This window comes from Bubalus kerabau, chromosome 18 (assembly GCF_029407905.1).
Source record: "Bubalus kerabau isolate K-KA32 ecotype Philippines breed swamp buffalo chromosome 18, PCC_UOA_SB_1v2, whole genome shotgun sequence".
NCBI lineage: Eukaryota > Metazoa > Chordata > Mammalia > Artiodactyla > Bovidae > Bubalus > Bubalus kerabau.
This window is the reverse complement of record NC_073641.1, coordinates 26,023,936-26,084,883: the sequence shown is the minus strand read 5'-3', so window position 1 is coordinate 26,084,883 and position 60,948 is coordinate 26,023,936. Positions and strand designations below refer to the sequence as shown.

Below are 60,948 nucleotides of genomic sequence, written 5' to 3'. Positions count from 1 at the left end.
ATTTATAATTTTGGATAAGTGGTAGAGTGCGTATTTGATGACTGACGGAGAAAATAAAATCTCAGAAAGCCATAATCTTTTCAAAGGATGACCCTAGTAATTTGAAAAGAGCGAACCCTTGAAGTCTTAACTTGGAAAGATACAGTGTGTGAGAGAAAGAGAGAGAGAGAGAGAGAGAGAGTTGAGCAGAATGAGAATGCAACAGAAAGAGAATGAGAATGAGTTCATGTGTGCTAATTCAGAAAGGAGACTTAGCTCAGGGAAATGAGAAACATTTAAGTGCCCGGACAAAAAAAAAAGACTCATCATAGGATCCCTAGAAGCAGATTCCAAGGGACTGTGCTGAATTAAAACATCAAGTGACCTGAGGAGCAGATTAACAATATTTTGATAGTTTCAGATACACAGCAGAGTGGCTCAGCCATACATATACATGTACCCATTCTCTCTGAAACTCCCCTCTCATCCAGGCTGCCACATAACATTGAGCAGAATTCCCCATGCTATACAGTAGGTCCTTGTTGGTTATCTGTTTTAAATATAGCAGTGTATACATGTCAATCCCAAACTCCCAAACTATCCCCTCCCCACATCCTTGCCCCCTGGTAATTATAAGTTTGTTCTCAAAGTCTGTGAGTCTGTTACTGTTTTGTAAATAAATTCATCTGTATCATTTCTTTTTAGAGTCCGTATATAATGGATGTCATATGGTATTTCTCTTTCTCTGTCTGACTTACTTCACTCAGTATGACAGTCTCCAAATCTTGAGATACTCATTACCATGGTGAATAAGACTCAGCCCTGTCCTGTAAGAGCATCAGGAGGATGCTTGATAGAAACAACTTAATGTGATAAATCTGTAGTAGACATCTGGGTAAAATGCTTGAGAAACCAAGAGGCAAATGAGATTAATGAGAGCCTCTCAGAGATGTTGCCACCAATAAGCCCTTTCATGGATCTTTGAAGGAAATCTCTGGACAAGAAAGCCCTGGGTAAGCTCCTCAACATCTCACCACCCCATACTGAACAGCAAAAGGCTTAGATTCAACAACACTGGAGCTTAGTTCGGATAATACTCCTTGGATGCATCATTAATATCCAAGTGTTTCCTGAGGATAAATACAGGTAAGAATCAATACTCACTGACTCCTGAGCTTCCCTGAAAGCCAAACTCCTCTGGGATTGTTTCCTTTTCTTTTCTTCCTCTTCTGATTCACATTTCCAAAATGGACCAGGGTTATTTTTTTTTTTTTTCTTATTACCTGTGACTCAGCGTTGATTCATTTCTTCACTATTTTGTATAATTTCCGTTGTTATTCTCTTTAGCTGAATCTTATCGACTTCCTATAATTTTTTGAAGCTTAGATTTCCCTTCCCAGGTCACTTATTCAATTGCTTTAGAAATATGGGATCGAGTTTGAATACTGCCGTATAAAATGAAACTTCAGATCTATGAATGTGTGACTCACTCTGGTTGACAAATTAGTTGGTACCCAGGCCCCATCCCCTCGCCTCCTGCTTTCCTTCATGCTCCTACAGCTAAACAGGCACCATTAATGTTTTGTGGGGGGTTGGCATAACTAATTATTACACTGGGAGATTTTTTAAAATGAAAGAAGGCACTAAAATCATCAATAAGCATTAACTGAGCTACAACATGTATGAATTGGGACCATCCTGGACAAATCAAACTGTAGCATCATCCAATTTGTTACATCTTTGTAGGCATTCCTTGGGCTGGCCGTCATCTTAGCCAGTCAGATGACTCCAGGGCAGTAGAGAAAATATTTTTCCTTTTCTACACAGTTAGGGCTTTCCAAGCAAAGGAAACTAAAATTTGGGTTAAAAAGCGAACTTTGGAAGCTAAAGAGTGTTAGACTGAAAACTGTTAGCTCCCATTTCTAGGGTAACTAAATTTGTCTCTCCAGGAGGCTTGCAGTCCAGGGTAGGGACTCTCCCCTTTACTTCCTGAGACAATTGGTTTCCATTCAAAGGATTGTACATAACAAGAGAGTCAAGGCTTTTCTCCCTCTCTCAGAAGCAGCATTTCGATTAATTGCTTTTTTCCTGTGTATAAGTCAGACTTTCTTGTTTCTCTGTATGTCTCATACATTTGGTTGAAACCTGGACATTTCCAATAATATAATGTGGCAACTCTGGAAATCAGATCCCCACTCCCCTCCACCAGGGTTTGTTGTTGCTGCTTGTTGAAGTTGTTCGTCTTGTGACTTTTCTGAACTAAGTCTATAAAATATGTATTCTTTGTCAAGGATTACCACTGAGGTCTCTGCTGCTGCTGCTGCTAAGTCACTTCAATCGTGTCTGACTGAGGTCTCTACTCAGCTTTATAATCAACTAATGACTGAATGGAGAATTTCTCAAATTCCTAAATGAATCTCCAATCTTTGCCGAGGGCTTCTGTGTGCAGGTTGAAGTTTGTCTTCCACATTCAACCAGGCAGCGTATGACTCTGCCTTAGCCTTTACTCCTTACTTATACAGAGCCTCAAGGTCAACCAAAGGTGAGGGCACAGGATCTTCTAGCATCATTCATAAGTGTGTACATGGCCCCACATATGCACATGGTTGTCTAGATTTTTCAGGATGTGTTAGAGCTTTTCAAAGCACCTATGGATAATTCATTCTTCAATGAAGAAAGCAAATAGGAATTATGTTCAGATAATTCATTTAAACTTGTGTTTAATCTCTTGTTTGTCTTGTTATCCATCACCTGAGGCACCTGTGAAGTACCTGTATTTGTTTTCAACAAATGACCCAGAGAAAGGGTTTTAGCCTTGGGTGCTGCTGCTGCTGCTGCTAAGTCGCTTCAGTCGTGTCTGACTCTGTGCGACCCCAAAGATGGCAGCCCACCAGGCTCCCCCGTTCCTGGGATTCTCCAGGCAAGAACACTGGAGTGGGTTGCCATTTCCTTCTCCAATGCATGAAAGTGAAAAGTGAAAGGGAAGTCGCTCAGTCGTGTCCGACTCTTAGCAACCCCATGGACTGCAGCCTACTAGACTCCTCCGTCCATGGGATTTTCCAGGCAAGAGTACTGGAGTGGGGTGCCATTGCCTTCTCCGAGCCTTGGGTGAGCTCAATTCAAATAAAAGTCTTCTGATTAGGGTCTTCCAGGGAACCATAAAGCAAAGCAAGTCATAACAGTTCTTTGGGAATGAGGTTTTGAAAAAGCTCAAGCTCCTTTCTGCTGTCTCTAGTACCAGGCATGCAGACTGTGATTTTTCAAAGCTACCACCGAACTAGGGAGCATGGGCTGAAAATAGGGCACATTAAATGCCACAAACACCACTTTTCTTACCGAGATTCAGTCATTTTTATCTACTAATGATCCACAGGTTTCTGTAAGCTTTCAGTTAATTTCTAGATTTCTGAGAAAGTTGATTTTACCCCAATCAAATTCCAGCAAGTTATTTTATAGATATCAACAAGCTGATTCTAAGTTTAGATAAAGAGGCAAAAGACTCAGAATAGCCAACATGTTACTAAATGAGAACAAAATTGCAGGAGAGAGGCTACCTAATTATAAGACTTCCTATCAAGTTACTATCAAGACAGTGCTGTATTGGCAAAATAACAGACAAACAGATCAATGGGATGAAGTAGAGAATCCAGAAATAGACCTATCAACTGACATAAACATAGTCAATTGACCTTTGACAAAGGAGCAATGGCAATACAGTGGACCAAAGACAGTCTCTTCAGTAAATGGTGCCAGAACAACTGGACATCCACAAACAGAAAAGATGGATCTAGACCCAGACTTTACATCCTTTACAAAATTAACTCAAAATGGGTCATAGAACTAAATGTAAAAGATGAACTATAAAACTCCTAGAAATAATGTAGAAGAAAACTTAAATGACTTTGGGTATACTGATGCTTTTTAGATACAATGCAAAAGACACAGTCCATGAAAGAAATAACTGACAAGCTGGACATTGTTAAAATTTAACTGCTTTCTGAAAGATACCATCAAAAGAATTAGACACAAGACACGAACTGGGAGAAAATATTTGCAAAAGACATCTGATAAAGAACTATTATCCAAAATAAACAAAAAACTAAAAACTCAATGATAAGAAAACAAATAATCTGATTTAAAAATGGGTCAATAGTAGCCTTACAATTTTGTTTATAGTGATCTTAATACTAAAAATATTTTTTATTGAAAGGAGAAATATGTCAATAAGAATGATTGTCATACTATTAGAAAAACAGCAAAAGACATGTGAAAGTGAAAGTCTTAGTCCCTCTGTTGTGTCTGACTCTTTGCAAGCCCATGGACTCTAGCCTGCCAGGCTCCTCTGTCCGTGGGATTCTCCCATGCACGAATACTGGAGTAGGTTGCCATTCCCTTCTCCACAGGATCTTCCTGACCCAGGGATCGAACCCAGTTCTCCTGCTTCTTCTGCATTGCAGGCAGATTCTTTACCATCGGAGCCACGAGGGAAGCTTTAATAAAAGAGAAAATAGAAATAGCTAGTAATAACACTGAAATTTTCTCCCTTATAATTAAAATAGATTTTAAATGACTGGTTAAAAGAATATAATTTTATTAGAAAAATTGAAACATGTAATAGTACAAGGAGAAATTGACGATCACCTGAAGATAACCATCATTAATGTAGTGGGGATCATTCTTGAATTTAACTCATTATGCATATACACCTATACAATGAGTATAGGTGAATTTAAATGAGTACTCTATGTACTTTTAAATAAAATATAGGGACACCTTAAAAAAGTGGGACAAAAATCTTGATACCTAACCAAAGAAAATGTCCACACGGCAAATAAGTGTATGTAAAGATACTCCACATCCTGTGTCATGGGGTAATGCAAAGTGAAACAGTGAGATACCACTATATACTATTAGGCTTCCCTGGTGGCTCAGTTGGTAAAGAATCTACCTACTATGCCAGACACCTGGGTTTGATCCCTGGGTCAGGAATATTCCCTGGCGAAGAGAATGGTTACCCACTCCAGTATTCTCGCCTGGAGAATTTAATGGACAGAGAAGCCTGGCAGGCTACATACAGTCCATGGGGTCCAAAAGAGTCAGACACGATGAACACATACATTCATTAGACTGATCATATCCAGAACACTGACAATACCCAATGCTGGTGAGAAGGTAGAGCAGCACGAGGTAGAGCAATATTAATATGCTGCTGCTGCTGCTGCTGCTAAGTCGCTTCAGTCGTGTCCGACTCTGTGTGACCCCATAGACGGCAGCCCACCAAGCTCCCCCATCCCTGGGATTCTCCAGGCAAGAATACTGGAGTGGGTTGCCATTTCCTTCTCCAGTGCATTAAAGTGGCAAGTGAAAATGAAAGTGAAGTCGCTCAGTCATGTCCGACTCTTTGTGACCCCATAGACAGCAGCCCACCAGGCTCCCCCGTCCCTGGGATTCTCCAGGCAAAAACACTGGAGTGGGTTGCCATTTCCTTCTCCAATGCATGAAAGTGAAAAGTGAAAGTGAAGTCGCTCAGTCATATCCAACTCTTTGTGACCCCATGGACTGCAGCCTACCAGGCTCCTCCACCCATGGGATTTTCCAGGCAAGAGTACTGGAGTGGGTTGCCATTGCCTTCTCTGATATTAATATGAGCAACTCTCAATATTAATACATTGCTGGTGGGAATGGAAAAACATGCAGCCGCTTTGAAAGACTCAGTAGTTTTGTCTTTAGAGGTTTCTCACAAAACTAAACTACCGTAGTCCTCCCTATCTGGGGTTTCTCTTTCTGTTGTTTCAGTTACACATGTTCAACCATGGTCTGAAAATATTACATGGAAAGTTCCAGAAATAAACAATTCCTAATATTTAAAATTTGAGGTCATTTTGAGTAGTGTGATTAAAGCTCGGTCCCACCCAGAACATGAATCATCCCTTTGTCCAGCATATTCTCTGAGCATATCCTGTACATTAGTCATTTAGTAGCCTTTTCAGCTGGGGCTTTCCTGGTGTCTCAGGGGTAAAGAATCTGCCTGCCAATGGAGGAGATGTGGGTTTGACCCTTTGGTCAGGAAGATCACCTGGAGAAGAAAATTGCAACCAACTCTTGCCTGAGAAATTCCATAGACAGAGAAGTCTGGCGGGCTATAGTCCATAGAGTCAAAAAAAAGTTGGACACAAATGAGTAACTAAACAAAAATAAGTCTTCTCAATTATCTCAGCTGCTCTATCACTGTGATTGTATTATTTTACTTAATTATGGCCCCAAAGAACAGGGATAGTGATGCTGGCAATTTGAATAATATGCTCAAGAGATGCCATAAAGTGCTTCCTTTTAAGTGAAAATGTAAAGTGATTTTTTTTTTAAGTGAAAAGGTGTAAACGCTCAGCTTAAGAAAAGAGAAAATATTATGCACTGAGGTTGCTAAGATCTATGGTAAAAGTGAATCTTCCATCAGTGAAGCTGTGAAGGAAAAAGAAATTCATGCTAGGGTTGCTGTTGAACCTCAAACTACAAGTTATGGCTGCAGTGCTTGATAAGTGCTTAGTTAGGATGGAAAAGGCATTAAGTTTTAAGATATTTTGAGAGAAAGAAAGAGAGATACATTCACAAAACTTTTATTATAGTATATTGTTATAATTGTCCTAGCTTATTATTAGTTGTCATTAATCTCTTACTGTGCCTAATTTATAAATTAAACTTTATCTTTAGGTATGCATGTGTAGGAAAAACAGTATTCACAGGGTTCTGTATTATCCAAGGTTTCAGGCATACACTGGGGATCTGGGAACACCTCCCCCACAGATAAGACTACTGAATTCTTACAATACTATCCAGCAAGCAAATTCCCTGGTATTTAACCAAAGGAACTGGAAATTATGCCTGCAGAAAAACCTGTGCACGGATGCTTATAGCAACTTCATTCGTAATTGCAGAAACTTGGAAGCAATCATGATGTCCTTCAATAGGTGAATGGATAAATAAACTGTGTTATACCCAGACAAGAAAATACTATTCAGCATTAAAATGAAATGAGTTATCAGGCCATGAATAGACTTGAAGAAACTGTAAATGCATTATTACAAAGTGAAGGAAGCCAATCTGAAAAGGTTACCTGCTATATAATTCCAACTATATAACATTCTGGAAAAGACAAATTTGTGAAGACAATTTAAAAGTGAACAACAAATTAATAATTCAAGAAAAGTAGTATGCTAACTGAACAAAGTCTACAGATTAGGAATGAACAGCCGAGAGGTGGGTTATAATCTCTAGTGTTATGTGACAGTGGGACGTAGTGGGAAACATTTACATAAGCTTGGATTAGAGCCTTATTACAGAAAAAAAAATGTTGATTTCTAGGCTTGGAAATGTGTGCTTAAATTGATGTACACTGGAAAACCACTGAATATTTCTGAGCAGAAAAGTGGAGTGATATGAATTCTGCTTGTTGTTTGTTGTTCAGTCACTCAGTCAGTCATGACTGACTCTTTGTGACCCCATGGACTGTAACCCACCAGGCTCCTCTGTCCACAGGATTCTCCAGGCAAGAATACTGGAGTGGGTTGCCATTTCCTTCTCCAAAGAGTTCTGCTAGAAAAAGACTAATCTAGAGACAGAGTAGAGAATATGTAGGGAAAGTTTCAGGGAAGGAGAGTGGAGGGCAAGTAAACCACTTATAAGTCTACAGCTGAATTTCAGGTAGGAAATCTTGTGCAGGATTTGGGTAGAAGTTTCAAACAGACATTCAATAGCAAGTTAGCACAAGGCACAAGAACATGCAGATGCATCAGTACAAATAAAACACTACACTCCTTTTGGGGAAAAACCTACATAAGATCTAAGTCACCCTGAAAGTTTACGCACTAAATGACAAAAACAAGTTGGATGTGAATTGTTAACAAGTTTTGGAGCTGTGCCCCCTGCCCAGCCATGGTGCGGAAAGGCAGGTTTCACACAATTGACCCTGTCCCCACACAAGTGTACCAAAGAGCCCATGGAAAAGAGCACTAAGGAACCAAGCAAGCTAATGATGAAGCATGATCCCTCTAAGTGAGAAATCAGTAGTGGTGGAGCTGGGAGAGAGAGTTCATAAAACTCTTACCTTCTGCATAACCCTATTCTCTTGTTATGTTGACAAAGTTCAGAAGTACCCAAAGAGTCAAGGCAGGTTCCAGTCAACTGTGAAGCATGATCTTTAGTTCCTTCTCCCAGGATTCTCAGACCCAGAGCTCCCCACACTGAAACGCACCTCGATTTTCTGTCTTCAAGGAATTATCATCTCAATGCTTTTTCACTTTGCTCTTCTTCATCCTATCCTCTCTCTCCCAAACAACTCACTTGATCTCTGCTCTGTCCTTTCATACTTTGATTCTAGATCACAGGATAAACTAACCAATGCAGACACTGGTGATGCCCAGGGTCTTGCATCTGCACGTGCAGTGGGTGTCCCATCCATCGTGCCCACTTCAGGGACTCCCTCCCTGCTATTCTCTGCCTGGGACCTTGTCCTGTGTTTGCTCAGCCTTTGTGCTTGGTGTCCTGGGTTATCCAGAGATTAAACACCCCCAGGGGCAACCCTCACAGCCAAAGGATGGATGTCAGAGGAAGTCCTTGGTTTTCACTTAATCCTGATGTGCATTTCTCACAGTTCCTTAGACAATCTTCAGCTAGAAGGAGGCCAGGTTACCAGCAGCACTAATTCTCTAACATGATTTTCATTGACTTTTCCCCCTTCACTGTCTGACTTGCTCCTCTATCTCCTTCTACCTTCCTGTAATCACACCCCAAATAAACTGCCTTCATCAGAGTCCTTTTCTAAGGCTCTGCCTTGGGGGGAAACCTAAAAGAGAAATTACAAACTCTGTCAACAGGTCATTGTGATTTTAGGCTGCACTCTTTAGATTACGCTTGAGTGCTTACAGATGCCTTCTCTGGAGAAACAAAAGAATAATCTCTTAATTTTATAAAGGAGTGACAGTTGAGTTGGTGATTTGGGACACAATTATAAGCATAAAGGAGACACTTTGAAGTATATGGCACCTATAAATACCCCCAAACACAACACATAAACCCATACTTACTTATGAGGTTTCGCCCCATATGAAGATGAGAATTTCCATACTTAGATCCACAACTACAATGAAACAAATTGAGGTTCCATGCATAAACAAGCTGTATTGTTCATTAAAGATATAAATTACCTTTTTCCATGGGGATTAATTTGAACTACAAATGACGAATGTGGTAAAGGCTGAGGAAAGTCAAAATTGGCACTACTAAATACAACCATTGATTGATGACCTCCTATGCACCAGAATGGTAAAGCAGCATTCAAAATATGCTTACAATCCCTATAATTTAACTTAAATGGAAAAACTTTTAAATGCCCTAACCATCTTACAATTTTCATGACATCAATGTAAAGAACTCTTGAATTTAATAAAGAAATAAATTGCATTTACATTTAAAATATATTATACCCAATGCAGGGAGAAAGAGACACTAATGGTCAGAGTGTTAGCAAATGTGTCATTTCCCTTTGTGTAAATTTATATTCCTACATTTTACATCAGTTTTCAATCCTTTAGAATACTGTGTTATATTTATACACTGAACAGCTGGCATATAAAAAAACACAATGCCAGGCCCACAGAGATGAGTTGGATATAGTTCTGACCTTCCATGACACTATGGTCTAATAGGAAATTGAGCTAGTACAAAGGATTAGATTTTCAATCAAACTTATAAGAATGAGAGATCTTACCCAATATCAAGCTTTATTAATAATTCAAGAATACAACTTTCAGGAAGCAGAGACTAAATAGAGAGAGGTCTGGGCTCTCAAGATATGTGCTTTCAGGCCCAACACCAATAAATCTACTAAGCGAGAGCTGTGGGTTGCCTTACGTAGCAGGGAGCATGGGATTATGATATATCTTCAATGTATACCCAAGAAAATTGTATAGCTGATAAGACATTTTCCAGGGAATCATGCTTCATAAACCTATAGATCCCAGATATGTTTCCGTAGGCAAACCAAAGACATTCTTCTAAGTGAAATCTATAGGAAAAGACTCTCCTTCTAGGAAATACCACTAGTCTATTTCCCAAAGATCTGGTTACTTTGCTGACAAGGAGATTCAACCAGGTCACCTGCCTTCCTTCCTTCCCTTGGGAGCGTCTGCCAGTAACAGGGAGAGAAAATGCATCACAGGCCAGCTGCTTCAATTCCTTCCTCCCCAGGGAGAGAGAATATATGCCCAAATGATGACAAGACCCAGTAGAAATCTGTAACTGTTGTAAGGGATCAGGCAGAGGTTGATAGAGAATTCAGAGGATAGTAGAGCGCTGAAGACTCTACAGTCCTTGAGAGCTCAGCATGCACATTTTACAGCATCTGAAATCATGCCTGCTACTTATGAGATTCATATCCAGGGAGCCACAGAGACCAGTTGGGTCCAATATTGGAGGATCTGAAACAACTAAATGGAGATATGAAAGTCCAAAATATTCAAGGGCAGGAGACTGGGGTTAGTAGTTAAGGGGTTGAAAGCTATGGTTTGAAAGGCATGTGCTGTTAGAGTGTGAAGTTCCTTAGGTAACAACTTTAAGAGGGTTGTTCCTCCTCTCCATCTCCCCTTCTTGCTCGCTCTCTTACTCTCTCCCTCTCCACACTTTCTTCTCCCCTCCTGCTATTCTCCTTCTCCCTCTTTAATTCAGTATAAGTAGGGATTGTCGTTGTTTAGCCGCTAAGTCATGTTGGGCTCTTTTGTGACCCCGTAGACGATAGCCTGCCAGGCTCTTCTGTCCATGGGATTCTCAAGGCAAGAATACTGAAGTGAGTTACTATTTCCTTCTCCAGGAGATCTTCCGGACCCAGAGATCGAACCCACGTCACCTGAGTTGGCAGCTGAATTCTTTACCACTGAGCCACCAGGGAAGCCCAAGAGGTAGGGGTAGGCATAAATAAATATACTTTATACTATATTATAAAAATATTTCTATAATATGGATTCCCTGGTGATTCCCTGAGATTCCCTGGCAGCTCAGATGGTAAAGAATCTGCCCAGCATGCGGGAAACCTGGATTCAATCCCTGGGTCAGGAAGATCCCCTAGAGAAAGAAATGGCAACCCACTCCCAGGAAATAGCAACCCACTCCACTGTTCTTGCCTGGAGAATCTCATGGACAGAGGAGCCTTGTGGGCTACATTTCATGGGGTTTCAAAGAGTCAGGCACAACTGAGCGACTAACACACACACTTATAAATATTTAAATCTACTTCTTATAATATAAACTCTATATACGTACAGATGTGTGTTTCTATGTAACAATTAATATTGATTTTAGCAAATACTTATTGAATATCCCCTATGTGGTGTCAGGCACTATTCTCAGTTCTTGTGATATATCCATGCACAAAATAAACAAAAGCCCTTCCATTTTGGAGCTTACATTCTATCAGGAGGATATAGATAGCAACCAATAAACATAAGTAGCCTATATTGCTTGCTAGGATTCCCTTGGGCTTCCCTTGTGGCTCAGCTGGTAAAGAACCCACCTGCAGTGCGGGAGACCTGGGTTCGATCCCTGGATTGGGAAGATCCCCTGGAGAAGGAAAAGGCTACCCACTCCAGTATTCTGGCCTGGAGAATTCCATTGACTATATAGTCCATGGAGTCAAAAAAGTCAGACAAGACTGAGCAACTTTCACTTTCATTGTTTGTTAGAAAGTCATAAGAACTAAGGAAAAAGGAATAGGACTGCTGAGAGGGAACAGGCTGAAATTTTAAGTAGAGAATTCATCCTATTAGAGGAATAATGGGGTGAAGGCAAGGGGCAGATGATAGAACCTTATAGACCATGTTGAAAGCCTTGGCTTTTCTTCAGTGAAAAAAGGAGAGTCTTTAGAAGGTTTTGAGCAGGGTAATTCTGTCATCTGATCTATGTCTGCCATGTTGAGAAGACTGTGGGGGCTCAGGAGAAGCAAGGATACCAGTTAAAAGACTATTACAACAAGCCAGACAGGAGATGAGGGTGGTGGGAGCAATGGGGGTGATAAGAAGTGATCAGATACAAATATATTTCAAAGATGCAGCCAACAAACCAGCTTCCCAACTTCCTTGGGAATTGCATTTCCAGACAAAGACAGGGACTCCGGGAACCTTTCTCTGAGCAGAAAGGATGCCTGAGACTGTACTCCTGTCAATGCTGCCTGGGAGGAGGTGAATATTTTCTCCTATCCCTGCATCTGGCCACAGAGAAGAGATTGAACATGTGGTGCATGGATTTGCAGGAGGTCCAAACTGGAGAAAACTTGGGGCATGATGTTGAGTATTTCACAAGCCTCCCACGTTGACAGGAGGAAACTGGGTTCCAAAGGAACAGTGGCTTGGTCCAGGATCACTCAAGCGCCACGCCCGACTGTCTCCTCCAATTTTCTGAGAACCTGGCCTTTGGATCACACAAGCTTAGACCCAACATCTGGTTTCATCATTTTCAAGTTGTGTTTCCATGGGTTAATTTCCTCAAACCTCTCTAGACTTCAGCTTTAGCATCTGTAAAACCTAAAATGTATCAGCGTAAAATTGATCATGATGACAGTCTTTTTCCGAGGTTGTTGAGATGATTACATGTGATCATCATTATGTGAAATAGCCTAGTGCCTAGTAGACAGGGAGGGGGAGCTGTTACTATTAAAATGAGTGGCTGAGCCCGGATTCGAGCACAGTTGGCACCAATGAGACTTTCTACATGATAGTCACTAGAAGCAGAGCCAGCAGGGATTTACAAGCAGTAATTGCCTCTTTCTTTCAAGAACTACGCAGGCCCAGTGGGGAGAGGGGTCTTTTCTGTGCATCACTCCCTGATCCTGAGACATCATCCCTGCTGTACACTGTATGTCACTCCACACCTCATCACAAGTGCCAGAAATCTTGTTGGAAGGAGCTGTGGCTGGGGGAGTCATCCTTGGCTGCATCTGAATAGAAGCTGAGACACAGAGGAGGCTTTGCTTCCTAGGCATCCACTATCCACTCCCAGAGGATGAACCTTGTTCTGATGGAGAAAAAAATCAAATGCATCATCAAAGACCAAAGAGGTCAGATTGTGCTTTTTCCTGCCCTGGCAACAGTGAAAGGACTCTTTCGTATTTATTGATCCAAAGAATGTTTCCTGAGTGCAAACAGCAAGAGAACATACAAAGGAGGTAGTCCTTTAACAATGGGGTTCTAATCCTTAGATGAACAGCAGAATCATCTGGCAGCTTTGTATAAAAATTCCAGCATACTGCCTCCACTTTAGACTTCTTAAATCTAAATCACTGGAGATGAAGCCCTGGCCTTAGTATTTTTCACATGGTCCAAATGATTCTACTGTACAGCCTAGTAGTCTGTATTAGAGAAATAATTTTATAGACCTAATGCTGCCATTGAATGTAAAAGCACCTTAAGGATCTATGTTAGTTTCTTATTGCTGCTATAACAAATGATTATAATGATTTTTTCTCAAAAAAAACAGAAATGTATTATCTTACAGTTCTGGATGTCAGAGAGCTAAAATGGGCCTTACTGAACCAAAGTCAAGGTGCTAGCAGAGTTGCATTCCTTCTGTAGGTTCTGAGGGAGCAGTTTGTCTTTCATCTTTTCCAGCATCTAGAAACTCCTTGAGTTCCATGGCTTATGGTTCCTTCCTCCATCTTCAAAGCCAGCAGTGCATAGGGTCTTAGAATCTCTTTTTCTCTCTGCTTGCATTATCACATTTACTTCTCTGATGCTAATAAGGACCCTTATCATTACATTGAACCCATCTGTATAATCTAGAATAATCTCTCCATCTCAAGATCTTTAATCAATTTAATCTCATCTGCAAAATCTATCTTGTCATATAAGGTGATGATCCAAGGATTAAGAGATGAACATCTTTGGGAGTTCATTATTCTACCTGCCACAGAATCTTTTAAAAATGGAGAAATGGTAGCAGGGAGGTAACCTCAAAGGGAGGTTACCTTTGACTGCACAGCTGGGTAAATTTTTAAATCTGCTTAGACTCTGAGAATAAGTAGTTTTTACCTAGCTACCAATTTACCTAGCAATCAAAAGTAATGAGACTTCCAGAATTACCCTATTACCCAGAAAAAAAGCAGAGAGATTTCAGGTGAGAATTTTGTGCTGACTCTCACTACTGCTCACTCTTTCAATTCTTGCCTCCCACCAAACTCCCCAGTGAAACTTTAGAATTCTCTGCAGGCTATTAGACAAAATCCTTAATGATTTTTATGAAGTAGATTTCTACCTAATAGATTCTGAAAAAATCTTTCAGAAGTAGATTCTGGAAAAAAAAATAGAAAATTATGATTCCCTCATTTTTATCAAGAAAAACATCCTTTAAGACTTCCCCGGTAGTCCAGTGGTTAAGAATCCACCTGCCAATGCAGGGGACATGGGTTCAAAGCCTGGCCCAGAAAGATTCTACATGCCATGGAGCAGCTAGGCCCATGCACCACCACAGCTACTGAGCCTGCACTCTAGAGCAGCAGCTACTGAAGCCTGCATGCCCTAGAGCCTGTCCTCCACAACAAGAGAAACCACCACAATGAAAAGCCTGTGTTCGACAGCAAAGAGAAGGCCCTGCTTGCTGAAACTGGGGAAAGCCCACATGCAGCAATGAAGACCTAGAGCTACCAAAAATAAATAAATATTTTAAAAATAAATAAAATAAAAAGAGACAAATAATAAAAAGAGAGGAAAGGCCCTAAACACGGGAGCACAGTTGAGCACTTGAAGCCCGGCCATCCATTTCTTTTCTTAGCCGCAACATGCGTGCACCATGCATGTATATTTTCAAGTTGACACTACTCTCCAATTGGAAATCCTTTTAAAGAAGAAAGGAGACTGTTATTTCCTCTCTCATTATGGGAATAAAACCTTGCAAACAGGTGTCATGAGGCAGAAACCTTTTCAGAAAATTCTCGAAGATGAGCGTCCCATTTTCTCTGCCATTTCTAAACAGCCAGGGGTTGAGGGATTCTCTTCCCCTTAAGGTCCCACCTTGTACTGTTTGCAATTCCAAAGGGGATTTTGGTGTTGACCAAAAAGATCATTTGGGTTTTTCCTTAATATCGTACAGAAAAATTCTAACAAACTTTTTGGCCAACCCAATATTTTAATAGATTACAGATTGTTTTCAGTAGCTGACCTAGACACAGCATCATCACTTCCTGATTATATTGATATGTTTCTATTATTTGCTTATTTGTGTCTCCAGAGACAATTCTTTTTTGTCTTATTGTAAACAGCATAGCAAGGACTCTGTATTAAATCATAATTATTTACCCATGCAGTTCATGCACCTTTGTCCCTGGGGAATCTGGTGACGTGAATTTACAGGAACGTCAGGGTATTTCTCACCAACAGTTTCCTGTTATTGGTATGCTTTTGTTTAGTTGTGATCTTTTTTTTTTTTTTTTTTCTTTTCACTCCTTCGGTTTCTCAAGGGAAAAATAAACAGGCACGTGACAATTATCACAGTCGTGGGATATCATCTGGGGACCTCACGTATGTGTTTTCATCAGGGACTGGGCACTCTGGCAAGGCCAAACACTGTGGGATTGTCTAGACAGACAATGAGTTATCATTCATTTGTTCTCTTGGTTTTCCCACATGCTTCAGATAGCTATCTTAGTGAATGTGTATTGCATTATGTAGAACTTCCCAGTCTAGAAAGAGCCTGTACAAAAATAGAAAACATTATAAGAGATTTATCAATGAGAAATAATCGATTTTCTGAGTTCTGAAATATAGGAATCCAGTCTGATATTTTCATCTGCCAAATAACAATGTAATTAGTCTCATCAATAGAGATGAGAACTCTCATGAGTTGAAGCATCCATGCCAATTAAAGCAGAAAACTGTATTATCTAGTTACTGATTGAGACTACAAAACTTGGAAAGCTTCGACATGTACCCAAGTTTTTCATTCTTCTTACTACTTTAGTACACATTTATCATGATTTTTAATGTCCATTTGAAATTGAAAAACAAGAATTCTTATCCTTGAAAACATTCAGGAAAACAGAGCTGGTTTTATAAATCCTCTTCTCTACACCTATATGCTTACAAAACACAAACTGAGAATAGACATGAGCAAGTGACTTTCTGGAGTTTTCTGTTCAATACAGTGTCTGTGAGCCACATGCCACTACTTAAATTTAAATTAATGAAAACTAAATAGCAGTAAAATTTCAGTTTCTTTGTCATTCTAGTCACATATCAGTCACTCAATAGGCATATGTAGCTAGAGGATACTGTATGAACAACCCGGACTATTGAACATTTCTATCAGCAAACAAAGTTCTATTGGACAGTTATGATCTAAGATGGGATTCAACTTGCATCAAAATCCAATAAATAGAAAATTAATACCTTTCGAGGTGAACAGTTACTAGTGGAAATTGCAGCTAAACTTTCCTTAGGTTTGAAAATGCTGCACTTTTTTATTTCCTCCAGTGAAAGGAACCCTCTTAAACCTAACATCTTTATATTTCTCTGCCCCCTTAGTTTTTGTTCGTTTTCAGAAACAAGTTAATAAAGTATATAGATCTGGTAAAGCTGAAAATGAATCAGGAGATATAACAAAGGACTGTGAAGCATCATCTTATCCAGGGGCAGCAGTGTTTACTGGCCCAGCTGATAATTTGCCTGATGCTTGTTCATTTTGCTTTCCTTCACTCCTTTAAAGCCACACTCAAGTGCAGATTTAGGTAGACATCAAAGCACGTAAATATAGAAGTCAATTGTTTGGAAATTCCTTTTATGATCTGTTTGCTCTTAGCATCAAGCCCCTTTTATCTGTAGTCTCTCAAATTTTATTACCCATCTCCCCACTTTAGAATTACCTCTTAAATATGCTAAAGAGATGAACTGGGACAGAGTCTCCAGCTCAGATTTTGAGTCCTGTATCTGCCACTTATCTGGAGCTTTCTGACCTTGAGCAAGTTACTTTTTCCTGAGTGATGAACTTCTCACTCCTACGGAATGAGGGATGCCACTAAGCATATCTGCTCCCCAAGGTTGCTGTGAAGGCCCCACAGGCTGTTAGCTGTGATGTCACCGCATAAGAGGTAGAGTCGGTGCCTGTGATCACTGGTTATCTTACATTATTGGCCCCATGGGAGGCTTTGAAGGTCACAGCACCTGGGAGTCATGTGGAAGGACAAACCAAATCATTGATTCTTTTAGGGCTTTTAGAGTTCCAAGAAAACCAGCCTTGCTGGTTTGTCACCTCCGGGGATCCTTCGTCAGCATTTTCCATCTTGCTTTAGAGATGAGGAAGTCAATGTTCAACACTAAAATGCTTGTCCAGTTCCCCATAAGTCTTGGCCGGTCAGTGCCATTGGACATTGAACACTGAATTTCCTTATCAGAAATTTCTTATGTTGAATTTATATCATCTAATTAAGTCATCTAATCTGGGTACTGTTTCCAAAACTCTTTCCCATAAGTAATATAAATGCAAGCATAACAGAATAAAAGAACAGAGGGAAACCATCTACCCAAATAAAGTATTTAGAATATAAAGAGCTGATTCTATTTTTCTACTTAAGCTTCACTGGAAGATTCTTTTCCAAGCAAAGAAAAACTTTGCTTTTGTTCTACCCCCTTTGTCCTGGTCATCTCAGATTTGATTCTAGGGAGAAGGATTTCCTTGTTGATGAAAGAATGATTGATTTTGAAGTTCATGAAATGGAACTCCTGCCAGGACTCTACCAGCCAAGGCAGTTCATGCCACAAACCGCTGAGCAGGCTGCCAGTAAGCCCTGCTGTCCACCCCACTGTTTGGGGATTCACTTGGTCAGGGTGGTGTGAAAGCCCTGAAACCATCATAGTGCCAAGTTCCCTGTGGACACTTGAATAGGGCAGTGCCCTGCAGTTTCAACAGTTTCTCTTTTGCAGTGTAAAACTGATCATTTGGAGGCAATTAACCTTGCTAGTCCTCATTTTTTTCATCTGAAAATTTCATGCCTTACCTGGGATACTGTGAAGACTACGCACAACATCCTATTTCGCATGTCAGCACAGTGCTGGCAGAAATGCAACAAATGTGAGTGGATCTTATCCTCCCTTTTGTATTTGCATCAGTTCAATTTAACCAGTATTTATTCAATGTCCCAAGACCCAGCTAGCATTGGGAGGGATGCAATGATAAACAAAATGGTCTTCACTCTTGAGTGGTATACACTCTAGGAGGCCTGATGAAACAAGCACATGAATAACTGTAACACAAGGGAAAATATGATACCTGCATAACAAGGTAACAATCACACTTCTAAAGAAGCACAGAGGAAGGAGAAAGTGATTCATGCTGGGGAGATCTCTTAAGATTTCATGGAGGAGATGGCATGGGCTCTATCTTTTAAAAAAAATCATAAGAGATCCACTGGGTAGATGAGGAAGAAGGGCATTCTAAGTGAAAAAATTGGAAAGAGCAAAGCATGGAAGGCGAAAGTGAAAGGTTTTAGGAAAGAATGGTTGGCCCAGGGAGTATGAAAAGGGCTGTACGTGAGGGGAACTGTGAGGGGTCAAGCTCAACGAGAAGGCAAGGTTGTATGGCCTTGAATGCCATGCAAAGAGTTTAGATCTTGTGACCAGGGCCAGGGTGTCTGCCCTTTTCCTGTCATGGCACACATAGAAAATAACCATGTTTGTACAGCACACTGGAGTGAGTGATTGAGACAACCTTTGGCTAGAGGCCACAGCCTGGAGCTCCCCAAAGGCCAAGAGGATCACTATCTCAGCAAACCTATAATTGACTTGTAGCACAGCTGGATCCCATGGCACATGGATGGGAAGTGGGGTAGGAGATCTCGGCTCTAATCGATGGGAACTAGGGAGGTTTTCTGAACAGGGGGAGTTACAGTACCAGAACTTACCATTAAATTGTCAACTTTCCAAGCCATAGGTACATATGTCATGGCTGAAGTCCAGAAATGGTGAACGTCTGCAGAGAAGAAGAAACCATTCTACACTGGATTTCTGTTTAACTTTCTATTTGCAAAGCTCATTGTTCAAATAAAGATACCTGACCCAATGGATGTCTTAATATTTGAATTGCCATTCACATCCAACTTCTTATTGGGAAATGCAAGGTTTATGAAATTAAAACATGTTCATGCTTGAATGGCTTAAATCAACACATTGGCCTTCCAAAATAGGAAGGTTACAGCAATAAACTTGGTAAGTGTTTTTCCTAACTGCAAATCTTTGCTTAAATTTTGTTCTTTGGCTGCAAGATATATTCTCAATTTTTCTGACATTTTTCCTTAGAGAAACTTTAAATATGTACACAAAACTATAAAGGAAATTATAAAGGAAAAAAACTTTGCAAGTAGCCTGAAAGGATTATCCAAGTTTTGCTTTTTTAATTGTTAAATGTTAAGTAACTCTTGTGTCTGGCTAGGTTATTGGAAAGTTCTCCAGAATTCCTATGAATATTCAGTCATTTTATTTTTCCTTTATGTCATGCTCCACTTGTATCTTACAGGAAAACCTGACGTACATAAATCTAATGAATCAAAGATGGAAAAGAAAGTTGAAACCCCAAATTAAAGCAGGAGCAGTCATATTTTATTTTGTCTATATGCTATCTTTAATGACGGAGAAGGCGATGGCACCTCACTCCAGTACTCTTGCCTGGAAAATCCCATGGACGGAGGAGCCTGGTAGGCTGCAGTCCATGGGGTCACGAAGAGTCGGACATGACTGAGCCACTTCACCTTCACTTTTCACTTTCATGCATTGGAGAAGGAAATGGCAACTCACTTCAGTGTTCTTGCCTGGAGAATCCCAGGGACGGGGGAGCCTGGTGGGCTGCCGTCTATGGGGTTGCACAGAGTCGGACACGACTGAAGTGACTTAGCTTATCTTTAATGAAGATGATGAAAACTAAATTAAAATGTATTAGTGCTGAAAGATAAATAACACATATGACAATCTCTTTTCTCTTGTTCTCTCTCAAGCTCTCACTTTCATTTTGGTGGAAGGAAGTTAAATTCCTACTTAAATGATGCTATCTTTAATTGTTTTATCTCAGATCTCAAAGATAATTTTAAGTGGGTTTGAATTGCTAGACAGAGTTAATATGAGTTGCCAGACTATAAACAAATATACTAATACACACAAACATACAAAGACATAAACATGCATGTTTTGTGTATGTACGTGTATGTATATATGCTGCTGCTGCTGCTGCTGCTAAGTCACTTCAGTCGTGTCCGACTCTGTGCGACCCCTAGACTGCAGCCCACCAGGCTTCCCCATCCCTGGGATTCTCCAGGCAAGAATACTGGAGTGGCTTGCCATTTCCTTCTCCAATGCATGAAGGTAAAAAGTGAAAGTGAAGTCGCTCAGTCATGTCCGACTCTTAGCGACCCCATGGACTACAGCCTACCAGGCTCCTCCATCCATGGATTTCCAGGCAAGAGTACTGGAGTGGGGTGCCATTTCCTTCTCCGACGTATATATGCTGCTGCTGCTGCTAAATCACTTCAGTCGTCTCCGACTCTGTGCAACCCCATAGACGGCATCCCACCAAGCTCCCCTGTCCCTGGGATTCTCCAGGCAAGAACACTAGAGTGGGTTGCCATTTCCTTCTCCAGTGCATGAAAGTGAAAAGTGAAAGTGAAGTCGCTCAGTCATGTCCGACTCTTAGCGACCCCAGGGACTGCAGCCTACCAGGCTCCTCCCTCCATGGGATTTGCCAGGCAAGAGTACTGGAGTAGGTTGCCATTGCCTTCTCCAGTATGTATATATAAATGTGTATAATTGTTCTGTGCTGGAGGCAGCCCCCACTGGCCCAATGAGACCTGAGAATGTGTATGTCCTCCCCAACCCCTAGTCCTGTGACATCAAATTGGTACCATGAGATAGACCATGGTGGAATATTTATATCATGGAAATCAGAAAACACTATAAAATGAGACTCCCCCCCCCCCCAGAAAGCCTGTTATTAAACATTTGTCAGCATACCTTGAGTGTATATGTATACACGTGTGTTTATGCACAAAAATTTGCATCTGTGTATATACATACATGAAGACATATAAGATTAAGTAGCATAAGAAGAGATGAGAGGATATAAGAGAAGAGACTTCACTATCAGGAAAACAAGAGAGCACTAACAAGGAGGTGGCAAAGCACAGTGTGTATCCAGGATCACAGAATCTTATGTTTTGGTCAGAGTGAAAAATGTGTGAGGAAGAAAAAAGTGGGAGGTCAGGCTGGAAAGGTTTCTTGGAGACTGGATATAAAAGGCACAAAAAACTGACATACTAGACGTGAAAATTCCCAGCATGTCTTAAGAATGTTACTTGTGTAAGTAATCAGAAAGACAGATTGAAAGGAGCGGACATCAGAGAACTAGATGTTTGAATTAATGATTTTGAAGGTACTTATGAGTGATTAGATCTGAGGTGGTGGGGCTTCCTTGATGGCTCAGCAGAGAAAAGAAACCACCTGCAATCAGGAGACACAGGAGATGCAGGTTCTATCCCTGGGTTGGGAAGGTGGATAAAGAGAAGGGGAGAAGGCATTGTAGATGAGGGGAGGGCAGAACTGAGAGGCTCTGGTGTTGGAAAGCTCGTCCTCATGGCTAGAAAGTGCCCCAGGATGACAATCTAAAGGAAGCCTATGAGCCAAAAGCCCAAGTCATGAAATGGTGTCATAGTTGAACAGCATAATCTTTAAAGGTACAGGGGTTTTGCCTCATATTCACAAGCAGAAGAGAAGTACTCCAGGGCATCAGGTTGACAAGAGTAGAAGGTGACTATAACCTCTAAATTTCCCAGCCTATATAATTCTAAAGATATCCTCAAGATGCCGTTGATTTTGCAGGTGGTTAATGTTTATGTGGTCTTCTCTACCTTTTAGGATACTGATTCTCCAACTACTTGTATTAACCCAGCCAGAAAATGAGCTCCTTCTCTGAGTTCCACCGCATAAAACTTTACTCTCCCTAGGGATTTGAGAGCATGATAGACTTTCCTAAAGATTTGGGGCCTGTTTGGAAGCGAGGGAGAACACACAAATAAGCAGCACAAACAATTGCAAATTAAATCATAAGCGTCACTGTCCTTGAAATGTCCCCAGGCCAACCCAGCTGTGAGTTGGAGCTTCATGCCACTTCCCCTTACCTGGCCTCAGCCTCTCTCCATCTCATTGGTTCCTCTCTCTCTTCTCTTCTCTCATCTCTCAAACCCTATCCAGTCTAAAAAATATATTATTTTAATTGCTTAGATCAAGTTGCTAACATCTCCATTTTCCAAATGGAAGATAGAAAAGTTTCACTGGCAGTTGAATAAGTAGCCCAGTATCACTGAGCTGAAATCAGATGACCCTCTCTCTCCTCACCTAGAGACATAAGAAAATTCCTTTACTTCATGCAGAGGAATTGTTCTCTCTTCCCTAAACCTATCAGCCCTTCCAGGTTATAGGGATTCCACATATTTTTGCAGGTTGATTCTTCCCCAAGGGAAATCCTGGTGTCAGATGTTAAAATACAATAGTAATCCTTTATTCCATGTCATCACTCCTATTTATAACACTATCTCTTACCATTCTTTCATCCTAATCAGGCTAGTAGGCGGCAGTCCTGAAGTGCAGGTAATCAGTGTGCTCTGGCCACATCAAGAACTAGAGAAAAAAGCCAGATTGTACTAAAAAGGTCACAAAGCCTTTACGTAACTATCAGTTACACAATCTTTTAGGAAAAGAGACTCCATATGGCCATTTTCTGTCCAAGTCACTATAATTTTTACCACCGCCACTGAGTGAAGCCAAGCTATTATAATTGCCATCACTTATCCGGCCAAAGGCCAGCGTTTGAGCCAAATGAAAGGCAAGCTTGTATGAGCTGGACAGGAGGAAGCCAGCTGATGATGTACATGAACTCTGCATGAATGCCTGTTGGTGCAGTATCTCAATCAAATCCTTTCTTCAGGCAATCAAGCCTAGAATCACTCATGAGAAAGTGAATGCTCTCAAATGCGTGTGTATATGCTCAATCATGTCCGACTCTGCAACCCCATGGACTGTAGCCCACCAGGGCCCTCTATCCGTGGGATTATCCCAGCAAGAATATTGGAGCAGGTGGCCATTTCCTCCCCAAGAGGATTTTCCCGACCCAGAGATGGAACCCGTGCCTCCTGCAGCTCCTGCATTGGCAGGCAGATTCTTTAGCTGCACCATCTGGGACGCTCTGAAATGGCTTTCATGTAATTTTGGCAGTTTCTATCACCATTTTCACCGATTGCCTTTCTTTCTTGCCCCCAACTTGAATCCTCCATCCTCCTCCTAAGTTGTTTCTTCTGTTTACTTATAGGGTGTAAGTAAACTTACACCCTGTAAATTTAATTTAGAGCCTAAATTACTGTAGGCTCTTATTATTTAAATAGAAGGCAACAAGGTCTAGGCATCTAAGTTAGGTGGATAATCCAGTGATCAAATCTGTCAAAGTGGTCCTCCAGTTTAACTCAGTTGCCTTGTATCTGCTGCCTAGACTGTTTGAAGATGGCTTCTCTGAAAATTCAAAATTAAGATTTGTATCCAACACCCCACACACAGTCTCTGATCCTCCTCACCCCACCCCCCTTTATTTCAGCAACTGAAGAGGCTGCCAGTCCCACTGGAACTCTGAAAAGTTTCTTGAGGTATAATTTTCAGTGCTTCCCCTAAGACCCATACCAAGTACCTCTTACTTCATGGCCTGAGGCTTCTCTATCACAGCAAAGCTGGACGTGGACAGGAGCAAACACAACCTAGAAATGTAGGAGAGGTTACCCCCAGGGATTTCCTGTAACTGATGGAGAATGGAAGCTAATGGATAAGTGCTTCTGACAATTGTGTTGTCTTATAAGAATACTGTTCTGAGATATATTTAGTAAGATTTCTAACAAGGCTGTGACAGAGGACCAATTGCCCCAAACTGGACAACTTGAAAGTGAAAGTGTTAGTCGCTCAGTTGTGTCTGACTCTTTGCGACCCTATGGACTGTAGCCCACAAGGCTCCTCTGTCCATGGGATTCTCCAGACAAGAATACTGGAGTGGGTTGTCATTCCATTCTCCAGGAATTTTCCTGACCCAGGGATCAAACCCAGATCTCCTGCAATGCAGGCAGATTCTTTACCACAAAGCCATGGACAGAGGACCAATCACCCCAAACCGGACAACTTAACCCTTCTAATAATGCTTTTTCCTGCTTCCTGTTTTCTTCTCTACACCTCTCTCTTACTCTCTGAGAATACTTAAAAATATCTACATGTAAGACTCTACTTCAGGCTCCCCTTTGGGGGAAGCGCATCAGTTGTAAGGCAAAACACTGCACCTCATAACTGTTTTTAAGATAAGAATTTTGTCTTCCCTAATATTATGCTTTCACATGTACAGCGTTCTCAGTGAATGGATGTGTGGTGGTACGGGTCCTCAGATCCAGCAGGACCGCTGCTGCCAACTTAGCCCTCAAAGTCTGAGTTACTAGGAAATAGCCCATTAAGAGCTGAGTAATCAGACAATATGAATGAATTGCATCTTCATTACTGCATGAGATGACATATGGTAAGGTATAGTATGGTACGTACAGTTTTTAGTGAATTGAAGAACATTATTTTATTCTTAAAACTATCATTTGTGATATGAAGGGAAGGGATTACAGAAAGACTTTAATTTTCACATTAAAGTTTTGAAATAATCCAAAATGTGTATGAATTACAGTATTACTTTCCATATTTGCCCAAGATATCTTTTTTCCACTCCTTTATTTTCAATCTTTTTATATTACTTTATTTTAGAGTATGACTTTTGAAAGCAGATAGATTTTGAGTTTTTTTGATCTAATCTAATAACTTCTATATTTTTAATGGAGGGGGAGGAATCCACTTACATTTATTAAACTTACTGGTATATTTGAATTTATTTATTCTATTACCTTTAACATTTTTTTCTAGTCATAAATTCATCCAAAAGGCAGAGATAATTCTTTAAAAGGATGGTAAAGTTTCCTTCAGTCATTCTCTTTTTTTCCTCATTAAGTTTCAAAGTTATTGGCCGCATTTTTACTTTTTGTGGTTATTAGGTACGTATATTTTTAAAACTAATTAAATATTTCTTCCTGAAGTTATTCTATCCTCATTCTGAACAAATGAAACACTTGAACATACCTGAGTTACTTTTTCAACATTATTTTGTATTATAATATTGTTGGGGCTTCCTTGGTAGCTCAGTCGGTAGAGAATCTGCGTGCAGGAGACCTGGGTTCGACCCCTGGGTCTGGAAGATCTCCTGGAAAAGGAAACGGGCATCCATTCCAGGATTCTTGCCCAGAGAATTCTATGGGCAGAGGAGCCTGGTGGATTACAGTCCAAGGGTGTCACAAAGAGTCAGACACAACTGAGCTACAAAACCACCACCACCATAATATTGTCAAAATTTTGTTTTACCCATTTTAAACACACGTACACAGACACACATACTCACACATACATGTCATTTTTATGTCAATTTTTACTAAAATTTACCAATGTAAAAAGTTGATTTCTGTGTTTACAGATGTATCTTTAATTCCATGCATTTTATTTGAGTTTGCTCTTCCTTTTGTTGAAGTAAATACAATAACAGTTTTTTCACTATAGATGGTAAATTTCTTTAGTTTTGTATGTCAGAAACTACCATTATTTCATCCTTAGTCTTGAATAAGAGTTTTGGATATAAAAGCTGATTATTTGGATATAAAAATTTTGATAATCATTTTTCCTAGAATATTGATGGTTGGTTTTGTTCCAAGTTCTGGTTGTATCTATCACTGCCAATAAGAAATCTGCCATCAGACTAGTAGCTATTCTTGAGAATAATCTGTCTTTTCATTTTGAAAACTTAATTTTTTTTCTCTTTATTTCTAATGTTCTGCAGTTTCACTGTAATATATCTCAATGTAGGTTTATTAGTTTCATTTTCACCTTTTGCAGTACATTTTCAATATGAGAACTCATGTTCTTTTTCAGTTTGTCTTTTAACTCTTTATTTACGACTTTTGTACAATTCTTGATTTCTTCTTCTAGAATGCTAATAAAGGAGAGGCTCAGAGTCTCCAATATGGGCACTTCACTGTTCATTAAGGTTTTTATTTGTCTCCATGTTTCATTGACTGAATTTCTCAGGGTTGTGCTGTGCTTAGTCGCTCAGTCATGTCCAGCTCTTTGTAACCCTATGGACTGTAGCAAACCAGGCTCCTCTGTCCATGGGGATTCTCCAGGCAAGAATACTAGAATGGGTTGCCATGCCTTCCTCCAGGGAATCTTCCCAACCCAGGGATCAAAGCCAGGTCTCCCACATAGCAGGCAGATTCTTTACCAATTGAGCCAGCAGGGAAGTCCAAGAATACTAGAATGGGTAGCCTATCTCTTCTCCAGGTGATCTTCCCTAGCTGGGACTTGAACCAGGGTATCCTGCATTGCAGGCCGATTCTTTACCAGCTGAGCTACCAGAGAAGCCCGAATTTCTCAGTACCACCTACTAATTCATAATTTTATCTCTGTATCCAGTACAAAGTTTACTTCATTTACCAAATATTTTATTTAATAATTATATTTTATATTTCCAAGATTTCTACCTGGTTTTTTAAATCATCTATTCTTAACATATTTCTTTCTGTTCTATTTGCATGTATGTATGTATTTCTGTGTATAATTTAAAATATCTATTGAGGTCCTCAGATTTGATAAAATTAACTTCATTTTCAGAAAATTCACATTCCAATGATTGATTTTATTACATGTTTTTCTTAGCATGTATTTTGGAATTCTGGTGTGCAGGCATAATTCTGAGTGGAAAGTTTTAAGAATCTGTTTGTGGGATTTTTCTCTCTCTCTTCCTTCTCCATGCTCCCTTCCCTATTTAGTGGTTTCATAGCTGACTCCCTCAGGTGCCACTGGCCTTGCACTGAACCTCGCCAGGCACAGAGCTTGCACAAGGATGGTTTTGGAAAGAACTGCAGATCCATCTACCCACCCAAAGGGCATCTTGGTTCATAGGACTACATCAGCAGGATTTCCTTTGTTCAGAAATTTCCCTAAACCACAGCTTCTGGCAGAGGTCTCAACCTCCTTTCATAGCTGCAAAACCTCACCCTCTCTTTTCATTTCAGGGGAGTCTGAATCCTGTCCCCTGTCTTTTAAAATACTTTTTTGTTCCCATTATCCTTGTCAAACCTAAACCTTCAGTTCCAACTCAAAGCTCAGAAAGCTCATAGCTTTAGCTCTGCTCACCACATTCAAATGTCTTCCATTTCATGAGAATTGTTCATGAGGGTTATTTATCTTGTTTTCTAATCTGGCTATGTCTTTTTTATTTTCTCAATATATGTGTTTGGCATAGAAGGGATTACTCAAGCATGAACTTCTTGAGCCATTTTGACAGAAGTTTTGTATTTACTTTTATATGCAAAAATAAAAAATACACTTACTTTTGTTTTAAAGTAATGTAATCCTCTAAGACCTTACCTCTATTTAAAAAACATAATATGGGAGCTCATTTTAAATTGTGAAAAATAGCTATAATTTTAATGTGTTTTTATTCTGTTAAACTGTTTATTATCTCTGGAGTCATTTTTAAGATGTTGGTGGCAATGTGGTTTTACAGTAATTTTGGTTCTTGACTATTAAGTTATAAGTATATTCCATTTTCAAAAAAAACAAACATCCAACATAGGATAAAAAACCATCCTGGCGATATATTCTGTATGGACTAAATACTAGACTGAACATAGTAAGTGTAAAGTTAATGACTAGTTTGGAGAGCCACAAAAATATATGCCAAGATTCTCCATTTAAACTGTAGGATAGAATATTTGAAATATGCCTATCTATAGATCTTTGGCCCAAACTTTTTAAAATGCAATTTCTTTGGCAAATACTCCATTTGAAAAATAAAAAACACTCAAAATATAAAAGTCTTCATCTTTATTTGATCCCAAACATATATAAAATGTTTATGTTTTTTCCACTTTGCTAACTCTCATTTTTGTGCAAAGTGCTAAAACAAACAAGCAAACAAATTCTTAATCTAACAGCAGAATTTGGAGCCAATGACACCTGTTCCCTTTTTCATGGAAAATGTTATTTCTCTCCTGAATTATTGCTTTCTTTACTATGGCTGATTACACACTCTCCATCTCCCTATTCTGGAATCTTGCTAAAGAAGACTCTGTATTGTTTTGCTCAGATACAATAAAATTTAACACAGGCTGCAGGGTAGTAACTGGAATATCAGTAACAGGCAAATCTGTGGTCATGAAGCACCCCCAAGCCACACATCCTTGGCACTCCAAATGTCAGGTCACCTCACCCTGACACAGCTTCTGGTTGGGTGTGTTTCTCAGTGGGTCTGCTAGTCAAGGCCACATTTCTACAGAGATTATGAACAAATAGTGTGGAAAGGTTCACCTGCAGACTCCTGCCTTCCCAGTAGAGGGGTCACTACTGGCAACCATAAATTTCTACAGAAAGAAGGTGTCTGCCATAAACTGTTGTATGATTTTACAGACACTGTTTAACTCCTCCCCGCAAAGTCTGGGACATCTCTGCCCCTGCCCATCTCACAGCCTTGTGTAAGAATCCAAATGCTGTTATATTTAGAAGAGCTTTGAGGACTGAAAGTTCTCTATACATGTAAGGGTACTATTTGTGTTTATCCAGATCTGGATATGAGGTCATCCCATCCCATAATAAACAGCCTGACAGCTCAAACTTCCTGCCGCTGGTACATCATCATCCTCATTGTTTCATTACTGGGCTATAGCTAACTTGAAAAAGCTAACAAACAGTTCTTCACCTTCATTTTGTGTCCATTATGCTGATATACAACTGAGTTCATCATTATACAATTGTGCACAAAATTTTGGACAGTTTATAACTGATGGCTACAGGAGAAAAATCGCCTCCTGTATATCGCACTGAAGAGTTTGCACAATCTGCCTTGAGCCTGCCTCTACAGTTTCACTTTTTTTTTCTAAAACTTCGTCTTAAATTCCTCCATCCCCTAGATGTATTAGCTATTAGACCTACTTAATATACCCAGACGTGCCATGATCTCACAAATCTCCATGCTTTTGTATACACTGTCCCCTAAGTCTCAAACTTCTTTGACCTACATAGTTCCTCATCCAACTGCTACATGTCTCAATTTTCCTTCTGTGAGATGCTTCTTTGAGTCCATTGTAGACTGGACACACTTCACTTCAGGGTTTATCCCACTATATTATCCTCTATGTGTAATAGTCTGTCCCCTCTCTCTGTAGATCCAGGATCTGATTCATGAAGGGCAACTAGTAAACTTATTGAATGACTAAATCAGCTGAATTCCTTCATTCAAAACTACTGCTCTTATTGTTCTTATTGCTCATCTAGTATGTGTGAAATGTTGGACCACATATAACAAGGATTCAAAATGACTTCTCCTGTCTTTAAAGAGCTTATATCTGTTCAGGGTGGTAACACATCTGAATCAAGGCAAATCTTCAAACCTGTCTCACTGTCCCAAGCCCTCTCGACAAAGGAATTTCTCTATTTTTACTATGTGGACCCTTAGGATGTTCCATCTAGAGTTTCTTTTACTTGGCCTAAAATTAAATGCAAGTAGTCCTGATGGAATTGTGGTGCCTTTTCTCTGGTTCCTGTCTATTGTTTGCCAAGAGCCCATGAGTATTGTGGTGAGCTGTCTCAATACCCAGGAGATGCCACACAACACTAAAAAATATTTTTTGATTGTGCCTAAATAGCAAACAGCAATGGACTCCCCAGCCATCTTCCTGCCACCTCAGAAGTTGCCTTTAATTCTGAAGAGCGATTTCCGTTTTGCATTTTTCCCTTTCAGATTAATAAAATCCCAAGGACCTGAGCTCTGATGAACTACCTATGGAATTTCCTTTTAGTTTATTTTTTTCCTCAAATTCAAGACATTTTATTTCACTTCCTCTCTGATTTTTTTCCCACAAATATTTTTATCTTTTTTGTAGTTTATCCAAACTTAATAGGCCTGCACACTGGTGATATGGAAAGCTTGGGTTGGCAAAAGATACTTTCTGGTGGTTGAATGCAGATTGCCAAAGAACACCCACGAGGCAGATACATTACAAAAGTAATTCCTCCCAGCTGATGAACTACACAAAGGTGCCCCCTCCAGGCAGGGGAATTTCCAAAAAAGACACCCACTGGGGCAAACGATCACCAAAAGGCAGCCATTGGATCACACTGGCTACAACTCGGTGAGCAGGCGTGGGTTGTGTGAAAACCCCCAGTACACTCTAGGCGGGCTGCTCATCACAGGTTGAGTTCCCTGGGAAGACAACTCCAAGATGGAGATGAATGAGCAGGTGGTTTATTAGGGAGCACCCTTGGAGCAACACCTGTGGGAGGGAAGGGAGGAGGGGGAGAGGAGGGAAGAAAGAGGAAGGAAGGCAAGGGACAGGATTAGACAGAGGGAGGAGCTGACCTGTGATACAGTCACCACAGAAACCTCAAGGGAGCCTGCTGGGCGCTTTGAAGCCAAGAAGAGCATTCAGAGCTGTCTAAGGTTGGGGCAAGGGGACTGGGTCTTTAGACTCCTATGTTGGCTAGTCTGTGGATGCAGGCAGCCCCCTCCCTCCTGAAAGACCCTCCCTGGCAGAGTCAGTTGTAAAAGGAAGCTGGCAGCTGAGAGCATAGCTCTGTTGGCAGCAAGCCCAGCAAATGGGCACCTGATGGAGACTCTGGGCAGAGTGCTGGAGTTGCCAGCACAGATCTGCACACCAGTGTTCATCCTTTCAGCTATGATGGCCCTCCAGCATGGCTCTCCACATTAGCATCTCCTCACCTTGTGTGATGGTGTCAGCAGATTTGTCAGTACAATACAGTCAGACCTGATGTTCTCTGAGATCTTGAGGAGAATGGAAGAAAATGAGTTAAACCCATATGCCACCATCCTATTCAGCTTTTAGATCTGTTCTTTAGATGGCCCCACCCAGGTATCAAGGACCTATGGAAGGTCCAGTTCTTCCTTACACAGAGAAAAGATGTGTGGATTGAAAGACGGCTCTGGTCACCTCTCATTGCCACTCTCAGCAATAACCAGGTTCTTCCTTTGATTCCTGAATCCTAGTTAACACAGGGCATGGCCAGGGCATGTGAATTCAGCCTTCCCCAGGAGAGGCAGGGTGGTTTTCATGTCTTGCCAAGTGAGGGTTGGACATGGGGTCTCATAAGAGAGTCTTTGGATTCTACATGGTGCTTGGTGTTAAGGGTTTATGTTGAGAAGGTAAATGCCAAAGAAGGAAAGCCTGTTCATACCTGCTATCTCTTCACTAATTGAGAGAGTGGAAGTTCCAGTACCTTTTCCCTTCACCTATCACTGGCAAGCTACTGTCCAAGGGGCCTCAAGAGTCAGACACGACTTAGCAGCTAAACAAAAACAACAACAACAAATCCCTGCTCTTAGTCAACCACACCCTACACTTGTAAAATGTAAGTTGAAGATAAATCCACAAAAGGAAAACTTTGCTTTATACAATTTTCCCTGATGAAGCAAACCACCTTAAAACTAAAAATTTAACACACTTTAATGTGAAGAAAGCTGAGCGTGAAAGAATTGATGCTTTTGAACTGTGGTGTTGGAGAAGACTCTTGAGAGTCCCCTGGACTGCAAGGAGATCCAACCAGTCCATTCTGAAGGAGATCAGCCCTGGGATTTCTTTGGAAGGAATGATGCTAAAGCTGAAACTCCAATACTTTAGCCACCTCATGCGAAGAGTTGACTCATTGGAAAAGACTCTGATGCTGGGAGGGATTGGGGGCAGGAGAAGAAGGGGACGACAGAGGATAAGATGGCTGGATGGCATTACCGACTTGATGGACATGAGTTTGAGTGAACTCCGGGAGTTGGTGATGGACAGGGAGGCCTGGCGTGCTGCAATTCATGGGGTCACAAAGAGTCGGACACGACTGAGCGACTGAACTGAACTGAACTGAATTGAATCCTTACTATATGCCAAGCACTGGGCTACTTCCTAGAGATAAATGATAAGAGAAAACAGTTAGATGCAATTTCTATCTTCATGGAGCTTATAGTCTCAGGAAAAGATCTAGTGTGTTCTTAATTGCTAGATAATCGCATCTCATAAATGACTGCAGAGAAACTGCATATATTTGGAGAGCATATCAGAAAGTAATTTAGCCACGTCCCAGTTGTGGATGTGACTGGTGATAGAAGCAAGGTCCGATGCTGTAAAGAGCAATATTGCATAGGAACCTGGAATGTTAGGTCCATGAATCAAGGCAAATTGGAAGTGGTCAAACAGGAGATGGCAAGAGTGAACGTCAACATTCTAGGAATCAGCGAACTAAAATGGACTGGAATGGGTGAATTTAACTCAGATGACCATTATATCTACTACTGCGGGCAGGAATCCCTCAGAAGAAATGGAGTAGCCATCATAGTCAACAAAAGAGTCCAAAATACAGTACTTGGATGCAATCTCAAAAATGACAGAATGATCTCTGTTCGTTTCCAAGGCAAACCATTCAATATCACAGTAATCCAAGTCTATGCCCCAACCAGTAATGCTGAAGAAGCTGAAGTTGAACAGTTCTATGAAGACCTACAAGACCTTTTAGAACACCCAAAAAAGATGTCCTTTTCATTATAGGGGACTGGAATGCAAAGGTAAGAAGTCAAGAAACACCTGGAGTAACAGGTAAATTTGGCCTTGAAATGCGGAATGAAGCAGGGCAAAGACTAATTGAGTTTTGCCAAGAGAACTCACTGGTCATAGCAAACACCCTCTTCCAACAACACAAGAGAAGACTCTACACATGGACATCACCAGATGGTCAACACCGAAATCAGATTGATTATATTCTTTGCAGCCAAAGATGGAGAAACTCTATACAGTCAGCAAAAACAAGACTGGGAGCTGACTGTGGCTCAGATCATGACCTCCTTATTGCCAAATTCGGATTTAAATTGAAGTAGGGAAAACCACTAGACCATTCAGGTATGACCTAAATCAAATTCCTTACGATTATACAGTGGAAGTGAGAAATAGATTTAAGGGAGTAGATCTGATAGACAGAATGCCTGATGAACTACGGACGGAGGTTTGTGACATTGTACAGGAGACAGGGATCAAGACCATCCCCATGGAAAAGAAATGCAAAAAAGCAAAATGGCTGTCTGAGGAGGCCTTACAAATAGCTGTGAAAAGAAGAGAAGCGAAAAGCAAAGAAAAAAAGGAAAGATATAAGCATCTGAATGCAGAGTTCCAAAGAATAGCAAGGAGAGATAAGAAAGCCTTCTTCAGCAATCAATGCAAAGAAATAGAGGAAAACAACAGAATGGGAAAGACTAGAGATCTCTTCAAGAAAATTAGAGATACCAAGGGAACATTTCATGCAAAGATGGGCTTGATAAAGGACAGAAATGGTATGGACCTAACAGAAGCAGAAGATATTAAGAAAAGGTGGCAAGAATACACAGAAGAACTGTACAAAAAAGATCTTCATGACCAAGATAATCATGATGGTGTGATCACTCACACCATCACTAGGGGAGGTGATGGAATTCCAGTGGAGCTATTTCAAATCCTGAAAGATGATGCTGTGAAAGTGCTGCACTCGATATGCCAGCAAATTTGGAAAACTCAGCAGTGGCCATAGGACTGGAAAAGGTCAGTTTTCATTCCAATCCCAAAGAAAGGCAATGCCAAAGAATGCTCAAACTACCGCACAATTGCACTCATTTCACATGCTAGTAAAGTAATGCTCAAAATTCTCCAAGCCAGGCTTAAGCAATACATGAACTGTGAACTTCCAGATGTCCAAGCTGGTTTTAAGAAAGGCAGAGGAACCAGAGATCAAATTGCCAACATCCACTGGAGCATCAAAAAAGCAAGAGAGTTCCAGAAAAACATCTATTTCTGCTTTATTGACTATGCCAAAGCCTTTGACTGTGTGGATCACAAGAAACTGTGGAAAATTCTGAAAGAGATGGGAATACCAGACCACCTGACCTGCCTCTTGAGAAACCTATATGCAGGTCAGGAAGCAACAGTTAGAACTGGACATGGAACAACAGACTGGTTAAAATTAGGAAAAGGAGTACGTCAAGGCTGTATATTGTCACCCTGCTTATTTAACTTATACGCAGAGTACATCATGAGAAATGTTGGGCTGGAAGAAGTACAAGCTGGAATCAAGATTGCTGGGAGAAATATCAATAACCTCAGATATGCAGATGATACCACCCTTATGGCAGAAAGTGAAGAGGAACTAAAAAGCCTCTTGATGAAAGTGAAAGAGGAGAGTGAAAAAGTTGGCTTAAAGCTCAACATTCAGAAAATGAAGATCATGGCATCTGGTCCCATCACTTCATGGGAAATAGATGGGGAAACAGTGGAAACAGTGTCAGACTTTATTTGGGGGGCTCCAAAAATCACTGCAGATGGTGACTGCAGCCATGAAATTAAAAGACGCTTACTCCTTGGAAGGAAAGTTATGACCAACCTAGATAGCATATTGAAAAGCAGAGACATTACTTTGCCAACAAAGGTTCATCTAGTCAAGGCTGTGGTTTTTCCAGAGGTCATGTATGGATGTGAGAGTTGGACTGTGAAGAAAGCTGAGCGCCAAAGAATTGATGCTTTTGAACTGTGCTGTTGGAGAAGACTCTTGAGAGTCCCTTGGACCGCAAGGAGATCCAACCAGTCCATTCTAAAGGAGATCAGTCCTGGGTATTCACTGGAAGGACTGATGCTAAAGCTGAAACTCCAATACTTTTGCCACCTCATGCAAAGAGTTGACTCATTTGAAAAGACTCTGATGCTGGGAGGGATTGGGGGCAGGAGGAGAAGGGGACGACAGAGGTTGAGATGGCTGGATGACATCACCAACTCGATGGATGTGAGTCTGGGTGAACTCCAGGAGTTGGTGATGGACAGGGAGGCCTGACGTGCTGCAATTCATGGGGGTCACAAAGAATCAGACACGACTGAGCAACTGAACTGAACTGAGGGATCTAGGCAAAGTTTTAAAAAGTGGACAGTTAAAATGAAACTTAAAAAATGACTAAGAGTTAAATCAGCAAAGATTAGGATCAGGGCACGGAGAAGGCAATGGCACCCCACTCCAGTACTCTTGCCTGGAAAATCCCATGGACAGAGGAGCCTGGTAGGCTGCGGTCCATGGGGTCGCTAAGAGTCAGACACGACTGAGCGACTTCACTTTCACTTTTTACTTTCATGCATTGGAGAAGGAAATGGCAACCCTCTCCAGTGTTCTCCTGGAGAATCCCAGGGATTGGGGAGCCTGGTGGATTGCCATCTATGGGGTCACATAGAGTTGGACATGACTGAAGTGACTTAGCAGCAGCAGCAGGATCAGGGGTACACTATAGACAAGAGAACAAGATACACTAAAGCCAGAGTGACTAGAGAGAACCCTAATGACCTAAGTGTAGCCCTGGATTAAGTTAGACCTGAAAATAACCAGAGCTATTTTTCTGGGCTTCCCAGTTAGGAGAACCAACACATTCCCTTTTTTATTTAAATGATTTTATACTGGGGTTCTGTCTCTTACCACCAAAGCATAGTGAAAGAGCACAGTAGATACATTGTCTTCAAAAAGATGAATTGATTGGCCTGTTGACCAAACAGACCTTTTCTCTCAAAAATTTGTACTTATACACTCAGAAATTGTTCTATAGTCGACCAATGAGTTTGAGTTCTAGAAATAAAAAGGTTATGTAGGGTTGGGAAAGAAATTACTGCCAAAACATGGCAATACCTAGTGCAAATCAAAGTAGTGGAGGAGCCAAAACAGAACCAAACTGCTTGATTTCAAGATCCATCTCTGCCACATATTATCTGTTGACCCTGGGCAAGTTACCCCACTTCACTGTGCCTCAGTGTATTCATCTGAAAAATGGGTATAAAAACAATATCTGCCTCATGGGGTTGTTGCGAGGCCTAAACAAATTAATACGTATAAAACACTTTAGAACAAGGCTTGTACAGAACAAACATTCAAAAAGTATAAGCCACCATTGGTATTATTAATATTAACATTATAGTTAAGCAGAAGAAGCCACTTGACAGAAAGGAGAGTGAACCAGGCATAAACAGTGGAACAAGATGAGGAACAACATGACCACAGAGGAAGAAAAAGGAGTTGTCCCTATTTCAGATGTCTCTTTAGCTCCCATAGGAGCAGCCATACTTTATAAGATGTCTATTTCCTTAAAATAGCCACCCTGATTTCCTTGGTGGTCCAGTGGTCCATGACTCCATGCTTCCACTGCAAGGAGCTTGGGTTCAATCCCTGACTCAAGGAACTAAGATCCATATGCAACATGGCATAACCAAAAAATAAAATAAAATAAATTAAATAGCTACCCACTAACCCACCAATTTTTTAAAAAGTTTTTGAACCCCTTTGATTGGATTTCTGTTCCTTGTAATCAAATAAGTCTAGACAAAATCATGGCATTTGAAGCGCATGGTGCAGGCCAGACCAGGTGACACTTCCATAGTCAACACCATCAACAGCTCCCCCAGCAGATCATGTACGTGTACTCTCTCCATCGAACTCCATCTTACTTCTGGGAAAACTATTCAAAAGCAAGTATGTCTCAGATGGCAGGCTCCAGCATGATCTCAGTTGTACGGACACTTGCCGTGCTAACCAGGAAGCCCTGGCCCGGTCCTACGTTAGGACGAGAAGAGGGAATCCTCTTCATTTCTACCTTAGAAGAGTAGGTAAAAATCACTTCCTTTGTTGGGATCAGGCATCCAGGATTGCCCTGCGAATCCAAAGTGTTTCTAACATTCTCCTTCCTAAGTTCTATTCATAGAAAACCTTGGCCGGACTCCAGGTCTGTGTCACATTGTTTGTGTGGAATGAGGATGTACTCTGCTTTTTCAGAATAACAAGCCCCTGTTTTCGAGTCATTAAGGAAAAAACTTTTCCCACAGCATAATGAGTAGAGTTCACTTTAACACCCCTAAGATGTGTCATTCCAAAGGACACAAATCAAATGCCCCCTAAAGTCACACACACTCCAGCTCCCTTGTCAGTGAGTAAACAATGTGTCTGAGAAGATTTACCCCAATGCCCTCACACTCTTCCCCAGGAAATGTACTCCCTCTCAGACCTTTACTCCTTACTTCAAAACACACAGAAACCTAAATAAGGGCAGCCAAGCCAGCACTCAGAGGAAAGAAAATAGACCCTGGAAGAGGTGAAGACATCTGGCCCAGTTTTTTCCACCTGAGTTTTCACCCATCAAGGAATCAAAATTCACTTTGATCCTGAATTTCAGAATTACAACCCTGACATATCAGAGCAGTCTCAGTGACGGCCACCAACCTATAAAGATGGCAATACATAAATACACTCATCTCCCCATCAATTAGAGTATTTCTCTGAAAATGGAAAATTAATCTTGCTTGAACAGGAATAGCTAACCATAGTTCATTAATTTTTTAAATTTCTTTTTAATTGAAGGCTAATTGCTTCATAATATTGCTTTGGTTTCAGTCATGTATCAACATGAGTTAGCCATAGGTGTACATATGTCCCCTCCTTCTTAAACCTCCCTCCCATCTCCCACCCTTTCCCACACTTCTAGGTTGTCACGGAGCCCAGGTTTGAGTTCCCTGAGTCATACAGCTAATTTCCATGGGCTACCTATTTTGCATACATTAGTGTATATGCTTCCATGCTACTCTCTATTCATTTTACCCTTTCCTTCCTCCCCAACACCCATGTCCATAACTCTGCTCTCTATGTCTGTGTCTCCACTGTGTTAGTGTTAGTCGCTCAGTCGTGCCCGACTCTTTGCGACCCCATGGTCTGCAGCTCACCAGGCTTCTGTGTCCATGAGATTTTCCAGGCAAGGATACTGGAGTGGGTTGCCATTTCCTTCTCCAGGGGATCTTCCCAACCCAGAGATCGAACCCAGGTCTCCTGTATTGCAGGCAGATTCTTTACCAACTGAGCTGGCAAATAGGTTCATCAGTACCATCTTTCTAGATTTCATTAATTCTTTTTTTATTGAGGCATAATCGACATATAACATGATATTAGTTTCAGGAGTACAACATAATGTTTCAATATTTGTATGCCTTGAGAAACAGTCACCACTGTTTTAGTTAACATTTTTTTATTGTATTGAGAATTTTACCATCTACTCTATTAGCAACTTTCAAATACAAATAGTATCATTAACTATAGTCACAGTGCTGTACATGAATCCCCAAGACTCATTTATGTTATAATAGAGTTTGTACCTTAGCTCAGACGGTGAAGAACCCACCTGCAATGCGGAAGGCCTGAGTTCGATCCCTGGGTCAGGAAGATCCCCTGGAGAAGAGAATGACAACCCACTCTAGTACTCCTGCCTGGAGCATCCCATGGACAGAGGAGCCTGGCAGGCTACAGTCCATGGGGTCACAAAGAGTTGGACACGACTGAGTGACTTTCACTTTGTACCTTTTTACCACCTTCACCCATTTTGCCCTCTCCCCAAAGCACCTCTGTATCTGGCAACCGCCAATTCATTCTTTTTGTCTATGAGCTTGGTTTTTTCTTGTTATTTTTTAGATCCCATGTATTAGTGGGCTCATACAGTATTTCTCTGACTTATTTCACTTATCATAGTGCCCTCGAGGTTAATCCATGTTGTCACAAATGGCGAGATTTATTTCTTTTTTATGACTGAATAATATTGCATTGTGTATCTACCACATTTCTTTATTCATTCTTTCACTGATGGACACTTAGGGTGCTTCCATGTCCTGGTCATTAATGCTGCAATAAATTTGAGAGTGCAGATATTTTTACAAGTTAATGTTTTCATTTTCTGCAGACAAATACCCAAGTGGAATTTCTGGCTCTCATCAATTCTTTATTGACGGAAAACAATTGCACAAACAAAAGAAGACAATGTTGAACAGATGTGGTACTTTACAATGAGTGACAATGATCACAGAGTTAAGAGAAATCTTGCATCCACTCTGGAAAAAATCCTCAGCCTTGGACACATCAGCTCCCTTGAGTGTGGACACCTCCCCCTGGTTATTATTGCCTTTACTCACTGTAGGTGTCAGAGTCAGTCTTAACAGGGCACTTCCACCTGCAAAAAACAAATGTTCTGGTCCCTCAGTGATGCAATCCTGGCTTTTCCTGTTACTTCTGGGTGTCATGGCCCTCATGAAGACTTAGAGATGGACAAGTGGTGCTTTTCAGGGCCTCAGAAGCAAGGGGGTGGTCACCTTCCCAAGTATATTTCCTAAAAGTAGCAGCTTCTCAAGATTTTTAATAGGTGTTATGTTGACCTAATTGTTGTAAGACAATGTGGAAAAGACAGCAAAGGAAGCAGCATGGGGAGGCTGGTTAAAATACCAGTGATCACTTCTTTAACACTTACTTTGACCTAATTTTAGATTTACAGAAGAGTTTCAAGAATGGAAAATAGTTCTCATATACCCTTCATCCAGATTCCTCAAGGTTAACATTTTTATCACTTTTACTTTATCATTCCTGCTCTAAATATGTATGCATATTATATGATTTTCCTGTTTGAGCATAAGTTGCAGCTATTTAGGTAGGGTTGAAAGGAAGAGGTTTTTTTAAAATATACAAGATGAAGAACAAAAAGTCACTGATGTTAAATAACTGGATTTTCTTGAAGACAATTTTGTCTTAATGCAATTGTAAATAATAAAGTTTTTTTTTCCTTTGACATCAAAATAAAGTCATTTAAGAAAAAAAAGAAATTAGTGGTTAGATTATAAGATGGGTCAAAGGGTGACTGCTTCCTGCCACACACGACAGCCCTTGCCCCTATGCTGGTCCCATCTGAGCCTGGTCATGCCTCTGCTCCATTCATTGAGAAACTTCAACTAACCCACGAAGACACTTGAGCAGCACAACCCATGAAGACATTTGGTGCTTCACCCAAGAGTTCTAATAACACAAATGATCTAGAATGGTCCCTATTTCCTAACACCCCAAGACCACAGGGTTAGTTTCTTGGTTGCTGAAAGCACTCTTTCTTGCCCCAGCCCTATTCCTACCTGTTATCTTACACAACTTAGTTATTTATCAAAACAATTCTGCCCAAGTTAATCAACATTTCACTGGCCACACTGAGCTTTGAATGGCTTTGACTACATTCAAAAATGAAATCCAGGCTTCCCTTGTGGCTCAGCTGGTAAAGAATCTGCCTGCAGTGCAGGAGACCTGGGTTTGATCCCTGGGTTGGGAAGATCCCCTGAAGAAAGGAAGAGTTACCCACTCCAGTATTCAAAAAAAAAAAAAAAAAAGATGAAAAATCCCATGGATGGAGGAACATAGCAGGCTCAGTCCATGGGGTCGCAAAGAGTCAAACACGACTGAGCAACTTCACTAGCTAGCAAAAGTGAAATTCACCTAAAAGGAATGTATGTCACCACTGAACTCTTCATTAAAACAGGCCACAAGGCCTGAGGGTGATAACCCCAAAAAGGAATTTCAGAGAAGTGGCACTAGCATAGGAACAGAACAACTGTAGCTCTCTATCCCAGCAAGGATGTCCGTTCAATCCTGTCTCCTGCACCTCCCAAGCTACCCTGCATCCTCCAAACTGATTGGCTCAGCAGGTGTCCTGATTTTCCATCTTGTGAGATACACCATATCCTATCAATGAATTATACTTTTGTTGAGGCTGGCCAAAGTCAGCTTTTTCAGTTTTGTTTTATTTTGCTTGACAACAACCAAGAACCGTAAACCACCACATAGGATTCCACTGTGCACCAGTGTGTTTCAGTTCTGTCTGTCCAATCTCCACTGTCTCTCTCTCAGTTCAGTTCAGTCGCTCAGTCGTGTCCGACTCTTTGCGACCCCATGACTTACAGCATGCCAGGCCTCCCTGTCCACCACCAACTCCCAGAGTTCACCCAAACTCATGTCCATCAAGTCAGTGATGCCATCCAGCCATCTTATCCTCTGTTGTCCCCTTCTCCTCCTGCCCCCAATCCCTCCCAGCATCAGAGCCTTTTCAAATGAGTCAACTCTTTGCATGAGGTGGCCAAAGTACTGGAGTTTCAGCTTTAGCATCATTCCTTCCAAAGAACACCCAGGACTGATCTCCTTTAGAATGGACTGGTTGGATGTCCTTGCAATCCAAGGGACTCTCGAGAGTCTTCTCCAACACCACAGTTCAAAAGCATCAATTCTTCAGCACTCAGCCTTCTTCACAGTCCAACTCTCACATCCATACAGGACCACAGGAAAAACCATAGCCTTGACTAGATGGACCTTTGTTGGCAAAGTAATGTCTCTGCTTTTGAATATACCATCTAGGTTGGGCATAACTTTCCTTCCAAGGAGTAAGCGTCTTTTAATTTCACGGCTGCAATCACCATCTGCAGTGATTTTCGAGCCCCCCAAAATAAAGTCTGACACTGTTTCCACTGTTTCCCCATCTATTTCCCATGAAGTGATGGGACCAGATGCCATGATCTTCGTTTTCTGAATGTTGAGCTTTAAGCCAACTTTTTCACTCTCCTCTTTCACTTTCATCAAGAGGCTTTTTAGTTCCTCTTCACTTTCTGCCATAAGGGTGGTATCATCTGCATATCTGAGGTTATTGATATTTCTCCCAGCAATCTTGATTCCAGCTTGTACTTCTTCCAGCACAACATTTCTCATGATGTACTCTGCGTATAAGTTAAATAAGCAGGGTGACAATATATAGCCTTGACGTACCCCTTTTCCTAATTTTAACCAGTCTGTTGTTCCATGTCCAGTTCTAACTGTTGCTTCCTGACCTGCATATAGGTTTCTCAAGAGGCAGGGCAGGTGGTCTGGTATTCCCATCTCTTTCAGAATTATCCACAGTTTCTTGTGATCCACACAGTCAAAGGCTTTGGCATAGTCAATAAAGCAGAAACAGATGTTTTTCTGGAACTCTCTTGCTTTTTTGATGCTCCAGCGGATGTTGGCAATTTGACTCTGGTTCTTCTGCCTTTCCTAAAGCCAGCTTGAACATCTGGAAGTTCACAATTCACGTATTGCTGAAGCCTGGCTTGGAGAATTTTGAGCATTTCTTTACTAGCATGTGAGATGAGTGCAATTGTGCGGTAGTTTGAGCATTCTTTGGCATTGCCTTTCTTTGGGATTGGAATGAAAACTGACCTTTTCCAGTCCTGTGGCCACTGCTGAGTTTTCCAAATTTGCTAGCATATTTAGTGTTGCACTTTCACAGCATCATCTTTCAGTATTTGAAATAGCTCCACTGGAATTCCATCACCTCCACTAGCTTTGTTCATAGTGATGCTTTCTAAGGCCCACTTGACTTCACATTCCAGGATGTCTGGTTCTAGGTGAGTGATCACACCATGATTATCTTGGTCATGAAGATCTTTTTTGTACAGTTCTTTTGTGTATTCTTGCCACCTCTTCTTAATATCTTGTCTCTCTCTAGGGCTCTTTAAAGATGGGGATCATCATCTACTCTGCTTCTGTTGACGCTATGCAGGATGAACACTTCCCCAATCACATTGCCTGACTGCTCATAGATAAAAGGTGGATTAGTCCTAAACCAGACTTCCTGGACTTTCTCCTTATTTTTTAAAATGACTATATTTTTTAAAGGCACTTTTAAAAAGCTCACATCTTAAATATTTATTGTATTATTTTTGGCTATGCTGCGCCTGCTTTTCTGTAGTTACAGAGAGCAGGGGCTACTCTCTAGTTGCTGTGCATGGGCTTCTCACTGTGGTGGCTTCTCTTGATGAGAAGCAAGGGTCTAGGCCACATAGTTGCAGCATGGTTAGTTGCAGCTCCCGGGCTCTAGAGCACAGACTCAATAGTTATGGCACAGGGGCTTAGTTGCTCTGAAGCATGTGGGATCTTCAAGGGTTCAAGGATCAAACTCGCATCTCCTTCACTGGCAAGCAGATTCTTTACCACTGAGCCACCAGAGAAGCCCTTCCTTATTTTTTAAACTGAATTTTGCTTTAGTATAAATATATTGAATCAGAGTCCATCTCAAATTCCTCCAGTTTCTGCAAGACATGAAACAATTTCATGAAAATGGTGTTCAAAATCTTCTAATGCCTGGTCTCCAACCCCTCTGCAGCTCTGATTCATTAAATAACTAGAAAGTCAACCATGACCCTGGATTTCCAAGGTTGTTTTCAAACCAAGAATTCTGTTGTTGCCAAGACTAGCGGGGGTTTCTGAGCTGGTCAACATTCCTTGAGTTTCCTTTGAGAGGTGAAAAAAAAGCCAGCTTGAAATGCATTATATAAGTAAGAAAGATATGAGCAAGTTAAAGGGAAACTACAAAGGAAGCGGGCCAAGTCCCAAAATAAAAAGCAGGAATAGACAACCAAAAATAGTACACAGGGAAGTGTACCACATCTGTAGGGCTCCCTCGCATTCTCCTGAAGCATTGTACCTTTTTTTTCAGGAGCATGCTAATAATTGTTTGGAGACTTAAATAGAACACTATTATTTGTTCTCTAAAAATAGTAACTTCTTTTGTAGAATTGGGAGAGTTTCAGGTGATATTAATTGAGTTTCATTCATTGCTACTCACCTTTCACAGGTATATTCAAGTTTGTTAAGGAGTCAGTTGATTTTCTTCAGTCTATGTATTCACTTTTAACAGAACGTGTGAAATATTTTAAATATTTCAGTCTTGCTGCAATTAATCTACATCTGAGATACCCAAAAAGTGAGGGTGGCTTATATAATAACAGTTAAATTATCTGCTTTGTTGGATAAGCTTAAACTAGGCAGACACAGGGGCTTCCCTGTGGTTCAGTGGTAAAGAATCCACCTGCCAATGCGGGAGATGCAGGTTCGGTCCCTGGGTCAGGAAAATCCCCTAGAGAAGGAAATGGCAACTCTCTTCAGTATTCTTGTTTGGGAAATCCCATGGACAGAGGATCCTGGCAGGCTCCACAGTCCATGGGGTCACAAAAGAGTCAGACACAACTTAGCAACTAGATAACAATGCAGGTAGAGCGATAGGATAAAATGACATACAGAGAACTTGTGCACAGGTCCTTAGGGCTTTGCACATAAGTCATTACCTACACTCTGCCCAGAAGATACTGAAACGACATGGTTGAAGAACACATCTGAAGTCAATAATTAGTGAGTATCGCAGTGAGCTAATCCTGGCTCACTCAGATCAAAGTACTTCCAGAGTACCTAAGATAACAAAAATATTTTTCAAAATGGCTAACTTTGTATATTTAGCACAAAGCCAGAGAAAGCATACTCATTGCTTACTTTTTCAGTTTTGCTTACTTTTGAAGACATCAGATTTATATTTAAATTATGAAAATATATAGTACACATCCCACCATTAATATAGGTGCCATTCCTCCTGGGTATAGGGTTTATCTTGATCATTCAGTCAGCTGTCAGATTATTATGACAATTACTTTTTCCCTTAAGAGAAATATGTTATGATAGATTTTAAGAAAATGAAGTCTCATACTAAGAACTGCCTATGTAGAAGTCATTCACAACTTGTTTAATCATCACTTCCAAGTTGTTAATTCCTGTTTTCTCTAGACACAACAGAAACAGGAAATATTTACCAACTTCACAGGTGTCAGGAAATGCTTTAAAAACCCTGGTTGCCTAACCCCCTGTTTAAGCAGACAGCATTTCTATGCATAGGTGCAGAAGGTATATTGTAATTTAAAATGTCTACTATAAGCCAGAGACCTTTAACTGTATTTTTTAAGTATTCACTGGATTTGGTTCTGTTGGACAAAGATTTGCTCCACAAGAGAAGTGCAATGTATGCTAATGTGCATTATAGCCTTTCTAGTATTTGCAAGAAAACTACAGTTCTCTACATTTACTTGCTTTGAAATCCTATCTCCCTATTTAACATAGTACCAGGATGACAAAGTACATCTCAAAACAACTGAAATATAGGAAGATGTTCTTAGTTCACCATGTATGTAATAAACCACTAATTTGTTTTCATTTGTTTAAATTTGCCACAATTTAAATTTTCAAAAATGGAAAGAAATAAAATCTTTCCCTCAATTATAAAGCTAACTGCAAAATTCTAGAAAATGGCTAAAATTGTAAAGAATAAAATAAGCATCATTGTTAATATCTCAGTTTACATACACTTGTATTTTTTCACCAAGATCATATTATTTATATAGCACTATTGCATACTTTTTTAACATAATACAAAGTGCTCTCAAGCAACCTTCTCTTAATATTCTCACAGGAATCACACATTCTTCCATTCTCTCTGGATAACATAGAATCTTGACATCCTCGGTGTCTACTAAAGGATGCAGGTAGGCAGGTCTCTCTCTGGGATGCTCCTGAACACTTTTGCATTTCTACCAGTTGAAATAAAAACATACCAAGGGGCTGTTGCATTTTTTTCTCAAACTGGTTTATGCCCGTTATCATGGTTACATAATTTAGATATTAAAAGATCAATAAGCTAGCAGCACAAAAAGAGGATTGTTGTTTCTATAAAAACTAAGGTGAATGTTTCAATCTAACCTGACGAAGGTATCACTTTAAAAAACAGGTGCAGAGAAGTAGTCATGAAAATCTGGAAGGAGTCTGCATTCTGATTGTGGATTCAACAAGGAAGCCCGCGTGTGCTCTACTGCCAGCCACAGTACCTGACCAAATCCCAACACCAACTACGTTGTCACCCTCTGCTTTGCAGTGAACACGTCAATCACTGCACGAACCTCATCATTTCCAGTGTCTAAATCAGAGTCTGTGCTTGGCTCCACTGTCATTTCTTTAATCAGCACCCTATATATAGGTGACCTCTTCACATCTTTCACAATTTTTCAATATTGTAGAAACTGCCACATTAGTCTTAAAAACATTTTTGAAAACTTGAAATTATTTCCTTAGAAGAGACTTGGATAATTTTTGCATGAAAGTGTGTATACCTTTTAAAGCCTTCATATGTATGTGTGTGTGTGTGTGTTGAGGTGTGTACGTACTTTTAAATATGAGATAGGGGCTTCGCTGGTGGCTAAGTGGTAAAGAATCTGCCTGCCAATGCAGGGGATGTGGGTTTGATCCCTGGATCAGGAGGATCCCCTGGAGAAGGAAATGGCCACCCACTCCAGTACTCTTGCCTGGGAAATCTCATGGACAGAGGAGCCTGGCAGGCTATGGTCCACGGAGTCGCAAAAGAGTTGGACATAACTTATCAACTAAACAACAAGGCAAACTAAAGATTTTAATGTTTTTATTTCTAAAAATCAATGGTTAACAGTGGTACAATGACACTTTACAGTCGTAGAGTTTTTACCACCAAGCATGACATTTTATCCCTGAAATTACTTGGATCTAGGGAGTTTTATATGTAAAATAAAAGATTTACACTAATTCTTAAGGCCCCTCTTCTCAACCCCAATATCTCATATTTCCACATACTGCTGTATTTCCTAGGGGGCTTGGAAGTGTAAAAATATATCCACTTTATAAAAGTTACGTCTCAAAACTCTATATAAATGGAATTTTCTAAACTGGATTCACGTAATCACATTAAACTATACCATCACTCCAGAAAGCCTTTATCTCCATCTCTGACTGATAATCACTAGCTTAGAATGGTGTCTCTTTAATCTTGGGGGAGTGGGGGACAGAAGCAAAGAAATACTCTGCTAGTAAGTAGGGTTTATTTTCTCTAGTTGCAGACTAACTGCTGTTCTGTCCTTCCCAAATGACTTTATAGAAAAGTGCTCACCTGCATGCAGTTTTCAATGCCCTTCATTCACACTTCTGCATTGACCTCTTCATGGACTTTGCTCAGCTCTGGCCACCAGGGACTCTTCTGGTCTGCCTGATTGTCCCACAATACATAGCACCACTCATCACTCCTCGAGGCCACAGGCTCCTTGATTACTTTCTGAGTCTTTGGTTCTTCCACCAATACCCTTCCCCCATAATCCTCTACTTGGCCCTCACAAGTCTCCATGATTTAGCTTAAAGTTTCTCTGACATTTCAACCTTCTCAGCAACTTAAATAGTTAAGTATCTTCAAGTAAAATACTAAATGAACCAAGTGGTGAAGAAATATTGCAACTTATTCTTTCGTAAGGCCAGCAATGATAGCTTTTGATAGCCTCTTAGTTTATCTCACTTCTAGGCAAATCTAAATTTCCCTGTATCAGTGATTCTAGAAGTGTGGTCCCTGGATCAGCAGCATCTGCATCACCTGGAAACTTGTTAAAATGGAAAATCCTTGGGCATCACCTCAGATATACCAAATCAGTAATTTGTGCTTTACAAAGGATTCTGATATGCAGAATATCAGATATGCAGGTGAAACTACCCTTATCACAGAAAGAGAAGAGGAACTAAAGAGCCTTTTGATGAAAGTGAAAGAAGAGAGTGAAAAGCTGGCTTAAAACTCAACATTCATTAAACAAAGATCATGGCATCCAGTCTCATCACTTCATGGCAAATAGATGGGGAAACAATGGAAACAGTGACAGACTTTATTTTCTTAGGCTCTGAAACCACCACAGATGGTGATTGCAGCCATGAAATTAAAAGATGCTTGCTCCTTGGAAGAAAAGCTATGACAAATCTAGACAGCATATTGAAAAGCAGAGACATTACTTTGCCAGCAAAAGTTCATCTAGTCAAAGCTACAATTTTTCCAGTAGTCATGTATGGATGTGAGAGTTGGACCATAAAGAAAGTTGAGTGCTGAAGAACTGATGCTTTTGAACTGTGGTATTTGAGAATACTCTTGAGAGTCCCTTGGATTGCAAGGAGATCAAACTGGTCAGTCCTAAAGGAAATCAACCCTGAATATTCATTGAAAGGACTGATGCTGAAACTGAAGCTCCAATACTTTGGCCACCTGATGCAAAGAACTGACTCATTGGAAAAGACCCTGATGCTGGAGAAGATTGAAGGCAGGAAGAGACGGGGATGACAGAGAATGAGATGGTTGGATGGCATCACCAACTTGATGGACATGAGTTTGAGCAAGCTCTGGGAGTTGGTGATGGACAGGGAAGCCTGGTGTGCTGCAGTCCATGGGGTCACAAGAATCAGACATGGCTGAGCAACTTAACTGACTGACTGAAGGATTCTGATGCACATTAAATTTTTTAAATTTATTTTTAATCGGAGGATAATTGCTTTACAATATTGTGTTGGTTTCTGCCATATGTCAACATGAATCAGCCATAGGTATACATATGTCTCCTCCCTCTTGAACCTCCCTCCCACTTCCCACCCCATCCCAGCCCTCTAGGTTGTCACAGAGCACCAGTTTGAGCTCCCTGAGTCATGCAGCAAATTCCCACTGGCTACCTATTTTCCACATGGCAATGAATACATTTCCATACTACTCTCTCAATTCATAGCTCTCTCTCCCTCCCCCACTGTGTCTACAAGTCTGTTCTCTTTGTCTGATACACATTCAATTTTGAGAACCACTGCTCTATAACATATACACTCTAAACTCTAGCCTTAATTTAATGACTAATGTTAACTGATTAATAATCAGAAATAATCAATTCACCCTCTAAATATCTGTGTGATGTTGAACATCTATGGATTCTTCTCTCCTAGGAAGCTCAGGATAAACGGAAGGGATAATGTGTAGGATGGAAACAACAGCCTTCCCAAATTGCCTCTTGCAGAAAATAATGCTCCAGTCTGGCTACCAAGTGATGTTGTTCCCAGTGCCCGAGGGAGACAAACTCCCTGTCTCTGTTGCCCTGGGAAACCCTATTTGTCATACTCAGTGACTGTAACATATGCCCCTGTTTTTTCAATCCCAAAAGACAGAATAAGTTTGCCATCAGGGAAACAGAGGAGCTGGCAGATGAAAGGAAATGAGAAGCCATCTACTCCCTCAGTAGCTGTGGCTCTGCTGGAGGCAGAAGGCCCATCACCTGCTTCATTCATTCCTCCAATTCATCCATCTACTCATCCTCCTCTCTTCCCATTTATCCTTCCACCCACCTCTCTACCTATCCACCCTTTCCCTCATCCATTCATCCACTCATCCTAGAAATATTTATTATGTGGAATATGTGCCAGCTTGGTTTCTCTTCAAAATCAAATGAGGTTGGGCCTCATTGGAGATCACTGAGCCATGGCATTTTCTTTTGCTTCTCGGGTGACTCCCAAGATAGCCTATTGGGATGGAGGAAGAAAATCTCAGAATTTCTATTTATATGTATCTCTTATCCTTTAAAAAATTTTTAGTTTGAGTGCACATTTTATGGCTTCCCTGGTGCCTCAGATGATAAAGCATCTGCCTGCAATGCGGAAGACCAGGGTTCGATCCCTGGGTCGGGAAGATCCCTTGGTGCCGGGAGCCAGCGTGAGGAACTCCGCCCGTGGCAAAGGTCATGAGGAAGGAGGCTCGGCATACGCAAAGGCGGGATGGAGCCTCAGGAGTCCCCCTGGAAATTCTCGAGCATCTACCCCCAAAACCAGAGTCTGCCTACTTTACTGCTTTGTGCTCTCACCTACACCTCTGACTTTATGGGGGGCTGTCCCCCACCACCTCTCTGAAAAAGAGTTAACTTACAGCTCCAGTAAATAAAGTTCCTGGGCATGACAAGAGTGTCTCAACCTACAAACTCCTTTGGAAGTCCTCTAGCCTGCCTGAATAGGTTCTTCCGGCCACATGTGATTGTTCAGAGCCTCTCAACTGTGAGAAGCATGAGATGTTCTAAACTGTCTAAACACAGATTCCTTTGAGCAGTTAAAAGATTGATTAGAAATTGTATTGGTGAAGGGTTTTTCACTTGTTGGGCCAATGTTTGCTGCTAAGTTTCCATATCCCTTACCTACTGAGTCCCTGGCAGTGTATTGATTAATATAATTGGTGTATAGGAATGTAAGTAGTAGCTTTAATGTTTGTAACCTTGGACCCTTGAGTTAATTCTTTTTCTTGTTATAACCCACCACACCTTTGCCCTATAGGAATGCAACTTTATCTAATGCTTTTGGAGGGTGGTACCTGACTTTAGAATAATCACCTTTAGAGAAAAATAAGTTTTCTGAAGAAAGGATCTTAAAATGTTAACAGTCCTCTTGGCCAGAAGATGATGTAATTCACCTAAACTTTTGCATATGATAAGTTTGCAGGAAAAAAGCCTGGCTTACTGCTAACTCTACCCCTTTCCCCATTATCCTCTATGCACAACTTAAGGTATAAAAACTACTTTGGAAAATAAAGTGCGGGCCTTGTTCACTGAAACTTGGTCTCCCCATGTCATTCTTTCTGTCACCTTCTGGCTGAATATCCATCTGGGGCATGGAGGCTCGTCAAGCCTACTAATTTTGCCTGGGCTTCTAAGATCTGACTGGGGAGGCCTTAGTGTCTCCTCTCCTTCAGGAGAACAGGAGGATGCCTGTGGCCTACGTAGGTGACGCAAATTCCTTATTTTGGAATTTTATTAGCTTTCCACATAAACCAAGTTATTCAGCCTCTTTTCTCCACTGAATTTTCTCACTGAGCTATCCTTATTTAACCACTCTTTATATCTTTAATTCTATCGTATCCTGATCGCCAAAGCCGTCTCCCCTTCGAAATCCCTGACTCCACCGGGGCTGGACCCCGGTATCTTAGAGAAGGAAATGGCAACCCACTCCAGTACTCTTGCCTGGAAAATTCCATGGACGGAGGAGTCTGGTAGGCTACAGACCAAGGGGTTGCAAAGAGTTGGACACGAATGAGCAATTATATACATTTTATAATGAACATAATGCACTAATACCATTTTGAGCAGTTTTGCATGCTCAAAATCTGCAGTAAAAATATGCAAAATCCAAAGATTTAGGAGACCACTGCTATGAAGAATAAAGTCAGAAGATGACAGAGCAATTTAAGATAGACAGGTACTAGTATTTGGAATGAAGAAAGCAAAAAGTACTCAGTAACATGAAGCTGGGTAGCTGGAAAACATGCCTGCAACTAAGACTGGATCAACCCACCTCTGTTTGTGTCTGTGGTCACATATGTGGTTGCTGCAGACTCAGGAGCAGAGGCAAGCCCTGCCCTAGTCTAGCTTGTATTCCACCATTCACTATCCCAAAGGGGCAACTGAACTGTGTCCTGGACTTTAGTTCAAGACGGCAGATCTTTAAGTAACCTTACCCCTTGAAAGCATATTCTGAAACTTCACTGCACACTGGTGAAAGTAAAGGTTTTTGATGCTTTCTGCTTTGCTTAATAATAATATTTATACCTTATATCAATGTAACATTATCTTATTCACATCCAGTTTCTCCCCTCTTTAAAAAAAAGAATTAATTTATGCAAACTCAGTATTTTTCCTAATGCAAACATAATTTTTTCAGCACTGTATCAATTCACTTAAAATGTTTCTGTAATTTCCATATAAGACTGAATGAACTTATTTTTTAATTTTATTGAAGTGTAGCTGATTTATACAATGTTGGGTTTAATACTATTCTTGATTTTTATATTCTCAAGCTTCAAAGCTGTATGTTACTCTACTCTTTTATAGGCACTGACATGTTTGTCTTTGCCTAACTGAAATGTTTGTAACCACTGTCAAACACCAATAGAAGTGTTTTCTTGTTTGTTTTTTGTTTTTCCTCGGTGAAATGTGTTAATATACAAGGACCAACTTTTTTAGGAAGCTGTAAGAAGGCAAAGGAAAAATTTTTGACAAGGATGCTTATCTGTAGGAGAAAATTTACATGAGAAGCCTGTCCTTTAATGTGCATTAATGAGTTATTATTCATTGAATGAATCGTTTAAATATTTTAATGATCAATGAAGTCATGAATGGACTCAGGAGTGACTGTCTTGTTTTTTTTTATTGATCAATCATAAACTTGTCTTTTTAAAAGAAATCCAAACAGCTTATTCAGCTTACATTAAAAGACCCTCCCACACACACATTCACAACTCTGTAGGCAAACTTCGAGATCAAAATACAGGCAAATAGTGAAATAATCTTAAATAATTCTTCACTCCAAATAAAATACTTCTGCAAATATTTCCTAACAAAATCTAGTACAACAGTCCTGTTTGTGCTAAGATCCTTCCAAGGGTACTCATAATTCCACTTATCACCCAAGTTTAAAGAAAAAAATACATTAAAATGAACTATATTTTAAAGTTGACATTTCCTGTGAAAATTGACTCTTTTCCAAACTTAATAAAAAGCATTTTCTACTTTAAATTTAAAGCTCATCTAAATCATTGCACTTACTTTTAAATAAATTCCCTCATGTGTTTCGACATTTTATAAATCCATGGGGACCAAATTTTTCCAGGTTTCTCTTATACTTACTGTTAATATTACTATAATTATTGATAACAAATTTACCATGCCTTGGATGTTTGAAAAGCTTAGAGAATTATACTTTTATTCTAACCATTTTAAACAACGATATTATGCTTATTTTCTCAAGACAGTGATAAATATGGGTATGGAGGATGACTTGTACTAACAAGTGTTTAAAAATATACATAAATATTTACCTTTACACTTCTCCTAAGTGGGCAAAATACTTCCTTACTCTCAATCTGAGATGGCATTCTTTAAAACCATTTATGGAGTGTGTATTTGCCCTGTACCCAAGAACCATCCCTCAGACGCGGTAAACTGGGAACTGCATTAGCCATCCTTTGAAACCTGCCTCAGTTCAAGGCTGCTGCTCAAAGTCCCACAAGCTTCAAACGTCCCACTTCCTTCAGGGATTGTTTTGTTTTGACTTTTTCCAAAGTGAAAAAAAAAAAAAAAAAAGCACAAGTAAGTTCTACTGAAGCTACCAAAGGAAGACCTAAATATCATACCCTCCCAGCCCCCACCCCCACCTTGTCTTGCTCTTAATTCTCTCCAGCCCATATCTGGACATTAATGTACATCGAGTCAAAGAACCATAGACTGGCTGTGGTCTTCAGCTTTGGCTAGCCTTCTCTTTGGCTGATTTCCCTCCAAGTTAAGGTTATCCAAATTGCATCTTTAGTTCTTCACTACGACTAAAAACACATATTTAACAAATCTATATGCATTCAAATATTTAACAAATATCTAAAAGAGTTCAGTCATATGCATTTTATGGATTGTTAGTAGCCTACTTTTTTTTTGTGGACCCACCCTAAATCACACTTGGTCTCCAAAAATCATATGTCCATATGTTATAATACAGAGAATTCCTAAAATGTTGGCTGTGTGTTGAATGATTGTTAAAACAGGGTCTTCTCTCAGAAATCCCACCCAGGATCAGCGTGGATTTAACCACTTCATTACAGGAGATCGGGCGTCATTCTCCTTCACAAGTTCTTCTCTCACAGCATTGCCGTCTCCAGATGCCACGTCATGCTCTGAAATTAAAAGGAATACAAATCATGTCCAAATGTTTATAACTCCAAGATTAAGTAAAATTTTGTCTTATTTTTGTATTATAACACATTTACAGTGAAATCTATAATAGATTTGAAAAGTCTATTCCATGTTCACCTACCCTCTACCAATTAGCATTTCCTTGAATTAAACAACTTTGCTCACCCGATGTCACCTGACATTATTCCATACATTTATTTGTCTTTTTTTTCCGTTGTATTATCTCACTGTACCACTAGAATATCAGCTCTATGACGGCAGGGACTTGTTTTGTTCACTGTTGCAACAGTCCCTGGAACATGGTAGGCACTTAATCCTTACCGAATGAGTACACAGTGTCAAGTATAGATCTCTAAGTAAGATTCTTTACTATCTGATATGGAAGAGGAATTAGCGTACCGATGTGGCTCTAGAATGCAGAAAGCATACCAAAGGGCCTTTTATAAACGTTTATAGAAATAGTCCTTGCTCTACCTAACAAGTTTCTAATATTTAGAATTTTTTTAATGTTTCTGCTTCTAAGAGTAGTGAAGTGTGTTTGTTTCTGCAGTGTACATTCTGAAATTGAATGCTATAGGAGGTTAGGATGATCCAGTAGATAAATGCATGTAAATTCACTACCCCCTACAAAAAAAAAAAAAAAAAAGATGCTTGTGAATTTCCAGTCTTGGAAAGTCAGAGAGCTAATTACTAAACAATAAAAACAGCAATGACAAACGAAGACGAGAAACCAGGAAGCCCACTCGCCAGGATGCTGTGACCAACAGGTAGAAAGTTAGAAAAGACCACTTCATTCAATCAAGGTATAAAAGTCTCCTCCAGAAGTCCCTGTGCTGAGGAACCTTGGCACCATTTACAAAGTCTGGGCCCAAACAGACTTGGGCAGAGATGATGTGAAACTCATGGCAAGGACTGAGGCCCCAACCAAGTCCCGTCCTATAAACAGTAGCACTTAAAGCTCATTAAGTTCCATGTGGAGATGCACAACTGAACAGAAGGGCTCCTGCGCATCCTTACCACGAGGTTTTTAGGATATTCTGCACTCCATCCTCAATCTAAGATTTACAAAAGTGAAAGTCATTCAGTCATGTCCGACTCTTTGAGACCCCATGGACTGTACAGTCCATGGAATTCTCCAGGCCAGAATACTGGAGTGGGTAGCTGTTCCCTTCTCCAGGGGATCTTCCCACCCAGAGATTGAACCCAAGTCTCCCACATTGCAGGGGATTCTTTCCCAGCTGAGCCACCAGGAAGATTTAAGAAGAGGACACTAATAGTTATCTTTAGTTGCTCCTTTATCAAAGGAAACACCTTAGGTCAGAAAATGCATTTTCCATAAATTTCTAATAAGAATCTTGATATCTAATTGAGTACAGAAATATTTTTTATATAACCCTTAATGTAATTTTCATCCAGCAAAATACAAGTGACCCTTGAACAATGCTGGTATTAGAGGTGCCGACCCCTGAGCAGTGGAAAATCCACTTACCACTATGTCTGCCCCCCAAATAAAGTAACTGGTAAATGACTCACCCAAGGACAGAAAGCTGAGTTTCAATAAATTCAGGACTCCAACCCTAGTTCTTTTGACTCTGTGGACTGTGATCTCTAATTGAAAACAAATGTCCCCCCACACTTAGTTAATTTAAAGATCTGTAAAGCGAAAATATAGGTACTATATCTATTGGGGGTAAAATGTGTGTATAAGTGGACCAAACAGTTCAAATCCATGTTGTTCAAGGTCCAGAGTATCTTTTTCCAAGGTAACTATACATTGGTCAAGATTTTTGCAGAATCTGCAAGCGAATGAGAGAAAGTGACAAGCTCAAGGGAAAGAGAAGCACACTGGTCCAGAGAAGCAGAAGACGTGCTCCTGCATGTGCAGCAGGAAGCATTGAGGGGAGAGAAGAGTTCCATCACCGAGGACATTCAGAGGAGTTCTAGAGCATGGCTCCCAGAAATACACCCCAAAGAGTGACAGATTCAATTCTCTCTTGGTGAGAAAGGTCAGGAGCAATCTTAATGAGAGAAGAGGGATTCTGTTAATAAAGTTGTTCCTTCAGTGTTGTTTGTAGCCCGTGGTTTTAAGAAAGCAAAAGAAGACAAAAGAAGCTTCAAGTATTTGAGGCAACTAGCAGTGCTGAAACAATAAGTTTCAAACGTGTGTGCACGCTATGTCACTTCATTCATGTCTGACTCTTTGCAACCCTTTGGACCATAGCCCACCAGGCTCCTCTGTCCATGAGATTTGTCAGCAAGACTACTGGAGTGGGCTACCATTTCCTCCTCCAGGAGATCTTCCCCATGCAGGGACTGAACCCCTGTCTCTTAAGTCTCCTGTATTGGCAGGCAGGTCCTTCACCTGGGAAGCCACCTGGGGAACCTGGCAATTGAACCATTTAAAAAATGTTAGAAGGTAGACTGGAGGTTGCTAGGGGCTGAAGAGTGGGGGTAACTACTTGATGGGCACTGGTTTTATTTGGAGCTAAGAAAATTTTTCAAGAACTAGATAGAGGCTGTGACTTTCTAATGCTGTGAATGTACTAAATGCCACTGAATCATTCATTTAAAAATGGTTAATTTTATGTTAGGTGAATTTCACCTCAATAAAAATTGTTCAGGACTTAAAACTCAATTTTCTTCCATATTATTTGTCAAAGACTATAGGGACAAGTCATAAGTTTTAAAATGTCAATATTGATCTTAATTTCCAGATCAGGTATTCACAAATATATTCATGCAATAGGTTTTTTTTTTTAAGGTTTCACTTTAATGTTTAAGGCCATAGCCACACTTAATAATTCACGTAAAAATACAACATTTCCCATTTATTTTGAGGTACTTAATTGAACCCACATATAAGAAGGAGGTAAAGCTGAGAAATAAGCACATTTGTCAAATATTTCAAATTTTAATTAATTTGAAGTGTGAAGAACCAGAAAACAAGAACTGAAATAAATCTGGATTGTCAACTATTTATATCTAAGGGAGAAAAATGTATAGTTTGTGGATACTGGTAGTTGCTGTGACTACATGTTGCTTTAAATGAGCTACTTCCAGTTTTACCATTTATTCTACAAGATAACCAAATATGCACTTACCATCATCTTACAAGCTTTATTTCTCACATTCTAATAACTTGTGTAAGAAATACATAAGCACTAACAATCAGCATGTGAGTATCATTACATTGTCATTCAAAGGTTTAGAGATGATTCCCAAATTTTAATCATAGATACTATCTCTTATTCTCTCCAAAATCCACAAAAAGACATGCTTGGAATTATTCCACTTAAATACTTCCATTTGGTTTTTAAAAAGAAATGTTTTATATTTTCTATGTTGGCTCTTAAGCCTTATCCAATAAATTCCTCAGAATACTCTTTCACTGTTAAGTTGGGAGAGAAGTAGCTTTGTCTAGTACATATATAAAACAGATCACCGAAGAATTTAAAGAGCTTTGTATGTCTTGGTTATTTTTATTACCTTTTTGGGTAATCAATCATATTTATCCTCACTATACACTGGGTACACTTTGTGGAAAATTGTACAATCTAAAAATTATTAATGAATCTCTTTGTAACATTGCAGCAAATTTCAACAACCACCTACCTTTCCCGTAACTAGAATAAAAGAAACAAAATCATTTAAACCAACTTCTTGTTCTACTCATCCATAATTTTTCTTATTCAAACTGAAAATGAGACTATTGTTTCAATGTTTACCTGGGAATCAGTTCTTACCTGTGTGTGATACAAATCTCTGGTTGGTAACCTTGGCTACTGAATATTGGAAGAAGGGAAACTGCAGGCATTTGCCGGTCACCCTGTCGCATATGCCAGACTGACAGCTGCAAATCTGTTTGCATTCCATCCCGAAGGTGCCGAAGGGACAATCTGAGGACAAAGGGGAGCTTGAGAGAGGGCGCTCTTGATGTACACAAGCTTCCAACTTCACAGTCCTTGTGTGCACAGCCTCAGTAATTGAACAAACCTCATGAATCTTGACTATCAGATAAAGCCCAATTATCCGAAACTCCCAAGCTTTGAAAATATGAAATGTGAATCCCACGCTTAAAGTCACAAATGTGAAATCACACACTAAGACCAGATAATGGATTCCTTAGTTGTAGTGCCTTGCTGTGAAGTTTAGCTGAAGACAGATACACGTAACCAATATCTCTGAACTGGTTTTAATTCTGTCTACTGTCTGCTTAGAAACCAAAAGGCAGGGTCTCACTGGGCTACCTCTGTGACAGCTCAGTGAAGGTGGGCAATTGAAAAGACATGTGTATCAGCTCCTCACAGAGTTTAAAAGATATGATGCTGTCTTTGAATTCTCTGTAGCCACAGGCAATTTACTGTTCTAAATGTCTAGGAAAGGACTTAAACTAACCAGGGGCTAAGAGGGCTGTCATCTCAGCTCTTCATCAAGTGACCAATCCTCAATCTGCTCCAACTCTTATCAACTTCATTATCTATCAAAACGACAGTACAAGCATATTCAACTCCTCCAGATGTTAAGAGGATTCACTAATAAAGTCCTCTGCAGAGCTAAAATACAATATGCTAAATGAGAAGAAAGCTGAGAATATATTCATATACCTACCCAAATCTGGAAGCTTTTAGAGCTTCGAAGTTCCCATACTTAGACTAAAACATACTATATTGAGAAAAAGAGAACAAATTCATCATTAAAAATGCATGTTTTTTATGATGTGAACAGCATCTCAATAGAACAGCCAGCCCTGAACAGCCAAGCAGAATAGATGCAGAATATTTATTCTCCTGGCACAAGAATGTCCTTGTAAATGTGCAATCACACATGGGTGAAGAAACAAATCATGAGGCATCTAAGTCTTTGGCAATTTAATATTGTCCACAGAATAATCAAGATGAAATACATTTTTAAAGAGATTTATGACTGCTGTACTCTGCATCCTTCAGATTAGAGAAGCACCTGGTTTTAAACACTAGCCTCTCTGCTGGGAAAAAAAGAAGTCCTTAGAAGCGATACTGAAAAAGCCTCTGGCAGAAAAGCACGCAGGATTAGGATATGACTGTGTCTCCAGTGATATTGAAAATTAAACTTTAGCCAAATTCTCAGTTATGCTCCTACTGTATCCCCCAATATACTGAATAGTGCTGGGCAGATAGTAGGTGTTCAATAAATATTGCTATATGGGCAAGGCAATGCAAAATATCTGAATATTTAGAAAACATCCAGATACACAGCTATAGTACACAGTTTTCACAGAGGTGTTCTGTAAAAAAAAGTTGAAGGACAAAATTTTGCCTATAGCAAAATACAATGTCTCTATGTAGCTGTTGAGGTTCACACAGCTTCACTATTTCCAGCAGAAAGAGAAATGTTCGTAACCAGACCCATTTGCAATCTGAAGGATGTCTAAGAGCTATCCTAAACAGCTTTTTAAAATATATCTTATTAACAGCTACCTCGATCATTCAGTGAATATTGGAGTGCTAAAGACTCCAGATGCCTTACAGCCTGTTTCTTTACCCATATGTAATTGGACATTTACAATCACATATACAGAGTCAGTTTTTATGCCAAGAGAAAAAGCAATACACGGCATATACTTGCTATATAGTAAGTATGATTGCGTTAACCACTTCCTCCCTAATTTCCTTATGTGAAGTACTCTTTTCTTGGCTGATAAGCCCTGTAATTTACAGAAATCACAGATCCCACTCAGCTGAAAGAAATGTCTGTGAATGTCCACCAAAGAAAATGTTTCCTCAGTATTCTACTTTTCATTGGTTATAAACAAAAATAAACTAAGCAAAAAACTAAAATTCTCCTTAAAGTTCAACCATTTATTTCCTAATCTTTAGTATGTTTTGTGGCTTAAAAGTTAATCAACTTATATTTTTCTAAAAGAATTCATGAGATTAGCTCAATACTGGATGATTATTATTCATAAAAGCTTACAATTGTATTAAACACATTAAGAATTATTTAGAAACTTAGTCCCTTTAATTTTAAAAGCTTTTTTGTACTATAAAACTGATGTATGGAGCTATCACATATGTACTGAACCTTAATAATAATCCTTAAGGAGATCATGAGGTATCCATAGAGTATTTTTAAATCTTCATTTTTTCATTTCTAAACATTTTAATGTATAGTCACTAAGTTTGAAATAAATTCTGCAAATGTTGAACTACACTGTTTAGCTATAATTTCAACCGAATAAAGTTTTTCTTTAAGTCTTTTTCTTTACAGAGTTCCAATTTTTTTCTTTAGGTGCTATTTTTGCTTGTTTCTAGGTTTGTTTGATACTTCAGGGTATCCTCTTCCAAGAACGTGACTCCTTTTGCTAGATGACTTAAGTCATCCTATTTCACAAAGTGCATTAGTGTGCATCAGAAATACTTGATCGTGAGAGGTGCCCTCAACCCTGTGGACTCTCTTAAGATCAAAGAATCACTAAATCCCAGGGCCAGCCACCACTCCAAGAGGTTATCCAGTGCAGACCTCTGTAATCACTGCCTGTAGAAGAGAGACCACCTACTCCAGCCATAACAGATTACCTGTCAAATTTCTAAAGTCTTCCAGAAAAGGAAGCAACACAATTTTCCATTGCAACTTAAAAAAAAAAATCTCTTAAACATCATGAGTGAAACGCTGTATTTCTTTCTGGGCTTTCTTGCATGCAGGGTTCAGCCGCAATCTGCAAAGTTATCTTTCTCTCTCCCTATGACAGCACCTCTGGGGGGAACCTGGTCCCTGCATTTTCCCTCTTTGCATTAGAAGGAAAGAATCCTCTCTTCCCACGCTGGCTAAAAGCCTGCAGGGTGCCCTAGGCAAGGGGCAAGAAGCAAGGGGTCGCTCTTTACCTTTGCAGATACCAAACTCGTCACCAAAATCATCCTCCTCATTGTAAAACTGACACCTCAGCCCGGGGCCACACTTCACGCCATCCATGCCCGAGACTGTGCGGTAGCAGGTTTCTCCCAGCCCCGCGGCGCACACCCGGCAGCAGCCACAGTCGTCTAGCACTGTCCTCTTACAGCGCGGGCTGCTTTTGCACTGGCTACTGTCACAGCGCTCGGGGCAATCCACCGCGTACTTGCGGCTCCAGACCGCCGCCAGGTGCGCGGGGACCAGCAGCGTGGCCAGCAGCAGGAGGCGCTTCATGTTTCCCGCGGCTCGGGCTCCGCTTCCCGCGGCGGGGTCTCTGCTGGCGGGAAGCCGCCGTCCAAAGTGGTAGCTGAGCGTCTGCCTACACGTTTATGAGTTTTATACACTGGGTTGCCCGCATGCTTCCCCGTCATCAATTTCCTCAACCCAGCAGCAGCGCTGTCCTCCTGCCAGGCTCTTGTTTTAGTTTATGAAATCCAGGATGAAGGCTGGATTAACACGCTGCTGCCATCCAGGAATTGAAAAGCCTGAGCTGATGTCATCTGTTATGTTTAGATGGTTGTTTTGCATGAGGACTGAAAAACTCGCTCACATCCGTCTCAAGGGCTCAAGGACGTCTGTGAAGGGGGAATAAAGAAGGTTGCACA

At 40.3% G+C, this 60,948-nt stretch overlaps 1 protein-coding gene and 1 long non-coding RNA gene across 3 annotated transcripts; both read right to left on the bottom strand.

Annotated features, from left to right (window-relative positions):
- Positions 1 to 4,310: 4,310 nt before the first annotated feature.
- LOC129633180 (uncharacterized) lies at positions 4,311 to 13,729 on the bottom strand. Its single transcript, XR_008704944.1, has 3 exons — positions 13,549 to 13,729; positions 12,893 to 13,035; positions 4,311 to 4,469 (listed from the first exon to the last, which is right to left on the bottom strand). It is a non-coding gene; the product is annotated as an uncharacterized LOC129633180 (long non-coding RNA).
- A 39,505-nt stretch (positions 13,730 to 53,234) lies between these two features.
- On the bottom strand, positions 53,235 to 60,577 carry ESM1 (endothelial cell specific molecule 1). Of its 2 annotated transcripts, XM_055555020.1 has the most exons (3): positions 60,277 to 60,577; positions 57,160 to 57,312; positions 53,235 to 53,397 (listed from the first exon to the last, which is right to left on the bottom strand). In XM_055555020.1, exons 1-3 carry the CDS (start codon positions 60,575 to 60,577, stop codon positions 53,297 to 53,299), a joined length of 555 nt encoding a protein of 184 aa, XP_055410995.1. In that variant the 3' UTR covers positions 53,235 to 53,296. The 2 variants fall into 2 exon arrangements, with proteins under 2 accessions (XP_055410995.1, XP_055410996.1); XM_055555021.1 differs by lacking the exon at positions 57,160 to 57,312.
- Between the last annotated feature and the right edge of the window lie 371 nt (positions 60,578 to 60,948).

Excerpts from the sequence above, each read along its gene's own strand:
- ESM1 (XM_055555020.1), bottom strand. The coding sequence starts at position 60,577 with ATGAAGCGCCTCCTGCTGCTGGCCACGCTGCTGGTCCCCGCGCACCTG. Across the intron at positions 57,313-60,276 it reads CGAGTTTGGTATCTGCAAAG|ATTGTCCCTTCGGCACCTTC; the intron begins GTAAAGAGCGAC and ends CTTTGTCCTCAG. Across the intron at positions 53,398-57,159 it reads GAGATTTGTATCACACACAG|AGCATGACGTGGCATCTGGA; the intron begins GTAAGAACTGAT and ends TTTTAATTTCAG.